The sequence below is a fragment of the Gossypium hirsutum genome, chromosome A13, assembly GCF_007990345.1.
Source record: "Gossypium hirsutum isolate 1008001.06 chromosome A13, Gossypium_hirsutum_v2.1, whole genome shotgun sequence".
In the NCBI taxonomy this organism is placed as follows: domain Eukaryota; kingdom Viridiplantae; phylum Streptophyta; class Magnoliopsida; order Malvales; family Malvaceae; genus Gossypium; species Gossypium hirsutum.
In genome coordinates, this window is record NC_053436.1 from 91,350,192 (window position 1) to 91,422,280 (window position 72,089).

Consider the following 72,089-nt stretch of genomic DNA (forward strand, 5'->3'; position numbering starts at 1 on the left):
TCTAAATTTCCACATGGGTAATTTACTAGATAATTTTAAGGTTCCAAAAATATAAAGTTTAATTAAAAAAAATCAAATCATACCAATAAAGTTAAGTTCAAAAATGAAACTTAAAAGGCTGAATGGTGCTAAACTTTTCCTTCTCCAAATCGGCATGCAAAAGAGATGAAGCTTTCGTTTTGTTTCTCTTTCCCCACTACTCTATTTGTTTCTTTTATTTTATTCATATTTTCATTTCATTTTATTTTTATTATAACTTAACATAATTACTAATTTAAGCATTATTATATAATTAACAGATATATATATATATATATATAATTCCCTCGTAATTATCCACTAACCAAAACTCATCAAATTAATGGACTATCTATTTAGATAGTCCCTTATTCTAATCCCACTTTGAAATTTAATACTAATTGCTAATTTATCACCAGCTTATTTTAATTTAATAATTCAACCCCCAAAAATTTTTATACTCAAACTTTTAACCCTTTAAACAAATTTAACATCTTTGCATTCAATACATATACCATTAAATCCTTAATCCAAATTTTAGTTTTCCTAAATCAGTTCCCATCAAACCAATTTATATTGTTTTCCAGCATTCCCTTAATCACTATAAATCACAATTTAAACCATGTTATTTTGAATTTACAACAGTTAAGTCCTTAGAGATCAATATCAACAAAAATCACCACTCAATTTGACCAAATTAGCCCACAAGACTTATAATTTACTCATCACCTCAAAGACAATTAACATTCTAAAAAAAAGTAGTACCTACACTCTTCATGATTTATCAAATCATTCCTTACTTATGCTTGGTCTAGCTTCAACAATTTTGAAGGTGCAAAATTTACTAAAGTGATAGCTCAAACACTTACATATATATAAATATAATTTCATAATCACTCACAAATTTAACATCCAACAAAACAACACCATCGATGGTAACTTTTACAAATATCATTAATTCTCACCATTTCAACATGAGCAAATTAACTCAAAAACATAAATTTCATGTAAAAATAACCAAATTAAACCTGCAACAAGAGCTCTTGGCCGTGCAACTTCTCCCCTCTTTCCTTTTTGTTTCCAAAAGAAGAAAATTTTTGCTTGAATTTCTTCTCCCCGCTAACCATTATCTCCCATCTATTATTAATATATATATATCCTTTTATAACAATATTTTTTAACTTAATTATTATACTAACTTAACACATATAATACTTATAATATTTACTAAAACCGTCCACCATCACATACTTATATAAATAATGGCTTATTTATTTAATAAGTCCCTTAATATAGATCCACCTTATAATTTAGTATTAATTCTTACTTCTACCACTTATTTGATTTTGTCCCTTTACTTCAATTAAATACTCTTTCGTCAAAATTACATAACCAAAAATTTAATTCACTTCTAATATAACTTTGTAAAATTTAATAAAAATATTTACGAGTCTGGTTTAGGGAAACGAGGTAGAGGTGTACATGGGCCGGGTCGAAGGCCCGCCCGAAATGTGGGAGGGTTTGGAAAAAAATATAGGCCCAAAAAATAGGCTCGGAGAAAAAAATAAGGCCCGTTTAAAAAATGGGCCAGGCTTGTGTAAGGCATTTTTGGCCCGAGCCCGGCCCGAGCCCGGCCCGAATTTACTAAAGGACAAAAAATTTATTTTTTAAATGTTGTTTTCTTATTGTTTTTCTCCCTATTTTGCTACCATTTTACTATTATGTTGCTATTATTTTGTTGTTATTATTTAGATATTGTATAAAACTTATTTTATTGTTAATTTTGTTATTATTTTAAAGACATTTGTTAATTTTGTTATTATTTTAGAGGCATTTGCTTGTTAAGTTACATCTATTTTAGTGTTATTTAAGTCTACATATTTTTTAAAATTTATTTTCAATTTGTTGAAAAATATTTATTTTGATTTTTTAGTATTTTTGAGGTATTATTTATATTTAAAATTTATATAAAATAATATAAAAAATTAATACGGGCGGGTCGGGCCGGGCCTGAGTTTTAATATTTTTATATGGGCAGGGCTTGGACAAAATTTTAGGCCCATTTTTTGGGCCCGGCCCGGCCCGAGCCCAATGAACGGGCCTAAATTTTTTGTTAACCTGGCCCGAACTAGGCCCGGCCCGACCCATGTACACCTCTAAAACGAGGTCCCGATACCTCAATTTCCAAAACTTTCGACTTTAGAATTGATACACTTGTACCTTGTCTAACTTTCTAATAATTAAAATTTTTAGATAAACCTCAATATAATTCTGTAATACCTTTGTAACTATGGATAAATAATATTCACTAATTCTATCTTCAGAAAACAACATTCTGAAATCACCGTTTTTAACTCCACTGACTTTTGAGTCGTTACACCCACTGTATGTTGTAGTCGTTTAAAATTAGCTCATAATGGGAGAAAGATGGTATGATATTTATTGCGAAACTTTTCTGGTATCAAAACATTTTTAAACAACTAGAGAATGTAACCTCTAACATGACACTCAATATCAAGGCAAATTTGATTCTTGGGAGATGCTTAAAGTGGCTATTCAACAATGTTAACTTAGTTTGAAGCCCATTGGAATTGAACTTATAGTTGATGCCAATTTTGAATGTTGCACAAATGCAATTGTACTCAGAAATACCCATTATTGGATGCTCATCCATCCGAAAGCCTGTCAATAAAGCTACATCTGTCAACGTTAGTGTAGCTTCATCACTTAATAAATGAAATCTATAGGTCTCAAGTCTCCATCATTCAACTAGAGCAAAAACGAATGCTGGCACGAAAGTAAAAATCTCAAATTGACTGATGTGATAGAAACTAACACCTTTTAAATAATGAATGATCAACTTATGAGGCTCTGTTATTTCCATATTAATATAACATAAAGCCACTAGAGAATACTCTATTATTATTACATCTTAAGCGACAGAGCCTCTTTCAATCTTAATAAAGAGACAACCTCTATAAAAATTCAAAATTTGGATTTAGAAAATCTCGAGAGTGTAGGATAGTATAGAATGTATAGAAGAAAGATTTGGGTTTTCTATGAAAAATGAACAAGTGGAATGGGATATTTATAGTTTTAGTGTTAGGATTTTGTTAGGGATTTATGGTATTAAAGTCAATTTAAATTTTTGAGATTTTCTTCTTTTTAAAAAAGAAACATTTAAAGATTAAGAATTCTAAATAGACCTCCGACACTCATAGGTGGTGTTTGTTTTCTTATTTTTAAACAAAATACAGTGATGGTTAAAGTTTATGTGACCTAAACATTTAAGGATATCAAGTTCTATTTAAATAGTGTATAAAACAGTTACAAAAAAATATAAGGTAAACTACAAAAACAGTCACTTTTGTTTGCCTCAGATTACATTTTAGTCACTTATGTTATTATTTTGTTACGAAGTGATCGCTCTTCCGTTAAGTTCCGTTATCTCCCTAACGGTAATCCTACGTGGCAGTCCAACTAGATTTTAAGTGCCAACTTGGATTTCCTAATGGAATGAGAATAGATTTTTTATTAAATAAATTTAATTAATTAAAAATTTTAAACCCTAAATCTTAGTTAAAAAACCATTGACCTCCCCCCTTTTTTTAGTTTTCTTTTTCAATTGACTAAAAAAGCTATTATCATCAAAAAAAAATTATTCACTTACAAAAACAAAAAAGAATTCAATAGAGGGTCTAGGTATATCTTCTTCACCGACAAATTTATGTTCTAAGAGTTAAAATGAAGTGGTTGTCGATAAATAAGAAGATGGTAATCATTTTTGTTCCTAATCATTGTATTTTTCAATTCTTCACGTTCTTGAATAATTGGTTTCTGAATCTGATTTTTTCTTATCTGAATCGGCTTGTTTGTTCACAATCCCTTTGTGGGTATCCCTTTTTTCTAATCTAAAATTTTTTTAGTTGTTAATATTCATATCAAGAATTTTAATTTAAGGTTTTCATTAAACAATAAAAATTTTAATCTTTTTGTTTTTCAGTATTGAATAAAAGAGATAGATGAATGCAAATAAGACATGCCTAAACCCTCCATTGAATCCATCTTTATGAAGCAGTCAATTTGATTTTAACTATTTTGATCTTAATAATAGTTTTTCCAGTCAAATGAAAAAAAAACTATTGAAAAAAAAGAAGAGAATGAAGAAAAATTAAAAATTAGAGATAAACAGTTGGCATCTAAAATCTAGTTGGACTGCCACGTAGGATTACTGTTAGAGAGATAACGGAACTTAACGGTAGAGTGATCACTTCGTAACAAAATAGCAATATAAGTGACTAAAACGTAACATTTCAAACATAAGAGACTAAAATGTAATCTGAGGTAAACAAAAGTGACTATTTTTGTAAATTACCCAAAAATTAATTAATAGTTTTATGAAAATAAAACATCAAAAAAATTAATTTTAAATCTTCAAATTATTTGAAATAAAAAAACATGAGAAGAAGTGAATTTCCAGTCTTTGAAGCGGTTGGTAAAATATAAAATTTAATTTTCGGTTCAGGCGACGCTAAGCTGTTGTTTTAAGACTTTGCGAGAAGTTCAAATATAAACCGGAAGTCGTTGCGACTTGCGAGTGTGAGGTACATTAGCATGTTACACGAGGACGTAGAGTGTAGCCCCCCACGTCTCATTATCATATTTATCCACGTCGCCGTCAACTACCCCTGCCCACCTGCCTTTTAGCTCCTTCATTTCTCCACCTCATCTAATCTTCAATTTTCTCCTTCCCTCCACCATGGCTACGCTGCTCCGGAAAGTCTGGGAGTCTGTCTCCACTCGTTCTTCTTCCACCTCCCACTCACCTCTCCAGTTAACTTCTTCTTCAGCCACTTCATCCGACTCATCGCTCGGACCTTGTTTCGATTCTATTCCGCTTGATATTCTGCTACAGATACTCCGGCTGGTCGGCCCCAAGGACGCCATCAAGCTTGGTTGCGTTAGCCGAGCCTGGAGGTCCCTTGTCTCGGATAATCTCCTTTGGATATATTTTCTCCAATACTATGAAGGCCACGATGATCCCTGGGACTCCGTTTTCTTCGCCGAGTTGAACTTAAGATCCGGTTATCCTCTGCAGTTCGTGCCCTTTCCTCTTCACCCATTTTTCACTTAAATCATTTGGATTTGTTTGTATTTTTTCATGATTGACGTTGCCTCGTAATCCCCAAATTTTCTGCAAGAATCTTTCTATACCAATTGACAAATATTCCCTCTTCTACTTGCGTTTCCATTTTTACTAATGACAGTTATATGGGTTCATTTTAACTATTTTATTCCACGAGTTTTTGAACCAAGTACATTTTGATTTGCAGAACATTCCCAAGTCGCACAGGGGAGTTATCTTTCATGCGCATTTATGGTCAACGTGCACAAGTCCCTGGTTCTGTTATCATTGATGGTAATTTAACTATCTCTCAAGTCTCAGTTACACCCAGTACTGATGCTGACTAACTGGATTTTAACAAAGTTAAACACCTGATACTGTGGGCTGTTCTTGATGTTTGTCTTGTTCCCCCTTTGGAAACTTGAAAAAGGTTGTTCGGGCTATTGCAAGTTTGGGTGGAGCAAGTATGCTTGTCCATCTGGGCGGTCTGCAACTTTTCTGGTAAGCTTGTAAGGTTTTACAAAGACGGATTTTCTAGATGTGGGAAACTCCATTCTGTTGTTAGATATGTCTTCATCTTTCCTTATATATGTATACTACGTGATGTTAATTTAACATTTGTCTTTGACATCAATGTTTCAGGAGTTTGGTAACATCGAATCTCCAATGTATGCTAGACTTCGACATTTTTTTGGCACTATTTATAGCAGGTTTGTTGTATTCCAACTGGTTCATTCCTTTCCTTGGCTTTCCTCTAATTTCTTGAACTTACTCTCGCATGGGGATTTTGGATTGTAAATATGACGACGTTCTTCTACAGGATGCAGGTTAAGCCATCCACTCAACCAATTGTCCTGTCCATTCCAATATGCCATTATGATGGTTGGCTACTATCTTCTTCTTTTTCCTAATCATGATTTTTAATGCTCAAATTTTATGAATCTCATGCCATTATTTGTTGGAATGAAGCAATATCTCTTCATAGCTATACTGAAACTTTTACGACTTTAATACCCTTCAATCTTCGTACTTCCATTTTTGTAGTATGCTTTTTAAATCGTAGCTTTCTAGCTAGTTGATCTGGGTCTATAACCTTCCCTGTCGGTATGTATTGGTCAATTTGTACAGTATCCAGAGCAGAGGGTTATCCCTATGGACGAAGATGATATGTCATATGTGCTTGATCAAACACTTGTTGTGCTTTGATTATTAAATTAACAGTATTGATTGCATCACATAATTCTCTTCATGGGAATCATCGGAAAACATTGAGATAAGTATTATCTCTGAGAAGAAGAGAATACACCACTGATATTTTTGTCAGACCTGATTGTGTAAATTTGGTTGTAGCCAGTGATAGTTGGGCTAGCATGGTTAACATCCAGGTTTTAACCTCTGCTGAATTGATTTCTCCAGATACAGATTCGGCCAAAGCATCAAGAAGGCAGCTTAAAGATGCCATCCACACTGTCTTATTTGACATGAATGTTCCTGCTGTTTGTGCTGTGAATCAGGTGCATCATTGTATTTTTAGATACTGTCTAGTACTAATCTCAAAAGAAGCAACCAAACAAGAAATAGTCAAAGCAACACACACAAGTAATATGGTTGTTTTAAAATGCTTATTCCCTCTCTTAAAGCTCATGAACAACGCAAGCTAGATGAACCTTACATCTTTCCCCTAGTCATGCTTTTTCTAGCCATATGTGGGGATGTTGCTTTCTCTCCATTATTCATTGTCTGAACACAATGACTTTTGCAAGTGATTCATTGCAGGCAACATTAGCTCTCTTTGCAGCAAGACGGACATCGGGAATTGTTGTTAACATTGGTTTTCAAGTTACATCTGTTGTTCCCAGTACGAACTTGACTTTTCTCAAGTCCTCTTCTCATCTGTTGTTGATAATATATAATTAATGGTGATTTATCATGTGTTCATTGTTATCCTTTCTCTTTAATCCTTTTGTTTTCATTTTTTCCCTATTAAAAAGGGAAATAAGAGAACTGATGAATTTGACTATTTTCAGCCTAATTTATATTTCACTATGTTCTCTCACCTATTTTTTTTTAATAGAATTCTGAATTTGTATGGTTTGTCTATGTGTTTTATAGTTTTAAATGGGAAAGTTACACGTAAGGTGGGTGTTGAAGTTATTGGACTTGGTGCATTAAAACTCACAGGATACCTCAAGGAACTCATGCAGCAGAACAATATTAACTTTGAATCATTGTACACCGTGCGGACACTAAAAGAGGTATGCTTTAATCCTTTGCAACTTTAGATTGAGGCTGTTTCGGTGTTTCCTTTCTACGGCTTGAGTAGTAGAAGGATAACCACACTTGGATTGTTTCCTTGCCAAAAAATTTGATATTCAAGAATAACAAATCCAACATATATCATGCTTCTGATGTATTAGTAAATATATAACTTATCATTGCATATATTATGTGCTTAATTGATATTGCCGAAGGTGATACAAATTGATAAATTTTACTTTGGTGCATTTGTTCCCTTTTAGAATCAATGCCTTGTTCTCCTTTAGAAACTCCTCACCTTCACTCGATAATGTTCATGCAAGACAGTTCCTTTTACTTTCTTCTGTAATTGGCAACATGCTCATCCTAGTTTCTTGATGCTCTTTTAGTTTGCTTAAAATACAGAACCTATGCTATGTTGCTGCTGATTATAAAACAGAACTATTGAAAGATACTCGAGCATCAATGGAGGTTCCAGCCGTGGGTTGGTTTACTTTGTCAAAGGAACGTTTTCAAACTGGAGAGATCTTATTCCAGCCACGTATTGGAGGAGTGTAAGTCTATAACTTGTAGCACCTATAAAGTTGTTTCTGTCAAGTACTTAAGGAAGATGCACAGGTGCTATTCGTGAGACCTTACTGATACTTGCAAGTTGCAAATGATTAAAAAATAAAATTCTCAAGGAACTGACCTGAATACAAGTAAAGACATTATAAATTGTTCATGAACCATCTTAAGATTAATTGAATACCAGTAATATTCTTGAGGTTTTATTGACACCTTGCACATGATTTGAAACCGAAACACGAAGATTTTTTTTTTTTTTGAATGTTTATAAGTTGTATCTTTGTACAGGTCTGCTATGGGATTGCATCAGGCGGTAGCACTTTGCATGGATCATTGCCATGCTGCAGAATTGACATGCGATGATACTTGGTTCAAGACTATAGTTTTGTCCAGGGGAACTGCATGTTTACCGGGACTAGCAGGTAGAATCTGGAATTTCAGTCTTCTATCATTCCTTTCCTTTTCTTTTTGGGTTAATAGACACTAGCAGGGTTATATCTACGGTTTTGAGTATGTCGCAACTGTTTTCCCAGAGAGGTTAGAGAAGGAACTACATGAGACTCTTTCCCCTTCCCTAGCAAATGGATTAAGAGTCATTCCTCCTCCTCATGGTCCAGATACTGCATGGTTTGGGGCCAAGTTTATCAGCAACGTAAGCTACTTAACCATATCAATGAATACTACATGAAAATAGTTATCGGTGTTCACTTGCATTAAAATTTTATGCTGTATGACCGACATCTGATGGTTTTGTCACTTCAATGATTCTAGATGCTATGGTTTTTTCTATGTTACTCGATACAGTTATTTTCGGGTTTTTTTTTTCTTGTATTTAGAGGATCTTCGAAAGGTTATTATATTCCTATGTCCTTGCTTTTACGGTCATGAGCTTGATGTTACATGATAAAATGAAATTGCCCTTTCGTTTTTATCTGGTTTATGTGTGAACATAGACCTAACCCTACCCCTTTATAAATGGTGTGTTGTAGTTGAGCACGTTCCCAGGGACCTGGTGCATAAGAAAGAAGCAGTTCCGACGTAAATCCAGAGCCAACATCATGTGGTAAAGCAGATTGAGGTTTTCTAAAGTCGACCACCTTCATCCCCGTCGTGATAGTTGTATAATGATATAATAACGAAGCAGCCCTTGGGCTTCTTGCCATGGCTTCGCTTGGCAACAGTTATGGTAGCGTTATTGAGCTGCTGTCCTGCCACCTGGATTTAAGGGCGGTAGGGCATAGTATAAAATAGCACACACGAGTTTATCTTAGACTCAATTGAACTTAATTTTAACTAGCACACATATGAGGTAAGTTTTTGTTTTTAAATTATTTAGAATCTAATTATCCCTAATGTTAGTAATTTATAATATTATTACTGGTAGGTATTAATATTTTTGTTATGTAAAAAAATCTAATAAATTATAATTATTGATAAATAGTTATGTTGTAAGGATGTAACTCTTGTACCTGAAATTATTTTATAAAGATAAAACTTTATGTAAAGTTTTGTAAAATAACACACTCTTATACAAAATTATATCATTGAGTTCTTATGGAAGTGTATCATACGAAAAGCTATTTGGTATTTTTACTTTTTTATTAGTTATTCTTAATGTTTTTAGATCGGACCGTTTGTCGAATTGATCAAGCCATCTATTTATCGATTTGATTAGTTTAGTCGGTTTGATTAGTCCGATTAAAAAATTATTAAAATTAAAAAAATAGTTCAATTAATTTCTAATCGGTTTAATTGGGTTTTAGTCAGTTTAACCAGTTCGTATCGGATTTTGATCTAATCCGTTCAAAGCTACTATTCAAATCATTACTTTAGTCGATTATTGGTCCAACAGATTTAATAGGTCAGTTTGATTCGGTTCAAACAATATTAATATTTTACTATTTTACTTAGATTGTTGTGAATTTTGATGCATCTTAGAAGCATATTATAACTTTAAGGAAAATGTTCTATACATTAAATTTTATTTTTATAGCTTAAGTTTTTTATTATTATTTTAACAATCTTAAAACATTAAAAATGTATTCCATGTAAGGTAAGAATTATTTTGTGGATACAAAACATAATGTTTTAAGATTATTCCAAAAAGGTGAATTGATGATTACAAAGATGAAATGAATGTTTATGATTGAGGAACAAGTCGGTTGATTTTTGAATAAAAAAGTAGGATAAGTTTTCTAACTTATAATATTATGTTTGTATACTTGCTTTATGATTGTTACTATATAACAACTACGGGAATTTTTCTAAATATTTTTAAGATCCCTCTATAAATGCTTGTTACAAAACCATCTAGTAATGTACTAATGGTAGCAAAATCGTCGATAAATGGTTATTAAAATGATGGGATGAAATATTACCGATAATCGTTTTGCTGACGAAAAGGCTGATAGTATATATTAGGTGTAAGCCGACAAAAATTTAGTGTGAAAGTTTATATCGACACACCACTATAGCAATCGCATATTTTTCATCATATCTCATATTATTAGCTTTGATGTTTCAATATTTAACATAGATTTTATATATTATATTTTTAAATTCATTTAAATATAGTTGAAAATTTTATCAAACATTCTCAAAACAATTTTAAGACTTGAAAAATAGTTTTTAAGAACTTTTTAAGTGCGGCCAAAAGGTGTGGTACCTAGAAGTCAGTGTGCAAAAAAGTATAGAGCTACAACACCCTTTTACTTTGATACCGTACCCTACTCAAGAGGTATACACTCTTCCAGCTAGAGTGCAATACTTGTAGCTCAACGGTCAAATTTTAAAAAAAGGTATCGCACCCTAAAGGCTAAGTATCGCACCGGAAAGCTTTGCAAGTTTTTCTAAACCCGAAATTAATGCTTCTAACGACTAGAATTCATCCCCAATAGCCGTAAACGTCAAAAAACTCATTCCTTAATATAAATACAATTCAAAAACACATCAAGACACACGAGATGAGCATCCAAGCATAGAAATCCAAAGAAGCCTCCAATTTTTTATTTCATCATTTTCTCTTGTACATACCTCTTAAGTACTTATTGTTAGATCTTTTTGTCATTATCATTTTCATTCTTTGAGAGAGCTTAGCACTTATAAATAGAGGTGTGCATAGATCGAGTTCGGACTGAGCTCAACTAAAAATTTAGGCATGTTTGCTAGGTTCAGGCCCGACCTGAAAAGTGGGCCTAAAATTTTGCCCAAGTCTTACCCGGATAAAAATGTTAAAACCCGAGTCCGACGTTGCCCGCCCATAATATTTTTTATATAATTTTAAAATATATATAATACAAAAATATTAAAAACATCAAAATAAATATTTCCCAACAAATTAAAAATAAATTTTAAAAAATATGTATACTTAAATAACACTAATATAGATGCAACTTAACAAGCAAATGTCTCTAAAATAATAACAAAATTAACAATAAAATAAAATTTATATAATATCCAAACAACAACAACAAAATAAAAACAATATAATAGTAAAATGGTAGCAAAATAGGGAGAAAACAATAAGAAAATAATATTTAAAAAAAAAGTAAATTTTTGTCCTTTAGTGAATTCAGGACGGGCCGAGCCCAGGCCAAAAATACATTATCTAAGGCCCAGTCCATTTTTTAAACGGGTCTTATCGAAGCCCATTTTTCTAACCTATATTTTTGCCCAAACCCTCGCACATTTCGGGTAAGCCTTCAGGCCGAGCTGGGTGACCCGAACCATGAACAGGTCTACTTATAAACACACAGCTTTGAAATGTCTTCATTGTTTACATCTTTTCTTTATATTGAAACATCTACTTAAAGTTTTTGAAGTATAAAACCTTAAGTAATTTGTGAAGGATTTTAGTAGAGCGTTATAAAAACTAGAGGGTTCTAGTTAAGCCATAAAAACTAGGAAAAAAGTTTTATCTTAGCCTTGTGAAAAAGATAGAGATTGTAAAGGTTGTACTTTTTTCCTCGAAATGTAACAATTCAAGTATAGTGAACTGAGAGATCTTTAGTTGAGGTATACCAAGGTAGTAAAAGTAGGCAATTGGGGTTGAACCACTATAAATCAAAATGTCCAAGTTTTTTTTTTTCATTTACTCATCATTTAGAAAAGTTTGCAAAGAATTTTAAAATACCAATTCACCCCCTCTTGGCATTTTCGGGTCTAACACATGTTTTCCGATCGATAGTTTTTATATTTAAAAGTGACTAAATTTATCTTTCAATAAAAAAAATATTTTTTTCTAGTATTTTGTCTTATTTAAGAATGTGTATGGTTGGATTTTTTTTATAAAATAAAAAATAAATTTATGAGTTCATAATATAAAATAAAACCACTCTCAAATTTACGTTTCAAATTAGAACTTTATAAGACCAAAAGTTTGTCCTTTCATTGGGATGATTACTAACAATTATATTTATTTGTTGTATTGTTTTAATGATTAAATGTCAAATAAAAAAGACTATGTGGTGTGTTTGCTTAAAATTGAAATATGGTGTTTATTGGTAAAGGCATTAATATTGATACACTATAAATATAGATTTGTATTATATTTGTAAAACACAATGATGTCAAGGAATTAGATATTTTATTTTGAGAATCATTATATTTGATATATGGTTACTTTTATTAAATTTATCAAAAGTACTAAAACTTTATAGAAAAGTTTAAAATATTACTTGTTGTGTCAATGTTATTTCACTAAGGGTGAATAGTTGGAGGCCTCCTAGTTATGTGAAAAATAATATTTAAAAACCCACCAAATATTGAAAAGATAAATAAAAGAGCATATTGACATATATGGTATCTTGACTCTTGAGTGTTAAAATGAACCCTCTTTAGTAAAAGAATGTACATTTTGCACAGGGTGAGTGTGTTGGTTTCTTATATATTTAGAACAAAATAGAATCATATATATATACTACCATAGTATTGTAAGATTTGATATAGTTTCACATTGTGAAAACATACAAACTAATAAGTTTAGCTATCTTTGAAAAAAAAAAAGCCTAAGTTAGTTCTTAATCTTGAAGAATTAAAGTGGTTAGCTTTTTTTTAATCCTTTTATCAAACTTCAATTTAGATTAAAATTATGGAAATAGAATGGTTGAAATTTATATTAATGAGAATTAGAGTTTTGACCACAATCAATGCTAAGTATTTTCTAGAAAAATGAAATGATGTCTAAAAGCATGTTGTAAAATAGCAGTTTGGACATGTTAAAATATGAATTAATTATATTGGTTCAATCTCTAATTTAAGATAATGACACTACAAGAAAACAGACTTTTAGCGGCATTTTTTTTACTTTTAGCGGCGCTTGCCACTAAAGCTAATGCCGCTAAAGATTATAATTAATAAATTAAAATTTAAACTTATATAAGATTCAATATAAAATCTATTTTTATAAGCGATATCCACTTCTAATTGTAAAGCTAGAAAAGAAATTGATATAAAATAATTTTATATGAATTTGGTAATGACATATGATTAAATAAAATAAATTAAATTAAACATTTAAAGTTTTAATTGAGTTAATGCCACTCTCAACCGAATCTTAATTTAATTTAAAATTTCATATATTAACAAAGGGGTAAAATAAAATTTTGAAAATATTTTTATCCATTTATTTTTTTATAAAAAATCTAGATTCAAGCTCAACATTATAAATTCGTATATTTAATATTCATATAAATATTTTACAAATTTATTAGTAATAACTAATCTATTAATCTCTCTTTTGTTAAACTTCCATATCAAGCAAGTAATGGATTGGGTCAGGCCTACTATGCCCAACATGGGCGCTGGGAGCCTAATCGGATCCAAGTCCTGTTTTTTTGTCTAAATAGTTTGTTCAACTGTTCAAGTGTCAGCCATTATCATTGTTTCAACTAATACAACATTAAAAATAGTTATAATCCATTCAAAATATTAGAGCAAAGTCAAAGAACAGAGGAAGAGGCAAATTTGGATTTCTCGAAATCGATCCAACATCCAAAGGTAACCACTCTAACTCTACTGCTTTGGTTGCCTTACAAACCAAAGGAATTTTTGGAATCTGAATCTAATGTTTTGTTTCTTTTTGTTCTTGACTTTAACCAACCCGATTATTACTTCTTTTTTTATTTGATTCGATTGTAAAAGAAAAATACATTCTTTTTATCACCAATGCTGGATACCCAAGTTTGGGTTTTAGGTGTTTAGAATTGACTAGTGCTTAAATTAAATCTATGCGGTAGTGGTTGCTTAGTTACCAATAATAAAGAAAAGTCTGGATTTTGATGCTTTAATTAGACATTGGTTACTTGCTCTTGTTAACTTATTCTTTTACAAGTCTGGAACTTAATCTTTCTTGTTCAACGTAAAGAATATGCATCTAGTTCCTTGCTTACCGTCTGTGTGTTTTGAGCATCTCTGCAATCCGTTTTTCTCTTATGCACTATATCCTTGGCAACCTAGTCAAAAAAATCCAAGTTTTTTGATCTACCAGTATTGGGATCAATACAACCTTGTACCTTCTCGTGCTTGGTACTTAGCTTCAATGGTCATTTGAGTTTTGCCTAAGGTAAAGTAACATATTAACAGTTAAGTGAGTTTACTAGGTATTGTGGTGTCTTAAAGTCAGTAACCTGTAGTCTAGATGTGATATGCTTTGCTGTTTAAAGATACACATTTCCATCAGTTCTCTTCCGGGAGCAATATTGGCTATTATTTAATTTCTTAACGCTTCTGCGTTTCCTGTTTCTTTAGTCATGATGAACTGAGGAACAGTCATTTAGGACCTGAACAAACAGTCTATAGGTCTGATGCAAGGAGTACATTGACTATCATCTATCCCACTATCACCATATTCTGTCCACATTGACTATAACTATGAGTATATAATAAAACCCAGAAGCACTATGCTTGCTAACACACCCTACCATGTAATGTGTTCCTCCAGATCTAAGCTTCGATTCATTTATCACCTTGTACTCAAATACGTAATTGGTATCCTATTTGTTCAGGTCTTAAAAGACTGTTCCCCAGTTCATCATGATTAAAGAAACAGAAAAGCAGAAGTGTTAAAAAATTAAATAATAACCAATACAGCTCTTGGAAGAGAATTGATGAAAATACGTATCTTTAAACAACATAGCATAGCACATCTAGACTACAGGTTCCTAACTTTAAGATACCACAATACCTAGTAAACTCACTTAACTGTTAATATGTTACTTTGCCTCAGGCAAAACCCAAATGACCATTGAAACTAAGTACCAAGCACGAAAAGGTACAGGGTTGTCTTGATCCCAATACTGGTAGATCAAAAAGCTTGGATTTTTTTACTAAGTTGCCAAGAACATAATGCATAAGAGTAAAACGGATTGCAGAGACGCTCAAAACACACAAAAGGTAAGCAAGGAACTAGATGCATATTCTTTACGTTGAACAAGAAAGATTAAGTTCCAAACTTGTAAAAGAATAACTTAACAAGAACAAGTAACCAATGTCTAATTAAAACATCAAAATCCAGACTTTTCTTTATTATTGGTAACTAAGCAACCACTATCGCATAGATTCAATTTAAACACTAGTCAATTCTAATCATCCAAAACCCAAACTTGGGTATCCAGCATTGGTGATAAAAAGAATGTATTTTTCTTTTACAATCAAATCAAATAAAAAAAGAAATAATAATCGGGTTGGTTAAAGTCAAGAACAAAAAGAAGCAAAACATTAGATTCAGATTCCAAAAATTCATTTGGTTTGTAAGGCAACCAAAGCAGTAGAGTTGGAGTGGTTACCTTCAGATGTTGGATCGATTTCGAGAAATCCAAATTTGTCTCTTCCTCTGTTCTTTGACTTTGCTCCAATATTTTGGATAAATTATAACTATTTTTAATGTTGTATTAGTTCAAACACTGATAATGGCTGACACTTGAACGGTTCAACAAACTATTTAGACCAAAAAACAGGGCTTGGATCCGATTAGGCTCCCACCGCCCATGTTGGGCAAAGTAGGCCTGACCCAATCTATTACTTGCTTGATATGAAAGTTAACAAAAGAAAGATTGATAGATTAGTCACTAATAATAAATTTGTAAAAATATTTATATAATATTAAATATACGAATTTATAATGTTTTGAGTTTGAATCTAGATTTTTTATGAAAACATAAAAGGATAAAAATATTTTCAAAACTCTATTTTACCCCTTTGATAATATAGGAAAATTTTAATAAATTTTAAATTAAATTAAGATTCGGTTGAGAGTGGCATTAACTCAATTAAAACTTTAAATGCTTAATTTATTTTATTTTATTTAATCATATGTCATTACCAAATTCATATAAAATTATTTTATATCAATTTTTTTCTAGCTTTACAATTAGAAGTGAATATCGCTTATAAAAAAAGATTTTATATTGAATCTTATATAACTTTAAATTTTAATTTATTAATTATAAACATTTTGTTCCACAAAAGAAATTGACTTAAAGATAATTTATTTATTATATTTTAGTTGCAAATAATTCAGTTTCTATTCCAAACACTATTATTTTAATTGAATTTTAGTTTTAGTTCTTTCAGCAATTTTACTTTATTTTTGTTTCTACTTCAACCGAAACAATTCAAGAGTTTCACAAATCAAAGCTTCAACAAATATTTTCAGATTTAGATTTCTCTCCACTCCTCTTATTTTTACATTTAATTTGAATGGGAAATATTCGAGTAGGGCAAGTTGCATCTAGTATGGCCAAGAACTAAAAACTCTAGGAAAGTTGACAAGCGAAAGTAGGAGTGATTGATTGAAGGTTCGGGCTTTACCACAAATTAGTTGGTATAAGTTAAGTGAGATTAAACCTTAGGATTGACGACACCAGGAATTAACTTAAGTAGATAAGGCTGAAAGAATAACCTACTTAGCACCAACTTAATCTAATCCGATTTAAGCTATTAGGTTGAAAGATAAGTAGGTTGAATCGATCAATTAATCTGGTTATAGGCCGAAAGGTATTAACTAGGTTAATCCTTAGCTAATTTGTTAAAAACCTGAATCTAAAGTTAATCATGAAAACAAATGCAATTTAATCTTCTGTCTACTTAATTTATGTAACACCCCTTCTTCGGTCCGATCACCGAATCCAGGTTACGAGATCCTACAATAAAATACAGGAACATTTACATGCAAAGGTTAACAAGAAATTCCGCTTTAAAATCATTAAAACTATTCTAAACACATTTAAAAGCAATCATCAATAGATTCAAGCATGTTTAAGATTCAAATGGAAAATTTTAAAACATAACATGCCAAGGTTATCCGCCAAATATAAGTTTCACCAAATGACTACTCGTCAAATGATTAACTGCTAAAGATGATACACAAAACTATTATTGATCGGAATTTTAAACTAAAACGTACCTTAATAATTTCAACAAGCTGGTCTACTCCACTCTCACCAAGAAACAGAGGCTGCAGTCAGAATAATAGTATTTGTTAAGTAATTTAAAAGGAAAATGAATATAAATAAGCAAAAAAAACTAGCAACGAAACATGTACCTGCCACAGCCAGCAGACCAGATGTCAATGGATGTGGTGTATTTATTATTCAGGTGGTCGCTAGTACCTACAACAGATGTAATACTATAAGAGTAGCACCAAATATTAATTAAGTTTAACCAAATATAAAAACTTCATCAATATCACTACCAAATATTAATTCGAAGATTAAATGGCAGCTTCAGTTGAACCAACAGCTGCAGGAGGAGCAGGAAGCAGTAACTGAAATACAGACAACATTAATTCACTAAGACTTTAATTTAAAAATAGAAAACAAAAATAAAAATAATATCAAACAATTGAATTTAATTCACTAATACTTTAATTTAAAAGTTCAAAGGCATATGTAAATATGTAAGTACCACATGGTAAGAAAATTTAATACAATTTAAAGCCCATGATGCTGAGTTGCGAACTGCACAGCAAAACAAGGTACAAGAATCGGGTCTGGTTCAAGTTTATTTAAAGGGCTGCAATTCATACATTTGATTAATGTTATGAAATAAAGGTTGTGCTTGTTTTTCTATCCCATAAGGATTAGACATTTCAATCGCCAACCCTAAGGATAAAGAGAACTTTGCAAGGACTTTCAAGAGTAAGCCTATCAATTACAGTCCACATTCACTAATATAGCTATCATAGTTCCTAATGCATATATGATAACGATACTCACAGTTTGATTAGTTAAAGCTAGAAAAGCAATAACCAAATGCACAATCCCGAACTTAAATAAGAAAGCTCATCTGCTCATAAAAATGTGAATTGTATCATGCCTCAACTAGATTGCTAATCCTAGCAGCAAAAATGCTTCTAAATAGTATAAGGACTAGCTGCTGCTGCATTAAGATTTTTAATCCTTCAGATTTAGTAGGTTCATGCCATCACTGTCAAACGCAATGAAGTTACAAGAACTATTTTGGAATCCATATAGCATCCAAATTAGGTAATTTGTTAATTTTATATAAGATGAACTTAGGTCATTTGTTAATTTCATTCTAAATAACTAAGGTTCCTGATTAAACACAACTTGTCTTGAATAAATTTAAAATAAAATAAAATAATACTTTAAATACAATTTAATTTAATTAGGTAATTTAAAAATAAAATAAAAGTAGATAAAATATTTTTTGGGATTAAAATAAAAAACTAAAATATTTAAAATAACAATAAACCGTTGGGAAAAAAACAAAGGGGCATGTGTTTGGTAAATATCACTTATTCAACGTGAAATTCATAAAAAAATACAAGACTTTTGCCAATTCCGAAAATAAAAATAAACTTTACAATCCGGCAAACAATAAAACAAAGTTTACATATCAATCAAGCCGAACTGCTGCTTGTCACGACCAAAATGTTGATTTTAAAGATTAAATGGGGTTTTTTTTTTCCAGCTTCTAATCCTGCCTTATGGTAATTGCTTGATCAAATTTATGCATCTTAATCAAGAAGAAACCAGAAAATTAAAGCATATGAATAAATTTTCAACAAGAAGATGAAAAGGAAACAAAAACCCCAAATCAAAAGTGAGTCAAGGGAAGATCTTAGAAAAGATTGGAAGCAATAACATAGAAATATTTCAAGAACAAGCAAAAACTTTATCAGGATTTGTGAAAATTAAAAGAAACAGAGAATTAGAAATTAAAGTTACCTGATACTTTTGTTTGCCAGTGAAGGGAAAAAAAAACCACCACTCACCATGAAAATGAATTTATAGAATGTTACAGTTTGAGAGCTTAGAAAGAAGAATAAAAAGGCGAAATTGAAAAAATATACTAACCTGTTGGATGGGAGATGATGAGCAGCAAATGAAGGTCCTTATAATATGATGCCAAACTGCTAGAAAATAGGCACTCCAAAGGGTTTTCTATGCCTAGCCTTGAATCAGCTACAACCCAAAGCAAACCAATGCAAAAGACAAATAACTTTTCTCACTAACACTAATACTATTCACTCTAAAACATCTTGATTACATTTCTATATAAAACAATCACTTCATGCAAATGAAAGTAACAGGATTAGGAGTGTTAATAGAACTTCAGAAACCAAATAACTGCGCATCAATTATGTTATGAACTAGGTAAATTTTCACTTGTAACTGAAAAGAAATATTTTCTAGATCTGGAAATGAATTACAATGGTATATTCTGAATCTTGAATGCTTAGCTTTCTCTGTACACTTACTAGTGTATATATAGAACATTTGATCAATAACTGCTCTTCCAACAGATTCTTAGCTGAACAACAACTCAGCTAACTGACTTGAACTAACTAACCACATATTAATACTAACTCTATCAAATTAGGATTTAAAGCAACACTTACGATGTATATTGCCCTAGACAACAAGCAGATTGTTCAGCAGCACAGTGAAGGCTCATCAGATTTGTCACTAACCCAACTCTTCCTAACTTACCTGCAATGTGAAAACAGATTTTCTAATAACAGAAGACAATTGAAACAACAATATGCCTAGATTTATTAACTATTTTAAGATCACTTAAGCAAACAAATCTTGGAACCACAACAATCTGTTAACTGAACTCAAGTCTATTTCAGAAGAGATATCAATACGTCTGTTGAAAGCTAGTTTGTAGGCGTAATATCAACCTGAGTCTACAAAAACAAAATTAGTAATTCCAAGATTGGTCTGTGTTAAAATAGTCATAAATTTTGACATATTATTGATAATGAATTTCTACAACAATTTCAAATTTTAAGATGAAATACAAACGAGAAAGAAGTGCAAACTGAAAAGATGATAAATTTAAAGAATAATAGGAAAAAAAGACATAAGAAAGGTTTGAATGTTACTTGGGGAGATCTGGAGAGTGAAGTGGAATCGAGGACTTGAGAGAGAAAGAGAGTTAAAAAAAGAAAGGAAGATTTGTTTGAGAAGAAACATCAAGCTCAGGCCTTGAATCAGTGAAATATGGAGGAAAGCAACTTAGGGTTTGATTTGGGGAAACTGAGGGTATAGGGGAAACTTTGTTTTGAGAAAAAATACTAAGGATATGTTTGGTTCAGTGTATTACCTAATACAATACAGGCCGAATACGCGCATATTACATGACGCCTCTAATCCGGTGTTTGGTTCGCTGTAATAGGCATTACGGGCGTAAACCAAACCCGACCTAATCCCCTTTTTCGTTGCTTTTGTAATCCTTCCCAAATCCCTGTAATACCTATTACGTCCGCCTTCCGTCCCCTGCTCTCTGTTTTACCCTCCCTCCCTACCCGACCCTCTCCTATTCTGTCCTCAAAATTTCTCCTTCCATCTCCCACCGTTTTTGTTTATTATTCTGTCCTCATCGTTTCTTCAGTCTCTGTCTCCTCCCATTTCCTCCCAACCCTATCTGCAACTCTCTACTGCTCTTCAATATTTTCACAAATTGGAAATACCTGATAGCTGAATCCAGTGAATCCTTTGAAAGTGAAGCGTTTTTCGGGTCATCACCTCTAATCCAATATCGGGTGAGTTTTATTTCGGACCGAAATTAATCTGCCAATTCTTTTGTTCGACAATCTTTTATCAAATATTTTTGCATGGTACAGTCTGAAGCTTTGCTAACTAGGGATGGATTGTTTGACAAAAGTGTTTATGGAACAGAGAAGAAGAAAGCCAGTTCATCTTCCAAATCCAAACGAAGAGGAGCCCTCAAAAGAAATAATGGTAATATGTTTTCTTTGAAATTTTTGGGTAGAATAACTCTTATATAATGTTGGGTGAGTTTGTTTGAGTTGTAAAACTTCTTTCACATTGACATGTGGAATCCCATGAAACTATTCTTTTAGACCATGCTGTTTTTTTTTAATTACTTTTTTTAAGAGATAAGAGCAAGGTGCAGAACTAGGAATTAGTTTCTGGGAATGCCTTTCTGCTACTGTTTCTGTAATCTGAAATTGTGCATTGGAATGCGAAGTCATGTTGGACTGTTAGATATTTGTTCCAACAAGTTTTTAATGTGATTTCTGTGTATGAAGTTTTCAGTAGTGGAGGTAAAACTGTTCCTTGGACCATAGTGTCCTGACGGTGAAAAAACAAGTAGTGAATTTGTGCTTATATGCTAGGCTGACAAACAGTTGATCGTTTGCTATTTCACTGTTCATTTGGTCATGTCTAGCTCATTGTTTTTTTGTTCGTTGGTGGTTTTTGGGTGATTCCTAAACTTTGGTTGACTTTGTTACCAAGTTGGATGGATGTGTTTTTGGAGAAATAATCTACTGTCTTGGAAGACAATGGTCTTGCAGACTCATTTCTCATGAATTTCTACGTTTCTATTGATGTCTTAGATCTATGGTGTTGGGCAGTTGTCCTTTCTTATACTTCATTTTATATAATTCCTGTGCATTGAATGAACTGTTGTTTCTTTTGGTGTATTATTATTGGTAAAGGGGGGAAATATGGTGCTATTTTCAAGAAAATTGGACAGAAATCATTGAATGAGCAAAATTCTGAGTTCTGTCTGTGTTTTTTATTAGTCGCTATTTATAAAAGCAGAGCCACTTCTATCATGTCATTGAGCAACATTTTGTATTCAAAGTACAGAAATTACCTTCCATCTACAAGACTCTTCTTAACTTTTAAATTGTTAGAATGCTGACTCCATCACCTTTCAACTACTTGTGTGTCATTCTGATGTTGTTTTACATGATATGTAGAATCAAGCGGCAAAATGAAGGTGTATCATGGTTATTTGGCCAGTTCTTATCATACAGCAATCATTTCTGGGTTTTCTCTGATTTCATCCTATTTGGAAAGTGTGGCATCATCAGGGAATAGGGTAACGCTCATTCTCTTTTCTTTGTGGAATATTTGGTAGATTTTTGCCCTCCACCTATTTAGATATCTGTAATTGCTGTTTTGCTCGTCTTCATCAGATGTTGAAAATTTATGGTTGCCAGTTTTAAGTATATTTGGTGGTCATTTGATGTGATTGTTGTGTATTGGGAATAGACCTACTTTAGCCAACTTTCAGATTTGGAGGTCTAATCTTTGTAGCATAATGTTTGTCTTGTTTCAAATCGTTGATGCTTATTTTCTTTGATGCACTGCACTACTGCTCATGTCAGAAGTCATCTTTCTCAGGTTAAAGCAGTTGTGATAGGTCTTGGTGCGGGCTTACTTCCTATGTTTCTTCATGGATGTATGCAATCTATGCAAATTGAGGTAATTCTTACGTTACCCTGTCAAAGACATGTTAAACTGTCTTTCAAAAGGAATTGCTTTGTTAAAAATTTTATTGAATCTTCTGATTGATTTTGAAGTTGACTTCACTTGATGGAAATAGTGCAATGGAATTTTTATGCACAGGGAGTGGAGCTAGATCCTGTTATGCTTAACCTTGCAAGAGACTATTTTGGTTTTACTGAAGATAAACGAATGAAGGTAACTGACTGTATCTCAGTGCATTTTTAGTTTGAAGTGATTAATCCTTTCCTGAAAAATTAGTACCATTGTCACTGAATAGCTTGTTTCCAATAATTATCAAATTGTTTTTGTTTCATCCTTAAACCTGGCTTCAATATAACTCAACTTGGGAAATATTCTTGATTCATAATTTGACCTTCATAGGCGTTTATGGTCAATGATGCCAAACCTTCCAATTATTGTCATTAGAGGCTGGATTGTTTGGTCTAATTAGGAAACCTGTGAGGCCCTGAATATTATCAAGCCTTAACTGAAAGTTTCTTATGAACTTTCTTAAACCCTCTTAGGTCAATTGTCTAACTACACACAAATATTTATGTTATTATCAAGACGTCAGCCGTATAGGAAGTATCTTCAATGTCTTAGGTATAATAATAAAAGTTGGAAAAGATAGAATGAATATGGTAGGAAATTTATCTGTTTCACCTTTTCAAGAATGCATTTGTAAAAGAATTGTAAGATGACAGATATAATATATATTTTAAATAGAGCTTCAAATATTTTCGCCTTCCAATTTTTTAGGTACATATTGCTGATGGCATCCAGTTTGTCCGGGACTACAGAAACTTATTTTCAGCTGGCAATGAAGTGCTCCTTTCTTCCAACGGAAGTTGCAAACTTTCAGATGCTGAAAGCAGAAGTACCGCTATTGACATAATTATTGTTGATGTGGACTCTTCTGACTCAAGGTGAATTGCTCTATTAACGGCTACAACAATTGTTGTTGCAAAGCGGAAAGCTTTTAAATACATCTTTTAATCACCTCTGTTGTATTGTCTTTATAGCTCTGGACTGAGATGTCCTACTGCTGATTTTGTGGAAGATTCTTTTCTTCAAAACGTAAAAGATACTCTTTCCAAGCAAGGTCTCTTTGTTATTAATTTGGTCTCAAGGTCTCCTGCCATCAAGGATGCAGTTGTCTCAAGGATGAAAGAGGTGAGATTAAGAACATAAATACTCGCTAATCAAAGTTCATCTCTTGTTTCATGGTTCTATACTCTCTCTATAAATCTAATGTAAATATATTTAAAAGCTTCTTATTACTATTTATTTCTATGTTGGTCCGACTCTTTTTTCCTTAAGTACCCATGTCCGACCTTTATCTTTACATGGATTCAAGGATATGACCCTCCTAGGAATGTTTACTGCATCCCATGTAGTCTAATGCTACTATTTATTTTTATAAATTTAACTTCGTTGATTGTTTTAACCATCGGGAACTTATTATGTGGATTTAAGAATTTAGAAAGCTAACAGTAGTTCTTGGATTAACTAATTTTTTGTTCTCCATGCTTACAACATTGATGTAGCATCGAACCATGCAAATCTCATTGCAATTTGGTTATGTTATGCTCATCATTCAGGTTTTTAGCCACTTATTTTGCATTCAGCTGGAGGGAGAGGTCAACCTAGTACTTTTCGGTCTTTGTTCGGAGTCTCACATTGAGGAGGATTGCATACCTGATGCTGCCCTTAAACTTGATAAATTGCTCAAGTCCGAACATCCCGAGATAAGCCAGAGCATCACAGATGCAGCAAAGAAGCTCAAACGTTTAAAGTGAAGACCGTTTGATAACAAAGTTTCCCCTTTAATGTATTCTCAAGTAACTCGAGAGCAAGCTTTTGCAGATTTTGAAGCAAATGGCATTGAAACTGGGTGACTGAAGATTGCGCCACAGAATGAGAAAAGTCCGAGGTGGGTTTTTATTTCTTTTCTTTGAATGGTATGCATTCTTACCATTAAATATCAATGTTCAAACTTTTTGATGTTGTAAAACTATATAACATATGGATTTTAATGTACAATTTCATTTTCATCTAACCTTTTCTTAATATAAGTTAATTATGTTTATGCATAATATAATTCTCAAGTTATATATTGATTTTAGTAAATTCATATAAGAACATTTTATTATTAAGAATTTTATGAAATTATATATCACTATATAATTATATTTAATATTAATTATTTTAAATTGTATAAATTCATATAAGAAAATTTTTATTATCAAGAATTTTATGAAATTATATATTATTATTAAATTATATGTAATAATTATTATTTTAAATTATACAAATTCATAAACTATAATCATATTAGTTATAATAATTTTAAATTTTATTAAATCATATATTTAATTAAATCATATTAGTTATAATCATATATTATGATTTGAGTAAATTCATATAAGAATATTAATTATTAAGAATTTTATTAAATTATATATTTTAATTATATTATATTTAATAATAATTATGTTATTTTATATTTTACAGTATCATATATTATGGTTTGAGTAAATTCATATAAGAATATTAATTATTAAGAATTTTATTAAATTATATATTTTAATTAAAATATATTTAATAATAATTATGTTTAAATATGATTAAATTATTTATTATTGATATTAATCTTATTAAAATTTAAATAAAATAATTTACCAAAACAAATTTCTGCTAATTATTAAGAATTTTATTAAATTATATATTTTAATTAAAATATATTAAATAATAATTATGTTTAAATATGATTAAATTATTTATTTTTGATAATAAATAATCTTATTAAAATTTAAATAACAATAACAATAATCATTTACCAAAACAAATTTATGCTAAGGGTATTCTGGTCATTTTAGTTTTCTCCATTATGCTATTACACCTCTATTACATTCAACCAAACACAGTTTTACTATTACGCCTCTATTCCATTACATTCAACCAAACAGTTGATTTGCTATTACACCTCTATTCCATTACACCTCTAATCCAATCCAATACACCTCTAATCCAATACAGCGAACCAAACGTGCTCTAAGTATCGGGACTTAGCTTCGGGGATAAAATGTATGAAACAAAGACGACGCCGTTTAACCCATTATAAAAGTGGGTGAAATCGACATGGATGCATCCAGAAATCGACGGGTGAGCCGATTAAGGGATATGGTTGTTGTTTCAATGAAATTCAGTGTTCTTAATTAATATATTTGTATTTGCATACTTTTGCAATTTCAATGGAGTTCAACCAATCCGACTTCACTCGAAACCCTTTGTAATTCAATACCAATTCTAAAAGCTTTGTAAAGGATCTACCTTAAACTGTGCTCAATACTCTCCATTACTGGCATTCGTATGTTGGAAGCCCTGTCAACAACAATACTTATTCTAACATTATTACATATAGGAAAAAATACTTAGAAAAATATTTTAATTGATATTATTGCCTAGAAAACATTTGAAAAATGGTCCCACCAAAATTTTTTAGAATTTTTTATAAAATAAATTATTTTATATCAAAACAAATTCACTTCCCACTCATTAATGCCTAAAAATCTCTAATTTTTTTTTATTTTCTTTTAGCATTTCTCTCTTCTTCTTTTTTAATTTCTTTTATTTTCTCACATTTTCTCTTTAGAATTTATACAAGATAAGTGGTGAATCTTTCAATACTTTTAAGCATGTCCATAATTTGGTGACTTCATTTTTTTTTTCTAACTTCATTGATTAATCTTCGAAATAGCCTAAATCATATTCATTTGTGTTACAAACTCATGTATTAGCCTAAAAGGTCGCAAGATCTCAAATATGCTCACAGTCACACCAAGAATTGAAATATCCAAACCAAGGCATCAGATCTGATAGCAAATATTTATTATCTTGAAGGAGGTGCCTTCCAGTAGAAGTGAAAGAGTCGAAAACACCATCTGTACTCATTCAAATCGTCGCATATCAGAAAAATAAAAAATGGGTTTCACAACAAACAAAGAGAAGCTATGAATTTATTGACAAAATACCAGAAATCGAAGTGCAAGCAGAGAAACCCAACAAAAAGAAGAAAACTGCAAACCAACACAGCAACTTATTTATCCCCGTCAATTTTTATTTAGACGACTATGCAGCAGATCAGGCTTGCTAGTTTAAGGGGCAGAGTATTATAAATTGAAGCTTCTTTAATCTAGGAGCAACTTCAGTCGATGTTTTCTGAAGGGAAGAAGCTTAACTATGGCTGAAAGTTTGAAAGTTTAATGGGAATTGAGAGTAATATAAAAAGTAAGAGAAGACAGAGAAAGACAGGGAAGAAGGAAAAACCGTGTTTTTTGTTATCACTCAAAATTGATAATAGCTCATCTCTGTTTTTATTTTCTTTTTTTCCTTTTCCAGCTACTAACTCTGATGGATTTTTTTTCATGTTAATGGTTTGAATAATAAGGATGAAAATGATATTTAATATTGAATTATAATATATATTTGATTCAAATAGTTTATGTCTCTAATTAACTTTTAGATTTATTTCATCAAAATTTATAGCAAATTGAAGGATGTTTTCTTAAATATTAATATTGATTAGGTGTAGTGGTTAACTTATTTTTTGTATCATGTTATATTATCTAATATCATCATCACCGCCCGTCTAATTTAAACTTTAAGGTGGGTTTGGATAAGCTGGTAAAATGTATTTAACTTACTTTTTGTCTCACGTTATAGTATCGCTATAATATATAATCTCACCGTCACCACTATTTTTATACTAACCGCACATAAATACACCGTACATTCAAAATCACCCTCACTCGGCTTTAGTAACTTAATTGAATAAGCTCAAATAGTTTACATTTTATTTTGAATTCAAGTAAATAAATAAATAGCCATGATTCGACTGAAACCTATGGTTCATTCCAACTGTTGATTCGATATAAATAAAATAAAATAAAATAGAGCTTTCCAGTGAAATCTCTAAATCATGTATCAAGTACACTTTCCAATCACAAACCCTAAATCGACTCAAAGCCTCTAATCAAACCCTAAATTAAAACTCGATTGCTATTGTTTTCTATCAGTGAGGGTAAAGGTAAGTCAAAAGGGCATGTCGAGAAATTGTTATTGTTTGGGGTTTCGTCTTCCATCTCTTAAACAGATCCTTCAAGTGACACACAAGCACCCTCTTCTCTGTTTCATTTTGTGCTTCTTGATTGATGGGTGATGCAATTTGGCAACTCCCTATTTTTCTATCTCTTCCCTGCCTAATCTCCACATAGATTTGTGCCTCTAACTCCCACGACGCTGCTTTTTGTCTTCATTCTTTTACCTAATCAAACCAACCAACACATTATTAAGTACAAATATATATAGTTCCAGGGATGAAGTAGCTAATTATGAAATAAATCTTACAGCAAATTGCAGAGATTGAATCTGCTTCCCAAAGATCACGAGATGCATCAAGTTCTTCCATCTCATCCCTTACCAACACCAACATGTCTTGCATCTGGGACCATTCTTCTGTCTCACCTCGAATTTGCTCTATAACCTTCACTCCTCATTCCACAAGACCGATTAGAATGAATTGAGGGAGACGAAGAAAGAACACGACCAGGTGAAGGATTTACAATTTCAAAAATAATTAACATTTTTTTTCATTTTTCGTCATAAAAATGTTTATGACTCTTTTATTTATGTTTCACCACTACTAATTAAATTACTTTTCAATGTTGTAATAACACATGCTTTTATTTTCAAAAACCTTGTGGAAATATAGCGTTCAAAGATGGTAAAAAAGCAATGTGTATATGTTCCACAATTTTGGTGGGAGTATTGAACTGTAGTTTTAAGTCTTAACACATTCATCCATAAAAGGGGAAAATAACACAGTTCTCACAGGTTAGTTATCCATCAATAAACGTGTTTTCACCTATCATATCATTATAATTAGACTGGTCGATTAAAGGATTTATCAAAAATAGACGTGGAAGGATCGTGCTGAAAACGACAATTCAGCTTGAAGATGCCAAGTATGTTTTACGCCATATCATAAATTTATTTCATATTTATTCAATTTTCTACACGCTCTCCTCTACAATATCCACAAAGGTGGAAGATTTGCACAATTACAAAGGTATTTTAATTATTCTCCTTTAATTAAACATTCACAAAAACGTCTACTAATAAATCATCACCATTATAATTGAAAATACCGCATGCAATTCTTCACTTCTTCCTTTTTACTTACCCTTCCAAGAACACAGCATCTCCTGCTCAAACATTATTCACCAATACAGTATACATTGCACAATTCATCAATATCATTCAACAAGGTTTTTTTTTGTTTTTTTAAGGTATTTCGTTTTATTGTATATTTATGAGACAAAATATTTATTTTAACAATTATTACACACTTCGTCATTGTTAACTTTTATTTACATTTTTTAAACATATAGCAGATACGTAACAACATTTTATATGGAATTCGGCTGGTACTACCTAGCATGTCCTATTCATAGAACAACGGTGGAATAAGTGGAAGGAGGTTTTAAATGTAACAATTGTGGTGATCATGTACAGCTCTCGATTCCTCAATATCATTTAACTTATAATAATATAAATTATTTTTTCAAAAAATCTAACATTAATATTTAATATGATTACAAATCTATCATTATACAAATATATAATTCTATATTTGAATACTTATTAACAAATTATTTACTTACTACTAAATTTCAAGTTTAAATTTACTATTACAGTTGTCGATGAGACCACTACAACATTTTGCGCTATTTAATATGTTTTTGAGATCGGTGCAACTAGGTCCAGCTATGAAAATTTATCATCGATGAATCTTATAAGTTTTTTAAAGAAATTGTTAGATTTGGAAACTATGAAATGTTCAAAAACTATTTGATTAAGAAAATTTTGTTAATTTTGTATTTAGGGACTAAGTTGTTAAAATAGTAAAATTTCATGAAATTCTTGTGAAAATGTAATAAATATGGGTTGTATAGGGACTATGGAAAATTTGGTCAACATGATTCGAGCTTAATTATGTTAAATTTAAAATTTCAGGTTTAGGGACTAAATTGAATAAAAGCTGAAAGTTCAGGCTAAAAGTGTAAACTTTTGATAAAAGATAAATTACAGGAATTTAAGTATTTGAATTGGATAATTGAATTAAAATATTATATATAAATCAAGAAACAGATCAATCGATAGATAAACGCAGAAAAAGAAAAATATGTTGATTAGTCCTTGGAGTCGTATTTGCTGCAGAATTAGTTTAAGTAAATTCGTAAATTGATTTGACTAATTATTTGTTGTTTTGTGATTTAATGGTGATCCATATATGTTGTGATTAAGTTCATTTGTTTGATAATTGATAAGTAATGAATTGGATTAATTTATATATATAATTATTAATGAAATTATTTGAATTACCATTTTAGCTAAGTTAATGATAATGATCATAAATAGAAATTATATGGATACGTTCTTGTTATGGTATGATATGAAGAAATTTAAACAAATTGGAATGGATATTAGCTCTTATAAACCTTGTGAATGTTTAGGATACAAATGACATGACATTAGGGTTATTACAGTTCGAGTGTTGGTCTTGGATGTCTTACTGATAGTCGGGGTCCTGCATTTGTTACAGATTCTTCGTAGCTCGTGTGAGCATCATCGTGTAGCCTAACATCCCGACCCACAGTTCATGTGAGCAGACCCATTTCACAAATCGTGTGAGCATATACAGTTACATGTTACAATCACAGCTTGTGTAAGTAATTCTCGAGTGTTCGATGTTATTTCATTTGGTTCAACGGGTGATAAAGGTTTAAATGAATATGTACATATATGAAATGTTATATGGTTAAGACGTGAATTGGAAGATGTTGATATAAATACTTGAAATGGGAAGCTATGATTATAGAACACATGATGGATGTAATATGTACTTGTTATGTTATTATTACATGTTCCATTATTTGTTGGAATTATATGTTTCTTTGTGATACCTACTAGCCTTGTGAGGTTGTGTTGTATATGAAAACAATGTAAGTACAAAATTTAATGAATGAATATGTGTTAAATGGTAAAAGGAAATGTTTAGGTGAAATGGTTATACGAAATGTTTTTATGAATATAGATATATGAAACGAATGTATAAAGTGTTTATACAAAATACTTTTAGGAATATAAATATGTGAAAAAAGAATATTTGTAATATATACTTGAATAAATATGTTAAATGTTAAATGAAATGTGATGTTTGGTTTATGTACCAAATGAGTTTTTAGGTATATATTTGATGACATGATAAAGTTACATGTCTTATATATGAACTCAATAATCTTGTGAGACTTGTGATGTGTATAGGAAATTAACCAACTCATGACCAGGACATTGAATTATCTTGTAAAATGTTTTATTACATCTTTTCTGGTAAGTCAAAGTTTAAGTTTATCACAAATTTACTAGGCTTTATGCAAGCTTACATCGTTTTGGTTTTTCTTCTTTATAGATCATTGGATTCGAGCTGTCGATTGGATTACTTTTAAAGACCACACTATCCGTTCAACAATTCGGTATAAGATGTGATTATTTCTTATTTATGTTATAAGTGGCATGTTCTAGGAGCATTTAAGTTCTTTTGCTATAATGATTTATTTAAACTTAGTTTAAACATATATATATGTATATATCTTTGGATTTGGCTTGTATATATCTATATATGTATGTCCTTAGTTGTTTGGTATATGTTTCTTGGGAGTGTTTGAAATATGGTAAGATTGAATGTGAATGGAATGGCTGAATTGGTACAAATGCTTCGATAACTGGGTATATCTTAGTTGATGATTTTGGTCATAATAAATGAGGTAAATTTGATAGTTTAAGAAGTATGAATGTAAAGTAGCTGTACTTGAATGGATTATGTTTCAATGTTTGATTTGTGGTGCCAAGTGATGGCATATTGGTTAGACATATAGGATGAATGATTTTGACATGTTTTCGGTATATTTGAATGTGTTTTAACCATGTGAAAATTATTGAAAAAGGTTTGGTTTGGTGTTCAAGAAATGGATGTTAAATTAGTTGGCATTAAGGGTTTTTTGAGGTGCACACGGGCTGTCACACGGCTACCTCACAAAGGCGTGTCTTATTAATTTTAGGTACAGGATTTTTCACATGGTCACAAGCACATGGGTATGTAGAGTAGTCACATAGGCGTGTGGGATAGCTACACAGCCATGTCTCTGAGCCACACAAGCTGGCATTTCTCACACAGCTGTGTGACCCCTGTTTTCATTTTTTCCACATCTTTTATTTTGTTTTAGATTAGTCCCTGTTTCTTTCCGAACTGTTTCTAAAGTCTTGTAGGTTTGTATAAATGTTATAATTATTTATTTATGATATTTAGATTGATTTTTGAATTGTGTTTAAATATTATTGAATATGTTAATCGTCATAATATCCGTGACCCTATTCCGGCGACAGAGACGGGATAAGAGTATTACATATAAGCATTGTTCCAATACCAAATGATTTGCTAGAGACTGTCATATAGAGAGCTTTTAATTTCTTCTATAAGGCTAACGTCTTGTTCTCCATGAGCACTTCTTGTAACACATTTGTAAGACATAATTGAATTGCAGATAGTGTTTTCTCATCAAACTCATCATTTTCTGTCTAATTCACATTCGCGGGCTTTTGCCCTGTAACAGCCTTCTTCAAATCGTTCTAAACCAAAATTATTATCATCTGAACTTGCCATAAACTGAAATTTGTGATACCATCGAACTTCTCATTATCGTATCTCATTGTCGCCATCTCTGAACGAGTTAAATGTCGAATCCGAATTAAGCTCTAGTACCAATTTATTGGGGATCGGCTCGTATAATCAATGAATCAAAAAAGGTAAAGAAGATCGAACACAAATTTTACGTGAAAAACTCCTCCAAAGAAGATAAAAACCACGGGCAAATAAAACTTCACTAACAAGCAAAACCAAAAGAGTACGAGATGGATAATCAAAACAAATCCGAACTAAAAAACAAAGTTCTCACAAAATTCCCATAAAACTCTCTTAATTTCTCCTATCAGTTTTGTATTTTCTATCTTTTAATTCTAGCATATCATTATCAAGGAAGCTTTTATGACTGCTTCCTTAGCTTGTCCAAGTAAAAATGAATTTGCTGAAAATTCAATATGGCCCACAGAAATTGACGAAAACCAATCTCCGGCCAAAGAACCGAAGGCGAGTATAAATAGCAGTTTGCACTCTGCCATAAAAGAAAATTGCTCAAACGTGTCTCACCAGAAGTACGTATTATGATATCAGGGTCAGGTGCAGCTGCCATATACATATGCTTCTCGATATCAGTAAGTTTTATAAGGTGATCCATTTCATCCTGTTCATACCCTCCAAGGCTGATTAAGCCATAACCTGCTCCACTTGAATTCAGTAGAGTAATTTCATCCCATTTTTCTTCACAAGATTCTTGAACAGCATGCATGATCTCATTAGTGGAAGTGTAGGCAACACAAATGGACAAGACTGCCTTGGAGTTCTTAGCAGTGGCAAGCATAGCTCTCTCCGCTGCCAACCTAACTGGTTCACTCAAGAGTTTCAGGTTCCCTGAAAATATAACTCTAACACCATAGCGGTTGACAATGCTCTGTTTCTTGAGTATCTCTTCAATCTTTTTTAGCATCAAGTCCATTAATGATTGAACTTCTTCAGGACTTCGCTTGAAATTTTCAATGCTGAAGGCATAGACTGTTACGTATCTCACACCAAATTCATAGCAGTACTTGAGCATGGACATGAGAGCTGAAAATCCAACTTTATGGCCTGCTCCTTCCATCAACTTGCACTTCTTTGCGAATCTTCGATTCCCATCCATAATAAATGCAATATGATTAGGTATGGGACCAACAGAAAGAATGCAAAATATACATTTCTGCAATAAACTAACTAAGTTGCCATATATCTGGATCACTCTCTCTCTAATTCTCTCCATATCAAAACCTTGTAAGGATTTGAAATCTGTAAGAACTGTCAAAATGGAAAAGATAAAGAATTGAAATTTGGTTAATATACGTAGGGAAAATATTTCACAATCTATCAATCAAATATGATGTGACTATTAAGTAGCATTAAAACATGGCTAAAGATTTAGACAAGAAAAATGTCACAATATTCTGATAAATGAGGATAGCTGGTAAGTTTCATGCTTATGTTTGTACTCCTTGCATCAGACCTATAGGCTGTTTGTTCAAATCCTAAAGGACTGTTCCCCAGTTCATCATTACTAAAGAAACAAAAAAGCAGAAGCGTTAAAAAATTAAATAATAGCCAATACTGATCCTAGAAGAGAACTGATAGAAATGTATATCTTTAAACAGCAAAGCATAGCACATTTAGACTACAGGTTCCTAACTTTAAGATACCACAATACCTAGTAAACTCACTTAACTGTTAATATGTTACTTTGCCTCAGGCAAAACCCAAATGACCATTGAAACTAAGTACCAAGCACGAAAAGGTACAGGGTTGTCTTGATCCCAATACTGGTAGATCAAAAAGCTTGGATTTTTTTACTAAGTTGCCAAGAACATAATGCATAAGAGTAAAACGGATTGCAGAGACGCTCAAAACACACAAAAGGTAAGCAAGGAACTAGATGCATATTCTTTACGTTGAACAAGAAAGATTAAGTTCCAAACTTGTAAAAGAATAACTTAACAAGAACAAGTAACCAATGTCTAATTAAAACATCAAAATCCAGACTTTTCTTTATTATTGGTAACTAAGCAACCACTATCGCATAGATTCAATTTAAACACTAGTCAATTCTAATCATCCAAAACCCAAACTTGGGTATCCAGCATTGGTGATAAAAAGAATGTATTTTTCTTTTACAATCAAATCAAATAAAAAAAGAAATAATAATCGGGTTGGTTAAAGTCAAGAACAAAAAGAAGCAAAACATTAGATTCAGATTCCAAAAATTCATTTGGTTTGTAAGGCAACCAAAGCAGTAGAGTTGGAGTGGTTACCTTCAGATGTTGGATCGATTTCGAGAAATCCAAATTTGTCTCTTCCTCTGTTCTTTGACTTTGCTCCAATATTTTGGATAAATTATAACTATTTTTAATGTTGTATTAGTTCAAACACTGATAATGGCTGACACTTGAACGGTTCAACAAACTATTTAGACCAAAAAACAGGGCTTGGATCCGATTAGGCTCCCACCGCCCATGTTGGGCAAAGTAGGCCTGACCCAATCTATTACTTGCTTGATATGAAAGTTAACAAAAGAAAGATTGATAGATTAGTCACTAATAATAAATTTGTAAAAATATTTATATAATATTAAATATACGAATTTATAATGTTTTGAGTTTGAATCTAGATTTTTTATGAAAACATAAAAGGATAAAAATATTTTCAAAACTCTATTTTACCCCTTTGATAATATAGGAAAATTTTAATAAATTTTAAATTAAATTAAGATTCGGTTGAGAGTGGCATTAACTCAATTAAAACTTTAAATGCTTAATTTATTTTATTTTATTTAATCATATGTCATTACCAAATTCATATAAAATTATTTTATATCAATTTTTTTCTAGCTTTACAATTAGAAGTGAATATCGCTTATAAAAAAAGATTTTATATTGAATCTTATATAACTTTAAATTTTAATTTATTAATTATAAACATTTTGTTCCACAAAAGAAATTGACTTAAAGATAATTTATTTATTATATTTTAGTTGCAAATAATTCAGTTTCTATTCCAAACACTATTATTTTAATTGAATTTTAGTTTTAGTTCTTTCAGCAATTTTACTTTATTTTTGTTTCTACTTCAACCGAAACAATTCAAGAGTTTCACAAATCAAAGCTTCAACAAATATTTTCAGATTTAGATTTCTCTCCACTCCTCTTATTTTTACATTTAATTTGAATGGGAAATATTCGAGTAGGGCAAGTTGCATCTAGTATGGCCAAGAACTAAAAACTCTAGGAAAGTTGACAAGCGAAAGTAGGAGTGATTGATTGAAGGTTCGGGCTTTACCACAAATTAGTTGGTATAAGTTAAGTGAGATTAAACCTTAGGATTGACGACACCAGGAATTAACTTAAGTAGATAAGGCTGAAAGAATAACCTACTTAGCACCAACTTAATCTAATCCGATTTAAGCTATTAGGTTGAAAGATAAGTAGGTTGAATCGATCAATTAATCTGGTTATAGGCCGAAAGGTATTAACTAGGTTAATCCTTAGCTAATTTGTTAAAAACCTGAATCTAAAGTTAATCATGAAAACAAATGCAATTTAATCTTCTGTCTACTTAATTTATGTAACACCCCTTCTTCGGTCCGATCACCGAATCCAGGTTACGAGATCCTACAATAAAATACAGGAACATTTACATGCAAAGGTTAACAAGAAATTCCGCTTTAAAATCATTAAAACTATTCTAAACACATTTAAAAGCAATCATCAATAGATTCAAGCATGTTTAAGATTCAAATGGAAAATTTTAAAACATAACATGCCAAGGTTATCCGCCAAATATAAGTTTCACCAAATGACTACTCGTCAAATGATTAACTGCTAAAGATGATACACAAAACTATTATTGATCGGAATTTTAAACTAAAACGTACCTTAATAATTTCAACAAGCTGGTCTACTCCACTCTCACCAAGAAACAGAGGCTGCAGTCAGAATAATAGTATTTGTTAAGTAATTTAAAAGGAAAATGAATATAAATAAGCAAAAAAAACTAGCAACGAAACATGTACCTGCCACAGCCAGCAGACCAGATGTCAATGGATGTGGTGTATTTATTATTCAGGTGGTCGCTAGTACCTACAACAGATGTAATACTATAAGAGTAGCACCAAATATTAATTAAGTTTAACCAAATATAAAAACTTCATCAATATCACTACCAAATATTAATTCGAAGATTAAATGGCAGCTTCAGTTGAACCAACAGCTGCAGGAGGAGCAGGAAGCAGTAACTGAAATACAGACAACATTAATTCACTAAGACTTTAATTTAAAAATAGAAAACAAAAATAAAAATAATATCAAACAATTGAATTTAATTCACTAATACTTTAATTTAAAAGTTCAAAGGCATATGTAAATATGTAAGTACCACATGGTAAGAAAATTTAATACAATTTAAAGCCCATGATGCTGAGTTGCGAACTGCACAGCAAAACAAGGTACAAGAATCGGGTCTGGTTCAAGTTTATTTAAAGGGCTGCAATTCATACATTTGATTAATGTTATGAAATAAAGGTTGTGCTTGTTTTTCTATCCCATAAGGATTAGACATTTCAATCGCCAACCCTAAGGATAAAGAGAACTTTGCAAGGACTTTCAAGAGTAAGCCTATCAATTACAGTCCACATTCACTAATATAGCTATCATAGTTCCTAATGCATATATGATAACGATACTCACAGTTTGATTAGTTAAAGCTAGAAAAGCAATAACCAAATGCACAATCCCGAACTTAAATAAGAAAGCTCATCTGCTCATAAAAATGTGAATTGTATCATGCCTCAACTAGATTGCTAATCCTAGCAGCAAAAATGCTTCTAAATAGTATAAGGACTAGCTGCTGCTGCATTAAGATTTTTAATCCTTCAGATTTAGTAGGTTCATGCCATCACTGTCAAACGCAATGAAGTTACAAGAACTATTTTGGAATCCATATAGCATCCAAATTAGGTAATTTGTTAATTTTATATAAGATGAACTTAGGTCATTTGTTAATTTCATTCTAAATAACTAAGGTTCCTGATTAAACACAACTTGTCTTGAATAAATTTAAAATAAAATAAAATAATACTTTAAATACAATTTAATTTAATTAGGTAATTTAAAAATAAAATAAAAGTAGATAAAATATTTTTTGGGATTAAAATAAAAAAACTAAAATATTTAAAATAACAATAAACCGTTGGGAAAAAACAAAGGGGCATGTGTTTGGTAAATATCACTTATTCAACGTGAAATTCATAAAAAAATACAAGACTTTTGCCAATTCCGAAAATAAAAATAAACTTTACAATCCGGCAAACAATAAAACAAAGTTTACATATCAATCAAGCCGAACTGCTGCTTGTCACGACCAAAATGTTGATTTTAAAGATTAAATGGGGTTTTTTTTTTCCAGCTTCTAATCCTGCCTTATGGTAATTGCTTGATCAAATTTATGCATCTTAATCAAGAAGAAACCAGAAAATTAAAGCATATGAATAAATTTTCAACAAGAAGATGAAAAGGAAACAAAAACCCCAAATCAAAAGTGAGTCAAGGGAAGATCTTAGAAAAGATTGGAAGCAATAACATAGAAATATTTCAAGAACAAGCAAAAACTTTATCAGGATTTGTGAAAATTAAAAGAAACAGAGAATTAGAAATTAAAGTTACCTGATACTTTTGTTTGCCAGTGAAGGGAAAAAAAAACCACCACTCACCATGAAAATGAATTTATAGAATGTTACAGTTTGAGAGCTTAGAAAGAAGAATAAAAAGGCGAAATTGAAAAAATATACTAACCTGTTGGATGGGAGATGATGAGCAGCAAATGAAGGTCCTTATAATATGATGCCAAACTGCTAGAAAATAGGCACTCCAAAGGGTTTTCTATGCCTAGCCTTGAATCAGCTACAACCCAAAGCAAACCAATGCAAAAGACAAATAACTTTTCTCACTAACACTAATACTATTCACTCTAAAACATCTTGATTACATTTCTATATAAAACAATCACTTCATGCAAATGAAAGTAACAGGATTAGGAGTGTTAATAGAACTTCAGAAACCAAATAACTGCGCATCAATTATGTTATGAACTAGGTAAATTTTCACTTGTAACTGAAAAGAAATATTTTCTAGATCTGGAAATGAATTACAATGGTATATTCTGAATCTTGAATGCTTAGCTTTCTCTGTACACTTACTAGTGTATATATAGAACATTTGATCAATAACTGCTCTTCCAACAGATTCTTAGCTGAACAACAACTCAGCTAACTGACTTGAACTAACTAACCACATATTAATACTAACTCTATCAAATTAGGATTTAAAGCAACACTTACGATGTATATTGCCCTAGACAACAAGCAGATTGTTCAGCAGCACAGTGAAGGCTCATCAGATTTGTCACTAACCCAACTCTTCCTAACTTACCTGCAATGTGAAAACAGATTTTCTAATAACAGAAGACAATTGAAACAACAATATGCCTAGATTTATTAACTATTTTAAGATCACTTAAGCAAACAAATCTTGGAACCACAACAATCTGTTAACTGAACTCAAGTCTATTTCAGAAGAGATATCAATACGTCTGTTGAAAGCTAGTTTGTAGGCGTAATATCAACCTGAGTCTACAAAAACAAAATTAGTAATTCCAAGATTGGTCTGTGTTAAAATAGTCATAAATTTTGACATATTATTGATAATGAATTTCTACAACAATTTCAAATTTTAAGATGAAATACAAACGAGAAAGAAGTGCAAACTGAAAAGATGATAAATTTAAAGAATAATAGGAAAAAAAGACATAAGAAAGGTTTGAATGTTACTTGGGGAGATCTGGAGAGTGAAGTGGAATCGAGGACTTGAGAGAGAAAGAGAGTTAAAAAAAAGAAAGGAAGATTTGTTTGAGAAGAAACATCAAGCTCAGGCCTTGAATCAGTGAAATATGGAGGAAAGCAACTTAGGGTTTGATTTGGGGAAACTGAGGGTATAGGGGAAACTTTGTTTTGAGAAAAAATACTAAGTATCGGGACTTAGCTTCGGGGATAAAATGTATGAAACAAAGACGACGCCGTTTAACCCATTATAAAAGTGGGTGAAATCGACATGGATGCATCCAGAAATCGACGGGTGAGCCGATTAAGGGATATGGTTGTTGTTTCAATGAAATTCAGTGTTCTTAATTAATATATTTGTATTTGCATACTTTTGCAATTTCAATGGAGTTCAACCAATCCGACTTCACTCGAAACCCTTTGTAATTCAATACCAATTCTAAAAGCTTTGTAAAGGATCTACCTTAAACTGTGCTCAATACTCTCCATTACTGGCATTCGTATGTTGGAAGCCCTGTCAACAACAATACTTATTCTAACATTATTACATATAGGAAAAAATACTTAGAAAAATATTTTAATTGATATTATTGCCTAGAAAACATTTGAAAAATGGTCCCACCAAAATTTTTTAGAATTTTTTATAAAATAAATTATTTTATATCAAAACAAATTCACTTCCCACTCATTAATGCCTAAAAATCTCTAATTTTTTTTATTTTCTTTTAGCATTTCTCTCTTCTTCTTTTTTTAATTTCTTTTATTTTCTCACATTTTCTCTTTAGAATTTATACAAGATAAGTGGTGAATCTTTCAATACTTTTAAGCATGTCCATAATTTGGTGACTTCATTTTTTTTTTCTAACTTCATTGATTAATCTTCGAAATAGCCTAAATCATATTCATTTGTGTTACAAACTCATGTATTAGCCTAAAAGGTCGCAAGATCTCAAATATGCTCACAGTCACACCAAGAATTGAAATATCCAAACCAAGGCATCAGAAACTCTGCAGCAATGACTAAGAACTTAAGTGCTTTCTTAATTTATTTTCATAAATAAAATAAACAAATTGTAGCACTCTCGAATTCAATTTCCAGAATGTCTTGTTTTACGTTTGTCAAAAAATGAGGAAGAAATTTAAAAGTAAAAACAAATCTAGAAACAAATCTAGAAATTATAAATTTTGGTCAATTTTTATTTAGACGACTATGCAGCAGATCAGGCTTGCTAGTTTAAGGGGCAGAGTATTATAAATTGAAGCTTCTTTAATCTAGGAGCAACTTCAGTCGATGTTTTCTGAAGGGAAGAAGCTTAACTATGGCTGAAAGTTTGAAAGTTTAATGGGAATTGAGAGTAATATAAAAAGTAAGAGAAGACAGAGAAAGACAGGGAAGAAGGAAAAACCGTGTTTTTTGTTATCACTCAAAATTGATAATAGCTCATCTCTGTTTTTATTTTCTTTTTTTCCTTTTCCAGCTACTAACTCTGATGGATTTTTTTTCATGTTAATGGTTTGAATAATAAGGATGAAAATGATATTTAATATTGAATTATAATATATATTTGATTCAAATAGTTTATGTCTCTAATTAACTTTTAGATTTATTTCATCAAAATTTATAGCAAATTGAAGGATGTTTTCTTAAATATTAATATTGATTAGGTGTAGTGGTTAACTTATTTTTTGTATCATGTTATATTATCTAATATCATCATCACCGCCCGTCTAATTTAAACTTTAAGGTGGGTTTGGATAAGCTGGTAAAATGTATTTAATTTACTTTTTGTCTCACGTTATAGTATCGCTACAATATATAATCTCACCGTCACCACTATTTTTATACTAACCGCACATAAATACACCGTACATTCAAACTCACCCTCACTCGGCTTTAGTAACTTAATTGAATAAGCTCAAATAGTTTACATTTTATTTTGAATTCAAGTAAATAAATAAATAGCCATGATTCGACTGAAACCTATGGTTCATTCCAACTGTTGATTCGATATAAATAAAATAAAATAAAATAGAGCTTTCCAGTGAAATCCCTAAATCATGTATCAAGTACACTTTCCAATCACAAACCCTAAATCGACTCAAGGCCTCTAATCAAACCCTAAATTAAAACTCGATTGCTATTGTTTTCTATCAGTGAGGGCAAAGGTAAGTCAAAAGGGCATGTCGAGAAATTGCTATTGTTGAGAAATTAGAATTGTGGCTTTTATTGTGATAGAATGTGATTTTTTTGTAAGATTCAATTTTTTTATTATTGATTGAATGATTTAAGGATATTGATTTTGTATAAGTCCTTGAAGAAATTAATATTGATTGTCTTGAATATTGATTAGGAATTTGACATTTTTATTTAAAAATTGTTATTGCTAGTGTTCTTCTATTGTTTGAATATTGCATTCTTGATATAAAAAAAAGTACTTAAGTGATTTTTATTTTCGGTGAAAGAAAATTATTGGTTGTATGTTATGTTGAGGCAAGATATGCTTAATGGAGCTAAGTGGCACTCAACAGTGCACACTGTAGGCTGCCACTATTACTTACCTTTTTCGGTTTGGCAATTCAATGAAGAAAATCTCTAGACCTGTTAATGTGTTGTTATATTAAAGATACTTTGGTCAATTTATGGAAATCAACCATTGGCTTTTGAAAATTGAATTGAACTCGAGTGAATCAAATCAACATTTGGAATGTGGAGATTCGGTCGATTACATTGTTGAATATGAAGAGTATATCTTCAATTGATTGTACTTTGAATGTTGTAATTGTAATAGCTATTTTCAAATGGTTACTTTGTATTCACTTAGATTCTATGTTAGTATGCCGAAATTGATATATGTTTTGACGATTGTCTAAGTTTTGGATGAGAGCTTATTGAATGCATTCTAATTTGTTCATTGACGAGTTGTTTTTGTAAGAGAGCGCAAACTGAGTTGTAAACATTATTGAGTGTTTGTTGGTGAGTGTTTTAGTCTTTAGGCATGAAGGTGAGATGATAGAGTGAAAATCACTTGTTGTATTGTGGATTAAAAATGGTGACATTACTCACTGATCTATGTTCTGCAAATTTAAAAAAAATTGAACTTTTGCGTTTAAGGCTTAAATTTATTTATTCTAAATATTTAACATTAATGGAGAAATAATTTGAAAGAAAGTTAACTAATGAAGTAAAAGAAAGAATAGTATCAACCTCACAATCTAAACTTTATAAGTAACTTCAACAATTTTGTAAGAATATTTACATTTATACAATGATTTATCAAAGATTAATATTATGCATTAGTTTTCGTCTTAATTTTTTATAATTTAACCTCACAATCTAATTTTCTTGACTTTGACTTTGACTTTGTCCATGCTCTGGTCTCCTTTGTTCAATCAAACCAAATAAGAATGACGAAATGAATATAACCTCCCAACTTGACTTATGTGGTAGAAACCAACTTGAAATCTCCTAATACTAATAGACATGATGCTTGTCCACGCAAAACCAAATGAAGTATATTATTTCTACAACACTTCTGGAAGTACAAATAAAAGGATGCACCAAGAAAGAACCTGGTGTATGAAATCAAAATACTGTACTCTTCTTCAGCGTTAAAAGTGGGAAAATAATATAAATATTATATATAAATCAAATAATGGAATAATCGGAATTCATTTCCAGGAGTTCATAACAACATAGCTGCAGCTATGATTGCGGCCATTACCAGCATCCAAGGATTACGTATCAGCTGTTGACTACCATTAGCATTCTCCGATGCTGATGCTGATGCTGATGGCGATAACGCAGGGCAAGCGAGCCCTTCTTTCCCTTCACGGCACTCGCTAGCAAAAAGACCAGGAGGGTATTTCCCGTAAAGATTAATGTAGCTGAACATAGTTGAAGCGCATTCAGTCGTCAAGTCGTTGATCTGTTCTGCATAAGGACAAGCAAATTCCTTGAATGCAGAACAACAACTTTGAGGCGGATACTTTGGTCCTTTGCATTGGCTTGTGATAATTGTGTAGTTCAGAAACTCAAAGTTCACAGGGCAAGCTGCAAATGATGCATTAGAAATAGTACGTCAAAAGTTTAATCATATATCCCTTTCAAGGTATTAGGTGCTATGTTACTCGGACTCAAATGCAAGTGTTCAATACGTGCACGTGTCAGACATAAGTATGTTTTAAGTTTTTTAAAGTTTTCCTATGCATTTAGAGGGTCATTGGAGGCTCTTGTCCCCATATCAATTGCCAACTTCGTGTCAGGCACAAGTCAAAATGAAGGGTGATCATCTAAGTCAAGACATAAATCTGATGATTTTAACATTTGCCGCATTTGGTTGAGTCACCTTTAGCACAAAGAAAATAAAACAATAGGACTCACTAAATCAGCATTAACAATAGGAACCCGAAGTTATGGCCTATTGGCTGGGTGCTCAATTCCCCAGAATTAACCTGGGTTCAAGTCTTTGTTGTACCAAAAGAAAAATCAGCATTAAGTATAGGGTGTCCTTACAAAGAATATTACTATGCACTTTCAATATTTCCCTTACGATGGAAGGAGAAATTGGCAAAGGAAAAAGGACATACTAACAGCCATACATCAAATGAATGATACCAATGGAAAACCCCATATAAGAATATATTTAACTTGCAGGAACACAAAAGAGAAAATAAACTGAATATATGTTGTTGGGTTACGAAAAGAATGGCTTGACAAATGATAACCTTAGGTGGTTCTTAAAATATGGGATAAACCTAGAAAACACAGTCAGATACCCTTTTTTTATTCAGTTCATGCAGAGCATCAATGAAAGTAACCCTTAATCAACAGATTTTTTTCAGTTTCATGGAAATCAGAAAAACAATCCTTTTGAAGCCCTTTCTGCCCCTTTCAAGATCTAAACCGCCCAAAAACAAAAATGAAAAAAGTACCCTTTAATTCCTTTCTCCCTCTGTTCAAGATTTTGAAATAGCCTAAATCATATTCATTTGTGTTACAAACTGATGTATTAGCCTAAAAGGTCGCAAGATCTCAAATATGCTCACAGTCACACCAAGAATTGAAATATCCAAACCAAGGCATCAGATCTGATAGCAAATATTTATTATCTTGATCTAAACAAAACTGATCCCAACAAAGGAAAAAGATAGAAAAAAGAACCTTTCTTAGCTTGAAGGAGGTGCCTTCCAGTAGAAGTGAGAGAGTCGAAAACACCATCTGTACTCATTCAAATCGTCGCATATCAGAAAAATAAAAAATGGGTTTCAAAACAAACAAAGAGAAGCTATGAATTTATTGATAAAATACCCGAAATCGAAGTGCAAGCAGAGAAACCCAACAAAAAGAAGAAAACTGCAAACCAACACAGCAACTTATTTATCCCCATCAAATTTTCTTTAGACGATTATGCAGCAGATCAGGCTTGCTAGTTTAAGGGGCAGAGTATTATAAATTGAAGCTTCTTTAATCTTGGAGCAGCTTCAGTCGAAGTTTTCTGAAGGGAAGAAGCTTAATTATGGCTGAAAGTCTGAAAGTTTCAATGGGAATTGAGAGTAATATAAAAAAGAAAGAGAAGACAGAGAAAGACAGGGAAGAAGGAAAAACCGTGTTTTTTGTTATCACTGAAAATTGATAACAGCTCATCTCTGTGTATTTTTTTTTTCTTATTTTCCTTTTCCAGCTACTAACTCTGATGGATTTTTTTTCAAATTAATGGTTTGAATAGTAAGGATGAAAATGATATTTAATATTGAATTACAATATATGTTCGATTCAAATAGTTTATTTTTTTGTTTCATCAAAATTTATAGCAAATTGAAGGATGTTTTCTTAAATATTAATATCGATTAGGTGCGGTGTTTATTTTTTTGTCTCATGTTGTATTTAATATCATCATCATTTTTATTTTTACACTGAGCGCAGATAAACGCACCGCCCATCTAAACTAAACCTCAATATGAGTTTAGATAGGACGGTAGGCTGCACTGCGGTGCGTTTAGATTTTTTTTGTCTCACGCTATAGTATTATTACAATGTATAATCTCACCGTCACTACTATTTTTATATTAACCGTAGATAAACGCACCGTACATCCAAACTCAATCTCACTCGACTTAAGTAACTTAATTGAATAAGCTCAACCAACCTTCAAAGTAAAATAAATAACTATGATTCATTTCAACTGGTGATTCGATATAAATAAATAAGAGCTTTCCGGTGAAATCCCTAAAACATGTATCAGGTATATTTTCTAATCATAAACCCTAAATCGACTCAAAGCCTCTAATCAAACCTTGAACTGAAACTCGATTGCTATTATTTTCTATCAATGAGTGCAAAGATAAGTCAGAAGGGCTTGTCAAGAAATTACTATTGTTCGGGGCTTTCGTCTTCCATCTCTTAAAGAGATCCTTCAAGTGACACACAAGCACCCTCTTCTCTATTTCATTTTGTGCTTCTTGATTGATGGGTGATGCAATTTGGCACCTCCTTGTTTTTCTATCTCTTCCTTGCCTCAATCTCCACATAGATTTATGCCTCTAACTCCCATGACACTGCTTTTTGTCTTCATTCTTTCACCTAATCAAGCCAAATATATAGTTCCAGGGATGAAGTAGCTAATTATGAAATAAATCTTACAGCAGATTGCAGGGATTGAATCTGCTTCCCAAAAATCATGAGATGCATCAAGTTCTTCCATCTCATCCCTTACCAATACCAACATGTCTTGAAACTTACGCTTTCTTTTATTTATGTTTCATCACAATTAATTAAAATTACTTTTCAATGTTGTAATTCGTATTGTTGATCATACACATTTACAAAAACCTTGTAGAAATATAGCGTTCCAAGATGGTAAAAGGCAATGTGTATTGAAGTGTGATTCTCAGTAGGGAGTATTGAACTGTCATTAAATAGATTGAAGTGTTAACAGATTCATCCATAAATTTGATTTTATCAACTCCTAGACGGGGAAATAACACATTTCTCACAGGTTAGTGATCCATCACCTATCATATCATTATAATATGCTGATGTTATTGGTGGATTAAAAAATTTATCAAAAATACGTGGAACCATTCAGCTTGAAGATGCCAAGTATGTCTTACGTATATAATGTATTTATTATTTGTAGGATGAAATCATTGTTATTGTTGCTAGTTCTACAATTATATCAAAATTTCTTATCATAAATTTATTTCATATTTATTCAATTTTCTATTGTTGTCCTCATTTACTAAAATTGACTTTCACCTTTCTAAACCAAAGGTGAAAGATTTGCACAATTACAAAAGTATTTTAATTATACATTTACTAATAAATTGAAAATACATAAGTTTTAATCCGCATGCAATTTTTCAGTTCTTCCATTTTACTTACCACAATTGAGGAATTCACAACACCTTCTAAGAACATAGCATCTCCTGCCGAAACATTATTCACCAATACAGAATATCAATATCATTCAACAAGGTTTTTTGTATATTTATGAGACAAAATATTTATTTTAACAAGCTTTTACTTACACTTTTTAAATATATAGCAGATACGTAATTTCACATGTCGAGCAACTATAACAACATTTTATATGGAATTCGGCTGTACTACCTAGCATGTCCTATTCATAAAACAACGATAGAATAAGTAAGAAGGAGGTTTTAAATGTAACAATTGTGGTGATCATATACAGTTCTCGATTCCTCAATATCATTTAACTTATAATAATATAAAATATTTTTTCAAAAAATATAACATTAAAATTTAATATGATTACAAATCTATCATTATATCGAAATATAATTCTATATTTGCATACTTATTAACAAATTATTTACTTACTACTAAATTTTAAGTTTAAATTTACTATTAGAGTTGTCGATGAGACCACTACAACCTTTTGTGCTATTTAATATGTTTTTGAGATTGTTGCAACTAGGTCCAACTAATCTGTATCTCCGTTTCAAAACTGCTAAAGATTTTAAATTTTGTCATTGATGAATCTTATATGTTTTTGAAAGAAATTGTTAGATTTGGAAGCTATGAAATGTTCAAAAACTATTTGATTAAGAAAATTTTGTTAATTTTGTATTTAGGGACTGAGTTGTTAAATAGTAAAATTTCATGAAATTCTTGTGAAAATGTAATAAATATGGAAATTTTGATTAAGAAAATTTTGTTAATTTTGTATTTAAGGACTATGAAATTCTTTGTAGCTCGTGTGAGCATCATCATGTAGCCTAACATCCTGACCCACAGCTCATGTGAGTAAGTTCATTTCACAGATCGTGTAAGCATATATGGTTACATGTTACAGTCACAGCTTGTGTGAGTAATTCTTGAGTATCCGATGTTATTTCATTTGGTTCAATAGGTGATAAAGGTTTAAACAAATATGTATATATATATATGAAATGTTATATGGTCAAAACATGTGAATTGGAAGATGTTGATATAAATACTTGAAATAGGAAGCTATGTTTATCGAACACATGATGGATGTAATATGTACTTGTTATGTTATTATTACATGTTCCATTACTTTTTGGAATTATATGTTTCTTTGCGATTCCTACTAGCCTTGTGAGGTTGTGTTGTATAGGAAAAAAATGTAAGTACAAGATTTAATGAATGAATATGTGTTAAATGGTAAAATGAAATGTTTAGATGAAATGGTTATATGAAATGTTTTTATGAATATAGATATATGAAACGAATATATGAAGTGTTTATACAAAATACTATTAGGAATATAAATATGTGAAAAAAGGGATATTTGTAATATATACTTGAATAAAGATGTTAAATGTTAAATGTTAAATAAATATGTGATGGTTGGTTTACGTATCAAATGAGTTTTTAGGTATATGTTTGATGACATGATAAAGTTACATGTTTTATATATGAACTCAGTGATCTTGTGAGACTTGTGATGTGTATAGGAAATTAACCAACTCATTACTAAGACATTGAATTATCTTGTAAAATGTTTTATTACATCCTTTTTGGTAAGTCAAAGTTTAAGTCTATCACAAACTTACTAAGCTTGATGCAAGCTTACATCGTTTTGGTTTTCTTTTTTGTAGATTGTTAAATTCGAACTGTTAATTGGATTACTTTTGGATACCACACTATCAGTTCAACAATTCAGTATAAGATGTGATGATTTCTGATTTAGGTTATAAGTGGCATGTTTTGGGAGCATTTAAGTTCTTTTGCTATAATGATGTTATTTAAACTTAGTTTAAGCATATATATGTATATATATTTAGATTTGGCTTGTATATATCCATATATGTATGTCTTTAGTTATTTGATATATGTTTCTTGGAAGTTTTTAAAATATAGTAAGATTGAATGTGAATGGAATGGCTGAATTGGTACAAATGCTTAGGTAACTAAGTAAATCTTGGTTGATGATTTTGGCCATAATAAATGAGGTAAATTTGATAAGTTAAGAAGTATGAAATGCTAAGTAGTTGTACTTGAATAGATTATGTTTCAATGTTTGAATTGTAGTTCCAAGTGATGGCATATTGGTTAGACACATAGTATGAATGATTTTGGCATGTTTTAAGTATATTTGAATGTGTTTTAACCATATGAAAATTATTAAAAAAGGTTTGGTTTGGTGTCCAAGAAATGGATGTTGAATTGGTTGGCATTAAGAGTCCTTTTGAGTGCACACGGCTTGGAGCACGGTCGTGTATCTTATTTATTTTAGGTGCAGGATTTTTCACATAGTCACAGTCAGTTACACGATCTAAGCACACGAGCGTGTGGAGTAGTCACATGGGCATGTGAGGTAGCCACACAGCCATGTCTTTGAGCCACACAGGTTGGCATTTGTCACAGAACCGTGTGACCCCTGTTTTTATTTTTCCATATTTTTTGTATTGTTTCAGATTAGTCTTTATTTGTTTCTGAATTGTTTTTAAGGTCTCATAGGTTTGTATGAATGCTATGATTATTAATTAGACATTGATTTGATGTTTGGATTGTGTTTAAATATTATTGAATATGTTAATCGTCATAATATCCGTAACCCTGTTCCGGCGACGGAAATGGGTTAGGGATGTTACATATAAGCATTGTTCTAATACCAAATGATTTGCAAGAGACTTTGTCATGTAAAGGGCTTTCAATTTCTTCTATAAGGCTAAGGTTGTTTTCTCCATAAGCACCTCTTGTAACACATTTGTAAGCCATAATTGAATTGCAGATAATGTCTTCTCATCAAGCTCATTCATTTCTGTTTAATTCGTATACGCGGGCTTTTGCCCTGTAATTGCCTTCTTCAGATCGTTCTGAACCGAAATTGTCGTCATCTGAACTTGCCATAAACTAAAATCTGTGATTTTATTGAACTTCTCAATATCGTATCTCACTGTCACCATCTCTGAACGAGTTAAATATGAAATTCGAACCAAGCTCTGATACCAGTTTGTTAAAGATCAACCTATATAATCAATGAAACAGAAAATGTATAGAAAATCAAACATAAATTTTACGTGAAAAACTCCGCCAAAGAGGTTAAAAACCACGGGCAAAGGAAACTTCACTAATGAGCAAAACCGAAAGAGTACAAGATGGAGAATTAAAACAAATCGAACCCAAAATACAAAGTTCTCACAAAATTCCCACAAAACTCTCTCTTAATTTCTCCTCTCAGTTTTGTATTTTCCATCTATTAATTCTAGTGTTACTATGGCCTTTAACTAGGCCAAAATTCGTGACCTAATATGACTTGAATTATGCTGGAGTAATTAGAGTTTAACTGGAAAAATTAATCATGCTTTGCTGTAAAAAATAAAAAAATTACTTAGGGAAAAAGTTACATCGTCGTGACGCTATATTCACCATTTTCGTGATGTTAGAAACCTCATCATCGCGACGTTGTTGCCTGTTCAGGGTGTTGTGAAATTGACATCCTCGTGTCACGATACAGGTAACGATAAATACATGAAAAGGTCTAAAAATGCAAGGCACACTCCATAAAATGAAATTTGAAAAAAGAAATTTGAGTTATATGAATCATCTTTTAAAATTTTTCATTATTATTATCCAAATAACGATTTTGAAATCTTGCTATCCTAACATGTTTCTATCCATTATTTTTACCAGCTTTTTATTTTAAGGTTTTTTTTTTTACTTTCATAAGGTCTGGGCAACGGTGGTGGGGTTAAGGTTCACTCTTTTGTTTCTAATTGTATGTGGTTTGTTTAGCGCAGTACAACGGAATGGAAAGGGGGTTTACTGCGTTGTCATTGGATGACGATGAAGAGAAAGTTTTACAGGCATTGATAGAGTCTAATTTGGTTATTGAGGAAGAAGAATTTTATTTGGTAAAGTATTTTTTAACAGCAAATGTTATACATTTTCCAGCAATGAGAAGCACAATGGAAAATCTTTGGCATCCAATAAAAGGGGTTCAAATCTTGAATCTAGGCGAGAAAAGGTTTCTGTATAAATTATTTCATAGGATGGATTTGGAGAGTGTTCAAAAAGGGTCCCTATAGTCTTTTAATAACCATCTTTTGATGTTATATCACTTGGGGAAAGGTGAGGATCCATTAAAGGTGCCATTAATCTTTGCAAATTTCTGGGTTCAAATTCATAAAGTACCTCCGAGATATTTTTTGAAGCTTTGGCGAGGAAAATGAGAGATTTTCTTGAGAATTTTTTAAAATACGATTGTGCCAATTTGGGGAAAGGTTTGCGAAATCATTTGTGTGTGATGGTTCAATTGGATGCGAGACATCCTTTGAGGAGAAAGAATGTGTTATTTTCATCAGGGAATTATTCATATCTTAGCTTTAAATATGAATGATTAACTTTGTTTTGTTTTTTTCTGTGGTCGGTTAGGGCATAGTGACTCTTACTGTCAAACGAAGATGGAGTTGGGGTTTGAAGTAACTGAGATGGGTTGGGACTTAATACTAAAAGTTCAATCTAGATGTGTTCTTACAATAAATAGTGTGTGGCTGAGAGAAGATGAGGGCAGTGCGAAAAGGGAGAGTTTTCATAAGGAGCCTGATTTGGAAATGCACAATTGGAAAGAAGCAGATAGAGGTGGATTTGGAAGTTTTGTAACACCCCTAACCCGTATTCGTCGCTGGAATAGGGTTAGGAAGCATTACTGGAGTTTATAGAATAATTACAAATAATTCATGTCATTTGCTATTCATATTTGAAACTATTCATATCGTCCATTGATTGGACCTTCGAGGCCCAATTTAAGGGTCAGAAACAAGTCGAGACTACTTAGAATCTTAAAGAATTTTTTGTAAAATTTTAAAATTGTTCTTATATACAGGGGTCACATGCCCGTGTGAATAGGCCGTGTGGCTCATAGCCAAGTGACATGGCCATGTCTCAGGCCGTATGGCATATGAAGTAGGGCACACACCCGTGTCCTTAACCCGTGTAACTCTCTGACTTTCAACTTAGTTATATGTAGGGGTTACACGACTAAGCCACACGCCTGTTTGCTAGGCCATGTGGTCAATTTAATTTTCAAAAATTAAGTGTAAGTTTCACACGACCAAGACACATGCCCATGTCTCTGCCCGTGTGCCCAATTCTGAGCATTCTGTTTCTCAATTTTAAGATGCAGGGGACACACGATCAAACCACATGCCCATGTGCCAGACCGTGTGTCACACATAGTTAAGACACACGCCCGTGTGAATGAAATAAGGTCATTTCCTAGCCTTATTTCTCACCCAAATTTGCCAACAAACTACACTAATACTTATAATATTATACAAATCAATTCAAGCCTTATAATCAAGCCAACTCTTTCATCTAACATGATATATCATCACATGTATTCATATTTATAATCTTACCTTTTGTAAACATACGTTTTTAACATAACTTAATTAAACCATCACTAGCCATTCCAATGGCTAGATTACAAACCACCATTTACATACCAACAATTGGCCAAGTTAACCTATATACGTCATTATATCAAAATAAGTTTACTATTTATACCAAAATGAGCTGGTGGATAGTGTGATAATGATCTGACTGATTTCCAACCTTTACAAGCTTCCAAGTACTATAAAACAAAGGAAAGAAAACCTAGTAAACATTCAATCCTTAGTAAGTTCGTATAACAGGAATTAAACTTACCAAATTATATTCATTTAGACAAGCATAATAACAACATACTTTCCAACAATTTGGCAAATTTTGCCTAATCACAAACACTCAAATAATCAAGTTAGCAGCATATTTCTCATGTACATCAATTAAACATAGATAAACTCATCATATTACAAACTTTCTGGCATTTCAGAAGCATTTAATATATAATTCTTTTAATCTCATAATTTCTCATGTCAGAAATTTATTCCATTGAATTATACAAAATATCAATGGATACTCAGGTAGTATACTCGAGGTATACAAATTTGTAATCATTCACTTCATATTCCGAGGTACCCATTAGAGCATATAATTAGGGAACACATTCTCGAGCCACATATATCAGGATGCTCAAATGAGCCATGTAACAGGATGCTTATCTGAGCTAAATAGGAATGTTCATAAAGGCCATAAACAGGAAGTTCACAAAGAACTTTTTATGGGAAGCTCATGAAAAGCCTATCAGGGATGCTTATAAAGAGCCATGTAATAGGAGCTCTGGATAACCATATATCAGGAAGTTTAAGCTAGCACTAACATGACGTTTATATAGAGTTGCGTTTGTGTCTCCAACATATGCGAGACCACAATTGATCGCATAACAGGACGCTCACAAAGAGCTGTGTTTGTGTCTGCAACATATGTAAGATTACAACCGATCGAATCATGTAATAGAACACTCAGAAAGAATTGCGGTAGTACGCAACACATGCATAATCACTACCGATCAAAATGCTCACAAGAACTAGATTACAGAATGTTCAAGAAGGCTCTTAACAGAATGCTCGTCTGAGCTATAATATCCGCAAGAAATGTAGGATTATAATCAATATGAGAAAATCACGTATTCATCGAAATTCATTCTTTAAACGAAACTTATCATTTATCAAGCAAATTTTGAGCATGTGATTATTTTCATTCATTAATAGTTTATACAATTTTCATATATACAACATTTAATTCAAACATATAAATATACATGATTAGCTTACACGAACTTATCTCATCACTTGTTTGTATATTAAAGTCTACTAATCTAACATTTTTTATTTTCCTCGACCTAACTCTATATTTGATCTTTCCGAATCTATATAAATAAATTTAACATCAATTTATCACATTTCATATTTAATTGGATTCAATTTACATCCTAGAAAGAATTATTATTTTGTCCCTATACTTTTCATAAATAACAATTTTGTCCTTAAGCTCGAAAAATGAAATTCATGCAATTTATCCCTTATTCTAAGCCTAGTCGATTTTCATATATAACAATAACAATTCATAAATTTCACAAAAATTAGAATTTTTTCATGAATTTTTCAACTTTATAATTTAGTCCATAAATCACAATTTCAATAAAATTTTCTTTGTAAAAGTTGTTTAGCTATCAACAACCTTTCATTTTCTATCATAAATTTCTAAATTTCAGCATATTCATTCATGGCAAAATTTCTATACTTTGATATCTTTTCAAATTAATTCCTAAAATAGATAAATTAAGTTATTCTGAACTCAAAAATATAAAAATTACTAAAAACGAGACAAGAATATTGTCCCAATTAAGCCAAGAAAGTTTATTTTCTCTTTCCTATGATTTCCATAAAATTTGGGGAAGATGGTATATTATGATGATATTAAATCTTTATTTAATTTACCATCTTTTAATTATTCTCATTTCCAATTTAGTCCTTATCCTTTTCTAATTTTTCCACGGATGAATTATCAAAAATATCTACTAACTCTTCTTTAATTGTCTAATTACCATATAAGGACCTCAAGTTTTGAATTCCATAGCTATTTGGTCTTTCTAGCTACTAGAATTCTACTTGTACCTTTATACAATTTGATCCTTTCCATAATTAAATACGTAATCGGTAAAATTTTCTTATCAAAATTTTCATATGACATTCTTATTATAATGCAGACCATGCAATAATATTAAAATAAATTTTCTTTTCAGCTCGAATTTATGTTCCCGAAACCACAGTTTTGATTTCACTGAAAATTGTTGTTACAAATTTTATTGACCCCATTTTAGGTGTAATTTGGAGGGAGATATTAATCGGGTTTTGAGTTTGGAGGGCAATCCTTCAAAAATGTTAGGTTAGTCAAACATGGATCATGATTTGGATGTTGTGTGTTGGAAGAAGTAGACGGGAAAAAGAGGCCTAAAAGAGAGAGTGATAAACCTTTGGAAGAAGATGAGGTGGGATCATTGGTTATTAGGAATATGAGGGTGTTGGAAAAAATCATTTTTTATCGACGGCTGCCAAGGGGCAAGCCAACCGATCATAATGAAAATATTTAGTTAAAATGTTCGTGGATTAAGGAGTTTACGGGTTATTAAAAGGCTTCGACATGTGTTAAAGATGTACAATTCCCAGATAGTCTTTCTTATAGAGACTAAGTTAAGTGAAATAAGAATGGAAGGCATTAAAAGGTGTGGTTTTTTAAATGGGATTGAGGTTTATGTGGTTGAATGAAGAAGAGGATTATGCTTGGCACGGAAGGAAAATGCTACAATTAACTTAAAAAGTTATTCATATTACTACATTGATGTCATCTTAAAAGAATACGATGGGGAAAAGGAATAGATGTTTATTGAGTTTTACGGCTCCCCTTATACACATAATAGAAAGGTTTCGTGGGATTTGTTAAGAAACTTAAGTCGCTCTCAAGGGTTGCCATGGATGGTATGTGGTGATTTCAATAAAATCTTATACTCCTTTAAGAATGTAGGCAGTGTACCAAAGGAAGAGAAGTGGATGGTAGACTTTAGGGATGTTTTGGTTGATTACCAATTAATTGATGTTGGTTATTCGGGAACTTGGTTTATATGGGAAGAGGGAATTTGTTGGAGACTAATATCCGTGAAAAGCTTAACAAAGGAGTGGCTAATTTAGAGTGGAGTAATATGTTTCCATTAGTAGTAATTCATCATTTTCCACATTCTTTCTCAGTTCATTGCCCTCTTTTGATTAATACAGACACAAGATTAAATATTATACCTAGAAGGAAATTTAGCTTTGAGGCATGATGGGTTAAGGAGGAGTTCTTTGAGGAAGAGGTATCTGTAGCATTCTGCTAGAGGTAATGTCTTGAAGAAATTAAAAGAGTTATAGCAGGGATTAAGGAGATGGGTTGCCATGATGAGGTACAAAAGGGAATGACGTAAAATGGAGTTGATAGAGAAAGTAGAGGTCTTTTTGGATCAAGACAGAATTGTTGAGAATATGGTGGATTTGATTGATGCTAAAATTTACCTTAATCTTAATATTGATAAAAATGAAATGTGTTGGGAGTAAAGGGCTCATGCTAATTGGTTAAAATTGGGTGACAAAAATACAACTTTTTTTCGTAGTCATGCCTAACAAAGAAGAAGAAAAAACACTAAGTTTAAGACATGATGATGGTAAGGAGACTATTGATAAAAAGAAGATAAAGGAAATTGCTCGAAATTACTTTCAACATCTTTTTACGTCAAATTGGAGTGAAGATAGTACGCATGTTTTTTCTGTGATTGAGAGATATGTTTCTGAGGAAGTAAATTCGAAGTGGATAGAAAATTATACAAAGGAGGAGATCATTACGACTTTAAAGGAGATAGGGCCAACAAAGGCTTAGGGGAAAATGGCTTTCCGACTTTATTTTTTCAGCAATTTTGGCATATTGTGAGTAGTGATACAATCAAATATTGCTTGGGCGTCTTAAATAAAGGTATGCCTATGGACCCCTACAATATTACTAATACTGTGTTGACTCTTAAAGTTTCCTATATGAAAATTTTGGGAAATTTTAGACTTATTAATTTTATTTTTTTGGTCCTGATTTTTATGCTTTCGATAAGCCCACAAATACGGGAAAATTGAGCTATGTTGGTCCATATGGAATCTGGCTTTGTGGGTATTTCTTTGGTTTTGTTCGGTCTTTATTTTTTATTTTTAATAATAATATCGGTCTGATTTATTAAAAAATAAATTTATTTTTAGAATTTTAAAAAATCTCCTCCAAAATTGTCATACAAACACAACCTTAAGGTTCGACTAAAATTTTCAATTTTAAATAATATTAAAAAATTAATTTATTTTTATTAAATAATTATAAAAGAAGAAAGGGGTGCAGAAAATAGGCCCAAAAGGCTTATCAAATTAAATACAATGCCCAATTAAAAACCCTAGTATAGCGTGAGGATGATCATGGATAGAATTCAAATATTTACACATATTAATTATCCAAATTTATTTTATATTTTACCCATAAATCTATTTTACATTTGTGGATAATAAATTTGAATTTGTCTCAACTTTACTTTTAAAATGTTGTATTTAAAAATATTTTTATTTTTACTAAATGCATACATATTTTATATGTAATTAGTATAATTACAATATATTAGATTAGGTTAGGTTATGTAAATGTCAATGTATTATTTATAAAATTTTATATATGAAATATAAAGCTATTTATTATATAAATAATTAAAATTTTCTATTTAAAACAAAATTATTATTATTTTTAAATTCATTTAATAAATGTTTTAGATGAAATTAGAATTTTTATCTATAAGTATGATCAAGTACATTTATTTACTCATTTAAATATTTGAGTAAAATCAAAATTCATATTTAAAATATGGAAAATTTTATAAATAATAATAAGTATTTAAAATTGTAAATTTAGTAATATAATTAACAACAAAAACTATATTAATCACTTTAAAAATTCCTTCAAATTCACGTTTTTTATATACAATATAGATTATAGATAATTTTTTATATAATTCCTACTATTATTCATAATCTCTCAACTCTTAAAATGAATATAAAAATACATTTAAGCGTACTCGAATTAATGTTCTATTGATTGTTGTAGCAATAATAATATCAATTGAATTAAAATAATTATTTTTGGAATAAATAATTATTAATTAAAGTTAGGTATTTGTATTATTCTTATATTTCCTTAGTCAAATGGTGGGTGTGGACCATAATTGATAAAAACAAATAATTAGAAATGGTAACCATAAGTATGAAAATGATGAAATCATACATTAACCATGATTTGGGTCCAAAACTCACACCCAACCTATACCCATGTGGTTAAATTAATGTTGGATTACATAAATGCCCACATTTTGGTTCAAACATAACAATCTCACCCTTTACCTCTAATTATCAAAAATAAAAATTAAAATAAGGTAAAAATCATAAACATAATAGATACACACCATAATAAATAAATATTTATCAATCATTACACAAAATATGATACCATTGTCAACACTCAACACACAAAAACATGTATATATTTCTTTTTTTTTCCTGTAAATTTTAGGTATAAATCCCCATTTAGTATTTAAATTTAATAATTTTTTCAAAATTTCTAAACTTATTCAGTCCACTTAGTCTTGGAACTTGTTAACTTTTCTCATATTAATTCAAATTTGACAACTTCTCTCAATTTTGGTCAATTTGATGACGTGAAATAATATCAAAGTGCCATGTCATCACATAAAAAATATATTTTTTCTAAAAAAAAATTAAGTGATTACATGATATAATATAAAGTGTCACATCATCATAAACACCAAAATCGAAAAAGAATACCAAAACTAATGTGTTGAGAAAAATTACGGGTTGAGGGACTAAATGTTCCCTAAACTTTATTCTTTTATTCTTGTACCTTTCTTAATTCTTCATCCCAAAAAAATCAGTGAATACCCTAGATACCCCTGAAATCTTAATTTATTTCTAACACTAGCTCACAAATTGAAATTCTCCAATCCCATTGCTAGGGAATTGCTTTTATAGGTAGTTATAGATGAGCTAACAAGATATAATTATATTGATATAAAACATGACATAAAAATAATTAAAAATGTGTAGACTATATAAATATACTAATTTTGTTTAGGCATAAAGATAAATTTAACCCCTAACATTTATTCATTTTATTATTTTGGTCCTTATTTTTTGGGGTTATTTTGGTCATCAACCTTTAATAATAAGTCAAATTGATTGTTTTTGGACAAAAAAACTGACTGAACTATTAAAATTTTAATGGTATTAATATGGCAACTCAGGTGGCATTTTACGTATACTTCACTTCTAACATGGATAAATTTTCTAAAAGTTTTTATGAACTTTTTTGAAATTTGTTGATTTTTTTAAATTTTTCTGAATTATTCATGAATTGTTACGCTAGTGGCCACATCAATACCGTTAAAATTTTTACAGTTTAGTCAAATTTTTCATCCAAAAGCAAACAACTTGATTAAGTTTTAAAGGTTGATGATAAAAATGACCCAAAAAAATAAGGACCAAAATGAGTAAACATTAGGGCTACGTTTATGTTTATGCAAACTAAAACTTATCAAATTTTTTATTAAGTAAAAAATCACAAATATAATATAAATATATGAATTGTCAAAATTAGAATGTAAATGGATTGGATATGTATTCATTGCCAACCTACTAAGCATATAATAACTCCAACACCTTAGCCTCCCTACCATGAAGTGATTTTAGTTTCTATCATTAATAACCTCAATAGAAAACATGAACAAGAAAAACCCACCATTCTTTCATTTCATTTTGAACAGTTGCATAATGAGTTTTACTACTAAAATCTTAGAAAACACTTGTTTTATTATTTATTTTATGAATATATATCATTACCATCAATGAAATGGATGCATGATATTATATTGAAGTTTGATGACATTTTTCTTTTGGGCAATATATAATAAGGAATGATTGATTTGACTGATAGTTGAACAAAATTCAGTGCATCTCAGCGCTCGTGCTGCTTATTTGAGACCACGTCTTCTCTTTTGTCAACTCCACATTCTCCCACCCATGAAAGCATCATTGGTGGGTGGGTGGCACCAAATGGGACAAATGGAAGATCTATGTTACCTACACACACATTCTGTACATGCACACTTATATGTTCCCTTGGACTTAAGTATTAATGGTGGCTGTCTCACTGGAAGATGGACTTCAAAATTTCGTTTTACAAGCTTAGTGTGTACAGTTAAAGCAGGACATGGTAACATTCATTCCAATACAAGGAAAATTGAAAAGGAATGTAATTTGCAAGAAAATCTTTCACTGATACATACATATAGATGTATTTTCTCTCTACATACACAGTTCAAAAGCTGTGTGCTTTGGAAAAATCCGTACACCTCAACTGTAACTTCAGTCATGGTACTGTAGGTGATTAAAAGGAGATGAAGAAGCTAAAAAGGAAAAAAAAAGGTCCATCCCCTATGCTTCATCATCAACTGCGTGGTGCCACGAGCAAAGCTGGCCCCGGATGATGAAACTTTTGTCAGCGTCAACCTTCTACTCCTGGAGCCTCCTCCCAACAATATCGGTCAATATCTCCAAAAATTCAACAAAACAATCTTCGTCGCTGCAACAACAACCAACAAGTATGCCAGCATCCATCACTCCTTGATTCGACTAAACAGTGACTTGAGATAAATTTCTATACAATTAATCTGCATTTCGCTCTTTAGAGGCTACACCCCACATTACATTTCATAAAACCTGGTGAAACTTCTTTTTCATATGCAGATTAACCAGATGGTTGCCTTGATTAGGTCTTAAATTTCTTTTCACTTGGTGTGAAAGTATCAATCAATGGCATCTTTTATTAGCTACTAGTAACCCCTCTCTTTCTGCTGCTCCTATCAGATTGGCAGAGCACTAAAACACATGCAATCTTCTAAACACTAGAATAGGATCAAGCCTTATGGAGAACGGAACTTACATGATATTCAGATGCCCGTATATTATCCAGAAACTCTGAAATCTCAATTTGCCGCATTACTGTACCATGTAAAACCTGTAAAATGACACACCATTGTCAAAATATCTGTCAACATTAAAATCAAAATCAGGTCTCTGTACCTGACTTCTCTAAATGAACCAAGTTGAGCCATACTCGCTTAGTTTTGTCGAGATCATACTCAACACATTTGATTCGGTCCAGAGATTCCATCAACATTTTCTCCTTTTCTAATGGAATTCCAGCAGGCTTGTTGCAGAGTTCCTCAAATGCTTTCTCTAGTTTCTGGAGACGCTCTATACAGGGACGGACATGGTCCTCTTCATTAACAGCTTCTGGCACTGTTACATTTGAATGGCTATTCGTGCTGGATCCAATCACATTTGAAGGATGTATATTGTTTGGTCTTCTCCATGATTCCAATCGAACAGTACGAATAAAAGCAGCCAATCTAACCAATAAAGCTATTAGCAATTTTGCAAAAGACTGAATATTCCTTCTCCCAAACTTTTCTTTGACGTTGTCTATCCAACTGGTGATTGGAATTCCTGAAATTTGATGTCAATTTAGAAAACAAATCTAAAGGGTAGGGAATTAGGACAAAATCTTCCATCAACTACATGATTAACTATCTACATTCTATGTTAAACCAGATAATTAACAGGAAACTGGTTATTGTGATGAAATAGCATTTTAAAATACCTTCGGAATAAAAAGATGCTCTTCGATGAGATTGGCTATCTGCATTACTACAACTAGGCAACTGATCTAGTGAATATAGCAGTCCTTGGTCACTTTTTATAGTTTTTTCAATCATAGGGAAACCATCATTGCAACTATAATAAGCATTTGGATCTGACACCCTCACCTGCATTCACAATCAATCTTATTAAGAGGGTCAGAAACTCACATCAGTTACCAATAAAACAGAATTCCCTACTTTTGCAACTCACGTCTTCGTGAACTGGTGCCAAACAAGGAAATGCAGAGCTCCTCCGTTCAGTTGGAGAACACGGGTCATCGATCTCTGACTCTGCTGCTGATGTGTCACTAGTCATTCCCTGACAGAGCATGTGTTGAAACATAAGCATCAAAAGATATAACCACCTAACATTATTCTCCTGAATGATCTCAAGTACCTTTAGTGGCCGTATCTGAACATAAGATTCATAGTTATGCTGGTCATTTGATACTCTTGTAATTTGCCTAACAAATGTTCTCTCTGCATTATGTACAAGCTATCAATGGAAACATACGTTAGTCTCCAGGTAAAAGCCATATAAAACAAAAAAATCACATCTAACAACCATTCCACACGTAAGGAAAAAAAAAAAGAAACATCATATTACAGGTACTTTGATTAAGGGGATGGCTACCTTCATTATCTCTGGATCATTCCATGGACCTTTGTTGGATCTAAGACACCCTCCTTCTGTAGAGCAAGTGCATGACCCTCCTAAGAAATCTGGCAACTGACTGAAAGAGGAGAAGAATAAGCAAGGACTTAGGAAGGATCACAAGGTCAACTCTCGCAAGGGCAAGAATGAACAGGTAATTAACAGACCTAGAATCAATGATCTCCAGTAGCCTACCAAGAGATTTGGGCTCCAAAACCTGAAATTAGTAAATAGAACATTGAATAACCACAGAGCAGGAGAAAGGGAATCAAAAGAAGAATGCCCAAAGCCATATCCTTTACATTTATCTTCCCGATTGTCTTTGCATCGAGGAACTTCTGAGCAGCAGGCCAAAGCATCTTTTTGAATCCAGGACCAGCATTGACTATGTACATTCTGTGTAATGTCTGTAAAGCCATATAAAAAAGATTTACATTCCAATTAGCAACAGAAAGTAAAAACATGAATGGATAAGATCAGATACCTCAGGGTAATAACTGTTGTCTATTTTAGTCATGGCAGCCAAAAGATTTGCAGCAGTCCTGCTAAAGTTCTTCATTCCCTACATTCAAAATAACATTCAATTGCTGATTATAAATCTACCATTAGGCTGCTCTAAAGGAAACAATAAACATCAATCACTTGGAAAACAAAATTTAACCATCAATATAATTCTACCATTAGGACCATTAGGCAGCTGGAAGGGGGGGTGTTAGGCTGCTATAAAGAAAAGAATGTAACTATCCTAGAGGAAGGAAGTATTGCAACATTCCATAGAAAATGTGACAGGCTATATTGCACCCTCCATTAGGAAATCTGCTTCAAGTCATCGGTGAAATGGGGCCATAGCAAGGATTAAGGTAAAAGGAAGCTTTTGTATTTAGTTCTAGTCTAAACCTACGTATAAAAGACAGTTGTTAAGTAGAATGACACTGCAAAATTTTCTAAAAGGTACAAGACTAACAACGTTCTGCTGTAATGGCATGAACAATGTTGTCAAATCTCAATTTGTTGAAGGGCACAAGATAAAAGGCAAATACCAGTCCTTGTACATCCAATATAGTAGTTGTTGAACAGATTTGTCGCTTTGCGGCAATTGAACAAGCAGGGAATTTCTCTGATAGAGTTCTCTCGAACTCTTGGACATGGTACTTCAAATATCGGTCTATGGTGGTGATTTTCATAAGCCTACTTGGATGGGCTTTTCCTAACCGCTCAATATAAACAGGTCTCCCTTCCTTGTCAACTCCATGGTACCCTTGGGGATAGTATTGCAATACTTCTTCTAGCTCTTCAAAGTCGAAATCCTGTTGATAGCCAAAAGTTTAAACTTGTATGATAGAAAGATACATCAAAACAAAATCCTAGCCCTTAATCTTGAAAGCAAACAAAATATTTAAGCGTGCCTGAAAACTGTTTGGCTTAATCAAAAGTGATGCAACTCATTTGAGGTTTTATTTGTTAACTCTTCTCCAGTGACAAGGCAATGAAAGAGATACAACAAAGTCTACATTTCTCACCTCCAAAATGGTATCTGTTCCAAACTCTTGCCTCCATTTAAGCATTTCTTCCCACATCTGGATTGTTTTTTCAATGTTAAACTCTCTAGCTTTCAAGAATCTACAAGTTTAAAGAGTAGTAGTACTTCTCAGCATACATTAGTAAGGCACATATAATGTGAAACATTGAACAAATTAGAGCTTGTCCACTGTGTTTGAAAGCAACAACTGACCTCAACAAAGTATGATAATCATCATGTCTAGGAGGTAACAAATCCTTATGAAGAAGCTTTTGACGCAATTCATGAACAGCACCCTCCTCTTTTGCATCCCTGACATCCTCAATGGATACAGAAGGGGCCCTGTAATCGATTTTCTTTTTCCCTCTTTTCTTAAGAGAATGAGTGAACTTGTTGGACGCATTTATGGCCTTCTTTTTCAGATTCCCAATTTTGGATCTCCTTCTCTCATCCTCAGAGTTATCAAAATCAGACCTTCTATCTCTGCTTTCATCATTTGCCCCAATTTCTTCCACCCCTTTATTTTTTTTCCAATACAATAAATTAAACAGGACATAAATGCATTTCATAATAAAACTAACAAACCCAGAGTAGAATTAATTAATATACCTGACATCTCTGGCAACTCAAAAGGAAAAGGCTTTGATCTTTTAAAGCTATTAGTACTGTTGAATAGAATGTAAAAAACCCATCATGATCTGCACATTGTTGACAACAATTAGAAAACAGAAGCTAATGAATCATATGATGTAAAGAAGCAATGACTACAAAAAAAAATCAGCAAAATTTATGCAAAAAGTACACCTAAAATGAAATTTAGAGTTGAGACATGACAAGAAATAATGAAGAGATGATCAGATCTGGACAAAATATTGAATCAGCTTCTTCTTTTTTTCTCTCAGTTATCATTAATCTTGCTCCATGACTGTTGAAGGTATAAAACAATAAATAAAATAAAACCCAATTCCCCAAAAATTTAAAACTCTACCCTTTAAAGTTAAACCCAAATAAAAACCCCAAAACGAAGGCGTCAAATTTCAGTGAAAGTAGAATAATGGAGTTAGTGAGAGAAAAACCGTTAAGAAATGAGAGTAAAAGCGCAGTTAAAGCTATTAAAAGAAGAAGACGCCCGCAACGCATTCAAAAACTCTCACAAATACAATGCTTGATTATTTACTATATCAATTGTACGGATCTCCACAATCCTCCATTTCCACCATTAAGAAGCAAGAGAGAAAGAGAAAACGCACCCACAGATAAAATACTCCAGAGAGCGAAGGTGGGAATCTATCAATCAAACCACAACCGCACCGAATCTCTCGAAAATAGGAGAGAGAACGCAAGAAAATAAACACACACATAAAAGTAAAAGAAGAAACTTTGTGGGAAAATGTGGAGGAATTTCTGGAAAAAAATGTTAGTAGCGATATTAAAAATTAAGTAAAAAAAAATGTTTTTGAAAGATCTGATCTGATTTTTATCCTTTTTTTTTGTTCTTTTAAATCTTTTCTATGTTTTCTCTACACAAACAAATCAAAGAAAAAATGAAACTCTTCGATAAAAAGCTAAAGCAGCAAATGAAGGTTCCAGCAAGTGAAAAAGAAATAGCTTCAGCTTAAGCCTTAATCTCTGCTTTTCATTTTTTTCTTTTTGCTTGTGAGCTGGGCTTTGCAACTGTACACGTGGCATTTTCTTGTTTTATTTATTATTTATTATTAAAATAGTATAAATAAGTGTTTTCCCAAATAATAATAATAATAAAAGTAATATTTTTATTTGGGAATATAATAAATGCTGACCGCCAGTTTTAGTTAGTTAATAATTAATTAATAATGTCTTAGTAATTAGTATTGATATTTTGTTTAAAATTTTCTATTGACTTAATCATGAGAGTTAGCTGAGATAGTAAAAGTTTCTTTTATTTTAACTAATGGTTAAAGGTTTGATCTTCATCCTGTACATGGAACAATTTTTAAACTCGTGGCCAACATCTGCTTTTTTAATGGACCTACAGAATGTGAAAAATAAAAAATGTTTTACTAATAAATATTGGTGTAATAATAAGGCACATTAATAACTAACATCACGATGATTGGTTCATATCATTAATGGTTACATTAGTAAAGTAATGGTCAATAACGGAAACCATTAATCAAAGGGCTTAATTAGATACGTTTTTCATAATAAATTTGATTTTATTTGGAAAAAGTATATTGTCTTTTTTAACCCTTATTCCTAGAAATTAGGGATAATGTAAAAACTACAAATGAACTTTAATTTTGTACAATTTTATATATTAAATATGGATTTAATTCAATTTTCACAAATCACTAACACAATTATCGATATAATATCAATATTTTATGTTAATATATTGCATACACAAATAATTATAATTATTTAATATAAAAATTTGATATATTTATTTCATTTAATGTGTACAATTGACTCAATATTAAAGTTTCATGTATATAGTTGAATTGCAATTAAAGTACTATGTGTATAATTACACTAAATCATAATTCATACATCAAATTGGACGTTGAATCAAAGTTAATGTATAATTTTGATATTTATTTCCTAAAAATTATGGCATAAATTTAATTAATATTTAAATAATAAATAAATGAGACATGTCACAATTCTTTGAATTAGAGTGTAAAGTGATAAATTAAAATTTTAAATATTAAAAGTGATAAATTAAAATTTTAAATAAAGTGTTGAATTCTTAGTATTAATTTTTATAAGTGTTGAATTTATAATAATTTTTTTGTTAAATTGTAAAATATAAATACTAAATACAACTATGTTTGATAAAAATAAATATTATTTTTTAATATTTATTGCTTAATTTTTTAATCTTATTAATATAAATTTATATTATTTTGAATAGTTTTGGGTAAAAGATATTGCAATCTTAATATATATATTAGAAAAATATAAGTTCTTTTATTTTTTAATAAAATAAAATCAACTTAATATTTTTTACTCATATTTTAGTATATGAGTTAGCAATAAACTAATTCATTTGATAATTTTGCCACTCTCATTACCTATTTTTAGCAAAGAGAAGCAATTTTTTTTTCTGACAATGAGAAACAATAATTTTCATTTATTTTGAAAAGGTTTTATTTTTTTACAAAAAATTTTACTTGTTTTTCTAATTTCAAGTTCAAATTTGTACTAATTGTTCTTTATTTTATATCTAACTGTTGTAATACATACATACTAAAGGGGTATATAGCCCTTGAACTTTGGCAAAAAAATCAATTAAGCTCCTCAGTAAAAAAATGCACTCAATGAAGGCCTCAAACTCTCAAATTGCATCAATTAAGCCATTTGACCAACATTTTTCATATTTGACCATTACAGCACTAACATGCTTGTTAACAATGCTAACGTGACGCTCCATGTCAATAGAAGTTATTGATGTCCGCATTAGCAAAAAGTAAAAAATTAAAAGAAATTTTGAATTTTGACTAGAATGAACCTAGACAAGTGATTGTCCAAGTTCAGTCATTTTAAAGCTTAAACTTTTTAAAAAATTAAAAAAGCTATTTTTTAAATTTTTTTATAAAATTTTAAAACATTATTAAATTTTATAAAATTTAAAATGTTCAAAAAATTAAAAATTAATAAAAAACCATTTAAAAGTTAAATCCAGAATAAATCTAGACATATAGTTGTCTAGGCATAATGTAAATCTGGACAATTGTATGTCCAGAGTCATTTAAAACGATTTTTTTAAATTATATAAAATTTAAAAAATAAAAATTAATTTTCTTTAAAAATATGATACGTCTATCAATATTTTAATTCTATTAATACCTTTTAGTTTATATAAAAATAAAAAAATTTAGAAAATAAATAAATTTAAATTTTATTAATGTAAGATTTTTTTAAATGTAAATATATCCAATTATTTGAATATGTTAGGCCATGTCAGCTCTTTAACAATCAAAGGCGGAAACATTGGTCAAAGGTTTAATTGATACAATTTGAGAATTTGAGGGCTTAATTGAGTGCCTTTTTGGCCGAGGGGTTTAATTGATTTTTTCATCAAAGTCTAGGAGCTTATATAGCCTTTCAGCCAATACATATGTAATAAATAATTTTTTTCTCATATTATTACATTAATAACCAAACGAATTAAAATAATTATTTAAAATTTTATATTAAAAATTTTATATTAAATAAAAAATTAAAATAATTATTAAATATTGAAAATTTTCATTTTTAATGAAATGATAATTTATAATTATTTATCAAGATTCAAATACATCCTAAATGAATAAAAATTATTCTAATTAAAAAACCAAACGAATCCACCGTGGCAAGGGTTGAATTTAACATAAAGATGAATGGCAAAAGATGAAAGATCGAATTAGTTGATTAGATCATTAAATCAAAAAAAAAATTAAATCGATAAAAATAGGTTAAACTGACTGTAAACGGTGTTGAAGCTAATTTAAATATTTTAATAATTATAAAATAAATATTTATGAAGTTATTATAATAATTTTTATTTTCATGAATATTGTAAAACTTGTTGTCTTATTATAATCTACTGATTTGATTTTTACTGCAATGGAGGGAAGTCAAAGTTTGGGGGTATAAATTAAATAAAGAGCATGACAAAATTGAGAGTAGCAACCCAACAACTAACGTCCAAATTACTGTCAGTCACCATTTCTGGATTCCTTACATACATATCACCTCCTTTAAGCATCCGCCATTTATACACCCATTGCCCATTACCACACACCGCCGTATGTTTTTGGTACGAACCGCAAACATACATCAAGCAACTGCCCTTTCATCTTTTACAATCAAAGTTGTGCTTCAAATAATGCTTATGTGAGACTTCGAGTTTGATGTTGTTTATGTGAGATTAAAGAGTTACTTCTGTTTAAGGATTTAACACAATCAAATTTAACTTTAATTTTAATTTAAGTTTAATATGATTATCGAATATTAAAAGGAAAAAGAGAAGAAAAAATAGTGATTTAAATTATAGGGCACGTTTCCATCCATTTGTTTTAAGCTAACAGACAACCAAAGCTAAGTTATCCAAAAATTCAAAGTTGTTTGAATCGGATTGGATTGAATTAATTAGGCCGAAAATTGATCGAGTATCAATTTGGAGAAGGACATTGAATCGGTTGAATGGAGAATTGGTACATATCAATTGAACGATGCAAAAAATTGGTTGAATCAATTTTTTTTATATTTTTAAATTTAATTGAACTAACCAATTGATTCAATCAAACTGATTAGACGAATAAATTAATGATCTGACATATTCAACCACTAATCTGATTCTAAAAATATTGCTGGAATGAGATTTAATTGTTAATTTGGGCAACATTAGTTATTTGGAACTAATTTTTTATTCAAAATTTAGCACCACTTTAGTTTAATTTAGCATTTATTCTCAAAACTACTTTTGAGTCAAAAATCACTTTTTGAGTAAAATTAAAATTTTTTGCTTTCGCTTTTGGCTAAAAAATTACTTTTACGAAGCATTTTTTTGTTCAAAAAATACATTTGAAAAGCTTAAAAGTATTTTGTTTAGTAATATTTTTATCTTAAATGTACTTTTTAAAAGTAATACTAAACACATTATCATTAAGAGTGGCAGTAAAGAGACGGCTTGAGCACCTTTAATTTTGTGAAATTATCTTCTAAATTTATAAAATTTATAATTAATAAATTATGTATGAAAAATTTATGAATTCCCCCATGGGTGGTGCATCTTATGATGATTTTGGAGGATAGGTTAGGTTGTACTTCATTGCATTAGCCCCTCATAACTAAAATCATTGGCACCCATAATAAAGTTAGCTGAAATAGTTCAATTATTTTGGACCCTTCCTATATATTCACACATAAAGTTGTTTTGGAAAATCAACTAAATAAAGCTAAATCTCTACTTTTTCTCTAAGATTTTGCATTATTTGACTTCCACTACATGCCATTTCATTTCATTTCATCAATGCATTATTTTATATTAGTATTAAAAAGTAATTTCAAACAGTTTATTGTACACTAATCTCCATGCTTGCTTCCACCTAACTTTGCGCATTCATTTATATTTTTAGTGGAGTAAAAAGATGCCATTTATTTTTAACGCTGTATTAAAATAATTAAAATATTTTTTAAAAAAATATTCACATCTTCCTAAACTCACTTGTAATTGTGGATAGGATAAAGTTATTTATGGGTTGTATTGGATCGAGTCGGGTTTAGACAAAATTTTAGATTTGACTAATAGGCCTCAAGCTTAGCCCGACCTAAAAAATAGGTTTAAATTTTTGTCTAAGCTCAACCCAGATAAAAATGTTAAAACTTGAGTCCAGCTCGGCCCACCTGTTTTTTTTTATTTTTATTTTTTTATATAAAAAATTTTAAAAAACATATAATATACCAAATATACTAAAAATATTAAAATAAATATTTCTCAACAAATTGAAAATTAATTTAAAAAGTCTTTATACTTAAATAACATTAAGATAAGTACAACTTAACAAGCAAATGCCTTTAAAATAGTAGCAAAATTAACAATAAAACAAGTATGATACAATATTTAAACACTAACAATAAAAGAGTAACAAAACAGTGGGAAAAAGTGGGAAAACAATAGCAAAACATGAAAAAACAATAATAAAATAGCATGAGTTTTTTATTGCAAATTCGGGTCGGCCTGAGCCAAGGTAAAAAAATCTTACCCGAGGCCTGATTCATTTTCTAAACAGATTTTATTTTTTACTCAAACCTATTTTTCGAATCTATATTTTTTTTCAAACTCTTTTATTTTTAGGCGTGCTTTCGAGCTGGGCCATAGACAACTTTAGGGAAGAGAAGAGAAGAAAAAGTGAAGAGAAGAGAAGAGAAGAAAAATGATTGAGAAATGGAGGGGATGGAAAAGTGAAATGGAGAATTGTCGCTCTCAAATGGCAGCGCCAATAAAATTCTGCAGTTATTATGAGTCCCTTTCACCCCATTCTCTTTTTCCTCTTCATCTCTTCTGTTCTTCTTATGTCCATGGAAATCAGAAAGGAGTGGTTTTTTGCCCACACAAATTACTTGCACCCATTCCATCTGCTTTTATATTATATTGAATTTCTACAAAATATATCTAATTGAAATATCATGAAATATTGTACAAGTTTATAATAATAATAATAATCCATTCCAAGAAGAAGTCAAAAACCCGCTGAATTGTAGTTATTTTGGTGGAGGAAGACATTGTTATGTCCGCCAAAGCAAACAACAGATCTATGCCTATGCCTATGCCTACGGCTATGGCTATGCCTGTGCCATATATGCCTTCCACTCTCTCCCTTTGGCTTTTCTGTCAACTTTTCTCACATTCCGTCTCAATTCTAATACCTGTCTCTATGCACCTATCCATGCACATAGCCATACTCTCTCTCTCAGGTCAAGAATCCAAATAAAAATACACATATGCTTAGCAACGTTGTAGAGTTTGTAAAGCATCTTTTGGTATCGTAAAAACAAATCTTTTGTTTTTTTATTTGAGAGTTAGATTGTATTCTATTTTGTTTATTTAAAAAATTAAAAATTTAATTATTATATATTAAATAAAAAAATTAGTTTTTGGGGGTAAGTATAGATCATTGTATTAAAGGTTGGATTCTATTCTGTTCCCTTCTATTCAAAGATAAGTAAATTAGTCTCCATATATTATATCAAATAGTAAATTGATCATTGTACGTAGACATGAGGTGTCATGTGTAATTGTCTAATTATTTTGTCAACCACATCAGTTTTTAACCGTATGAATGGTTAAAAATTTTAATTAAAAGAACTCGTTTACTATTTTATTTAACATATAATGACTAACTTGTTCAATTTTTTAATAAAAATAACAAAATACAATCTGACTCCTAATATAAAAAACCTACATGGTAATTTTACTATCTTTTGGCCAATGCTAAATAATTACCTAGTTTAGCAGGGTTAGATTTAGACAAAAAAAATTATGTTTTGGATCTGCTCATGTTTAATTTAAATAATGAAGTTATTTTAAATTTATTTTTAAAATTATATAAATATTAATATAACAATATTTTTTCAATATATATAAAATTTTATCTCGTAAATGGGTCAATGGGCTAAGTTGACCCAAAAATAATTTTGGGGTTGAAGTCCTTTTTGGAATAAGGCTATAACCTGACTTGGTTTAACCTATGAACAACTTGTTATATCCGTTCACCTCTTGGACACGTGTTAGCATCAAAAGTAGCGTTTATCTTCTTGTTGATTCCGCTTGAAACGATACTTTGCCCAACCACCTGCTTTGATCAAAGGAGCATCCTCTCGTGCACTCTTGACCATCAGCTCTCAGCACTCTTTGATAAAACCATCCTCTCCTCTCAAAAAGGGCCAAACACCTACTTTTAGATGTGAACACTTCTTCTCAAGGTCATGAGAGGCCCACATGAGTGTAACAACGTTATACTAATGGAATGAATAACAAAATAGACTTCACTATGCACGTCTTTCATGATTTGAATGAGGATAACTTTCTTCATAATAATGTGTCATGTCATATTAATGGATAAAATGACATCTCCTATAAATATCCTGATCAACGATGAAGAGAGGATCGATTTCTAGCACCTTAAAATTACTATGAGCAACTATCCTCTCAATCAGTCTATCCTTTTATTATTGCTCCGGCCCTCAGCCTTTTTAAATGAATCGACTTCTACAACATCACTTTACTCTCCTCCTTGTCTTCTTCCATTGTTGCACATTGTATCAACACAATTTTACCAAACAATCCATTCTTATTTTATAAAATATAATTTTTCAATGGACTTTAAGTATTTTGAACTTTTATAAAA

At 31.1% G+C, this 72,089-nt stretch overlaps 5 protein-coding genes across 25 annotated transcripts; 2 read left to right on the forward strand and 3 right to left on the reverse strand.

The window, feature by feature from the left end:
• Positions 1-4,616: 4,616 nt before the first annotated feature.
• On the forward strand, positions 4,617-9,482 carry LOC107951369 (actin-related protein 8). 2 transcript variants are annotated; one of them, XM_016886395.2, is made up of 12 exons: positions 4,617-5,115; positions 5,352-5,437; positions 5,574-5,644; positions 5,786-5,853; positions 5,964-6,025; positions 6,560-6,657; positions 6,920-7,001; positions 7,256-7,398; positions 7,805-7,953; positions 8,255-8,388; positions 8,500-8,618; positions 8,956-9,482. In XM_016886395.2, the coding sequence occupies exons 1-12, from the start codon at positions 4,778-4,780 to the stop codon at positions 9,031-9,033; spliced, it is 1,428 nt and encodes a 475-aa protein (XP_016741884.1). In that variant the 5' UTR covers positions 4,617-4,777; the 3' UTR covers positions 9,034-9,482. The 2 variants fall into 2 exon arrangements, with proteins under 2 accessions (XP_016741884.1, XP_016741885.1); XM_016886396.1 differs by having other exon boundaries at positions 4,962-5,102.
• Positions 9,483-20,901: 11,419 nt separating this feature from the next.
• LOC107951371 (eEF1A lysine and N-terminal methyltransferase) lies at positions 20,902-24,664 on the forward strand. The gene is made up of 7 exons (XM_016886397.2): positions 20,902-21,177; positions 22,167-22,288; positions 22,594-22,674; positions 22,819-22,893; positions 23,458-23,624; positions 23,721-23,871; positions 24,300-24,664. Exons 1-7 carry the CDS (start codon positions 21,051-21,053, stop codon positions 24,495-24,497), a joined length of 921 nt encoding a protein of 306 aa, XP_016741886.1. The 5' UTR covers positions 20,902-21,050; the 3' UTR covers positions 24,498-24,664.
• Positions 24,665-32,670: 8,006 nt separating this feature from the next.
• On the reverse strand, positions 32,671-39,864 carry LOC107951372 (dehydrodolichyl diphosphate synthase CPT3). Of its 7 annotated transcripts, XM_016886401.2 has the most exons (8): positions 39,339-39,617; positions 38,850-38,940; positions 38,305-38,412; positions 38,176-38,181; positions 36,678-36,749; positions 36,528-36,594; positions 36,390-36,440; positions 32,671-33,766 (listed from the first exon to the last, which is right to left on the reverse strand). In XM_016886401.2, exon 8 carries the CDS (start codon positions 33,729-33,731, stop codon positions 32,862-32,864), a length of 870 nt encoding a protein of 289 aa, XP_016741890.1. In that variant the 5' UTR covers positions 33,732-33,766; positions 36,390-36,440; positions 36,528-36,594; positions 36,678-36,749; positions 38,176-38,181; positions 38,305-38,412; positions 38,850-38,940; positions 39,339-39,617; the 3' UTR covers positions 32,671-32,861. The 7 variants fall into 7 exon arrangements, 6 of the variants coding, with proteins under 6 accessions (XP_016741890.1, XP_040941147.1, XP_016741888.1 ...); XR_001698410.2 differs by lacking the exon at positions 38,176-38,181 and having other exon boundaries at positions 32,671-33,597; positions 39,339-39,672; XM_041085213.1 differs by lacking the exons at positions 38,176-38,181; positions 39,339-39,617 and adding an exon at positions 39,811-39,864.
• A 2,971-nt stretch (positions 39,865-42,835) lies between these two features.
• LOC107951373 (GPI-anchored protein LLG1) lies at positions 42,836-45,147 on the reverse strand. The gene is made up of 3 exons (XM_016886404.2): positions 44,656-45,147; positions 44,509-44,565; positions 42,836-43,398 (listed from the first exon to the last, which is right to left on the reverse strand). Exons 1-3 carry the CDS (start codon positions 44,732-44,734, stop codon positions 43,031-43,033), a joined length of 504 nt encoding a protein of 167 aa, XP_016741893.1. The 5' UTR covers positions 44,735-45,147; the 3' UTR covers positions 42,836-43,030.
• A 14,433-nt stretch (positions 45,148-59,580) lies between these two features.
• Positions 59,581-64,833, reverse strand: LOC121203105 (phosphatidylinositol/phosphatidylcholine transfer protein SFH13). 14 transcript variants are annotated; one of them, XM_041085225.1, is made up of 15 exons: positions 64,467-64,833; positions 63,826-63,914; positions 63,430-63,733; positions 63,218-63,317; positions 62,738-63,004; positions 62,182-62,259; positions 62,000-62,104; positions 61,865-61,914; positions 61,677-61,776; positions 61,440-61,538; positions 61,254-61,361; positions 61,003-61,168; positions 60,457-60,848; positions 60,283-60,357; positions 59,581-59,922 (listed from the first exon to the last, which is right to left on the reverse strand). In XM_041085225.1, the coding sequence occupies exons 2-15, from the start codon at positions 63,830-63,832 to the stop codon at positions 59,902-59,904; spliced, it is 1,872 nt and encodes a 623-aa protein (XP_040941159.1). In that variant the 5' UTR covers positions 63,833-63,914; positions 64,467-64,833; the 3' UTR covers positions 59,581-59,901. The 14 variants fall into 14 exon arrangements, with proteins under 14 accessions (XP_040941159.1, XP_040941152.1, XP_040941158.1 ...); XM_041085218.1 differs by having other exon boundaries at positions 59,581-60,199; XM_041085224.1 differs by having other exon boundaries at positions 59,581-60,193; positions 64,467-64,823.
• Between the last annotated feature and the right edge of the window lie 7,256 nt (positions 64,834-72,089).

Excerpts from the sequence above, each read along its gene's own strand:
- LOC107951371 (XM_016886397.2), top strand. The coding sequence starts at position 21,051 with ATGGTACAGTCTGAAGCTTTGCTAACTAGGGATGGATTGTTTGACAAA. Across the intron at positions 22,675-22,818 it reads TGCAATCTATGCAAATTGAG|GGAGTGGAGCTAGATCCTGT; the intron begins GTAATTCTTACG and ends TTTTATGCACAG. Across the intron at positions 23,872-24,299 it reads TTGTCTCAAGGATGAAAGAG|GTTTTTAGCCACTTATTTTG; the intron begins GTGAGATTAAGA and ends CTCATCATTCAG.
- LOC107951373 (XM_016886404.2), bottom strand. The coding sequence starts at position 44,734 with ATGGGGATAAATAAGTTGCTGTGTTGGTTTGCAGTTTTCTTCTTTTTG. Across the intron at positions 44,566-44,655 it reads TGCTTGCACTTCGATTTCGG|ATGGTGTTTTCGACTCTCTC; the intron begins GTATTTTATCAA and ends GAATGAGTACAG. Across the intron at positions 43,399-44,508 it reads CCTCCTTCAAGCTAAGAAAG|CTTGCCCTGTGAACTTTGAG; the intron begins GTTCTTTTTTCT and ends CATCATTTGCAG.
- LOC121203105 (XM_041085218.1), bottom strand. Across the intron at positions 61,169-61,253 it reads TGGCACCAGTTCACGAAGAC|GTGAGGGTGTCAGATCCAAA; the intron begins GTGAGTTGCAAA and ends TTGTGAATGCAG. Across the intron at positions 60,358-60,456 it reads ATCTCGACAAAACTAAGCGA|GTTTTACATGGTACAGTAAT; the intron begins GTATGGCTCAAC and ends GTCATTTTACAG.
- LOC107951372 (XM_041085213.1), bottom strand. The coding sequence starts at position 33,731 with ATGGAGAGAATTAGAGAGAGAGTGATCCAGATATATGGCAACTTAGTT.
- LOC107951369 (XM_016886395.2), top strand. The coding sequence starts at position 4,778 with ATGGCTACGCTGCTCCGGAAAGTCTGGGAGTCTGTCTCCACTCGTTCT. Across the intron at positions 5,645-5,785 it reads GGCGGTCTGCAACTTTTCTG|GAGTTTGGTAACATCGAATC; the intron begins GTAAGCTTGTAA and ends TCAATGTTTCAG. Across the intron at positions 5,854-5,963 it reads TTTGGCACTATTTATAGCAG|GATGCAGGTTAAGCCATCCA; the intron begins GTTTGTTGTATT and ends GTTCTTCTACAG.